Consider the following 72089-nt stretch of genomic DNA (forward strand, 5'->3'; position numbering starts at 1 on the left):
ATAGGAAATGTAGATGATATAGACTTAGTTTTTAAAAACAAAAACAAAAAACCAAATGGTTACCAAACGGGGTCTAGAAGAATTGAAGTCATGTTTATCCCAAGCAAAAACGTAATCTATTACTAGTATTTTGAAAAGTGGATTACAGTTGATTATGTTTGTTGTTGTTTACTTGTGTTCTGTAATCGTAATGAATTGGGGCTCTTTCAAATTCATAATCAAAACTTACAATTTGATTGATGAACTATGGGTGCTCAATCAGGTTGTGTTTGAAAAATATGTAGAACTAACTTACCACTACTGTTTCCATTACATTTACCATTACTGTTACTATAATATAATATCAGAAGTATGAATCTATCACATTTAATGTTACCATTACTATTATCCTTACTATTGGGGTCAAATAGTACTAGTAACAATAAATGTGATAAATTTATAATTTTAGATGAACGTAATAAAAAACAATCTATTCACGTTTGCGATTCAAGTCAATTACGATTGATCTATAGATGGAATCACATCCCGATTACACCGATTTTCACATAAAATGTGGCCTAAAACTTGCTGAATAACAATAAAAAATTGCACACCTCTAATTGGATGATGAAACATGAAAAATACAAAAATCCCAGCTAGAAACGATTCCCAAAAAAAGATTGTAAGAATGAATAAAATAGTAAGATTCTGGGAAAGGAAGGAAGGAAGGAAGGAAGGGCATAGGGTTATTGGGAGAAGACACAAACAAAGCAAAGCAAAGCAAAGCTAGGTACAACCAGACAAGGCAGTTGTTTTTTGGTACTGTCAACTACTTGGACTTTTAGACCACAAAATTTCAAACACACACACAAATTTTCATTAAACAAATGCAAAAATCTTATCCTGCCTTCCTTTTTTTTTTTTTTTTTTGCACTTTAAAGCTGTCTTCTTTGTTATTTTACCCATATTGTGTGCAGAATACATACATATCCACACAAGGAAATTAATTAAATAAAAATATTATTTCTTGAATGTTGTTTTTGGATTTGATAGGCCAAGAACTAGCCAGAGAAAGAAGAAATTTTATTTTCCAAAAATAAAAAGAGTAAGAAAAAAAACTAGAGAGAGAAGAGATCACAAGAAGGATCAGATTCAGAATCAGAAGAATCAGACACTTTAGAACATTTGTTTTTGGTAATAAGTAAAATTTCAAAGCATCACTGTAAGGTAACACACCATTTGTACGGTCTATGTTGTACTAATGCCTTTGTCTTTATCTTTCTGTTTTTACTACAAGTTTGTTATCATATGATGCATATTTAATTCATATATATTTGTTTAAACATATGTTTGAACTTTTATGGTACATTGCTTTAAAAAAAAAAAAAACTTTTATGGTACTTAGATACATACATAATACTTTCAATAGTTTACTATAAATTGGTAAGTTAATAAATACTTTTAATCTCTTAACTTCTATGAAAGTAATAACGTAGTTTTGGAAGCTTAGTTGTTTATGATTTAATCTACGCTTTCATATTTATTATAATTTAGTAGTCTATATTAATATGTTATTTACAATGTGTAACGATTTAGTTTTTATTCTAAATAATATTAGTGTGGTTTAATGGAAACTTTCACATAGATAGATAGGTAATAGGTTGATTATAGAGAAAAAAAATATTTATGAACTACACAAACTAAATCATCGTATAGTAAAAATTTGATATATAATTTTGACTAGACTTATCAATACAGTAAGAATTAAATTGAAAAAATATTAGTCATTGAACTTTGATATTTTTTCAAAAAAATTGGTTACATACCAAAGTTCAATAACTAACTTTTTACAAATTTGTTAGTACATGAACTAAATTGTTACTAATGAAAATTAAATAATCAAAGTTTTTTTTTTTTTAACATTGTATTAACTCGTTCAATACCTTCTAATTTTTTTTTAGTTCAATCAAGGAGATAATATTTGAATGTCCTGATATCCAAGGAGGTAAGTAAGTATCTTGATAAGTTGAACTATGTTTATATGAACAAAATTTTATTTCTCAAGGAAAATTCAAAATTCGGATCTCAAAAAAGAGAAAAATGCGGCTTACCCGTTGAACTATTGTGCTCATATTGGCATATTGACGCATTGTTTAAAACTCATGTGTTCTAATACTACATATGTATATAGACATAAAAACAACCTTAAAGTTGTAAGGACTTATGAGGGATTAAATAAAGAGTAAGTTTAGAAACAAAACTTTAGTTTATTTTATTTTTTGGTCTGATGTTGGCTGTCCTGTCTCTCAGTCTCACCTCAGCTGAGCTCCACCAGCTGTTGCAATGGCTTTACTCTTCCTTTCTTTTTTTTGCTTGTATCTATTTTCATGCATTCTCTTGAATCATAAAAAAGTAAACATTTAAAAAAAAAAATCTCACATGACAACTTACGATGTAACATTTGCGTGGATTACATAAAAATAGGTAGAGTCCGAAATGTATCCAAATATTTTTTTTACATGCCATTTTCTTAGAAAAATATCATTTTTTTCCCTTCATGGTTCCTTGGGATATTCCTAATCTCTGTAACATGCTCTCTGCCAACTAGAATAGCTTCTGCTTCCATGAAAAAAAGTCTAAAAAATGGTAATTTTTTATTTTAATGCAAGAAAAAGAAAAAGGAAATAAAAAACATTGGTGATATCTCAAGTTCCCAAGGGAGACAATAAAGAAGAGAGAGAGAAAACTCGAAGGAAATTATTTGATTATTTTTCTACTTTTTTATTTCTATAGTTATATCTTCATTGAATTTATATATTATTTCCACTAAAATTCTACAGTATAATTCACGTCAATATCTCTCTCTCTTTATCTATGTTTTTCTTTTGTCAATTTTATTTTATTTTTCTTGAATAGTGTTTCTGACATAAAAACATGTTTGGCCAGCAAGAAAATAAAATAAGATAAAATGAGGCCAAGAACATAGAGTGGACCACCCTTTTGTTAATTTATTTTTCCGAGAAAATTATAATTTTTTTCTCTCTTTAGTTTATCGAAATAAATAGAAGTAAAAAGGAAAAAAAGAAACTTCAAAATACCCATTTGCCATTTGAAGAAGATTTCAAAGCCCATCAACTAGCTTAAAAACCTTCACTTGCACAGAGATGGAAAAAATGGATTATAGCCAGAAAACAAATTGAAGAACAGAGAAAGAAAGGGAACACAAAACCATACCCCCATTTCCTTTCATTTTCATCTCTCTCTGCTAAAACTCTGCCAGTAATCAAGAGTTTTGGGGAGAGAGAATCAGAAGAAAAAAAAAAAAGGAGTTTTAGAGAGAGAGTTTAAGGTCCATCCTCCATTTCTCAAGCTTCCATTCTACTTCATTTCTCAAGCTCTTATTGTTTGTTTGTTTGTTAAGTTTTAGGAGAAGAAGCCTTTTTTCTGTTTTCTACATTTTTTGTTCTTTTTTTGCTGTGTTTTTTTTTTTTTGAATATTATGAAGATTCTAATGAATACTGGGATCTGTACCTGTTTATTTTTTTGTTCATTTGTCTGCATTTATCTGATTCTTAGGATTCTCTAACATCTTTTATACTCGTCTGTCTACATTTGTCTAATTCCTCAGATTTTTCCTCTGTCAGAGTGTGAAGAGGTTTCTTGGGGGAGTTTCTGTTTGGCTATCCAGAAAGAAAAATCATAGGATTTTGCCTTGTTTTTTCATTTTTGGAGACTAAAGAAGCTAAATGTAAGTTTGTCATTTGGTTTTGTGTAATGTTAATGTTTGTTTTTTGTTTTTGTTTTTAAGTCTTCGAGTGTTTTAGGGCCTGTTTCCTATTTCATTAGAATGAAAATTTCAAATCTGCAATTTGCTTAGCTTTCTCACCTTTTCCCCTAAGTTTTCTTAGCAACCAAACAGATTGTTCTGGATGAGTTCATTCTATGGAAGGATAATCACATTTTGCTTGAAATTTCCAAAGCCTTGGCAATGTAGGTTTTAAGTTCATTTCATTTTTCCTTTTGTTTGATATGTTCTTTCTTTTGGTATTTTTGCAGTTAGTTTTGCAAATTCTACTGTTGACTGCTGCTTAAGATGAATGAAGATAGACAAATGGAAGTACATTATATCGACACCGGGTTTCCTTACACAGTTACGGAGAGCTTCATGGATTTCTTTGAAGGGCTTCACCAACATCAAGTACCTGCTTATGGCAATGCTGTACCATTGCTCGATCAGGTAATGAAGCGGCCGTGAAAAGCTGATATAATTTGTTTGTCAGTTGAGAAAATAGTAATATTGGAAACGTATGATAATTTGTTTCTCAGGGAAATGCTTACTGGTCAATGAATATGCAATGTTACAAATTTGGAGTATCTGATCATGGGAATACTTATTATGGCCATTCGGAGGAAAGTCACCATTTACCACCTTCAATGGATGTTGGTGAAAGGGAATGGGAGTATCCTACTTCAGTGGCGAATGTCGAAATTCCCGAACCAACATATGCTCCATCAGTGGAGGAGGATGTTGTAGATGCTCATTCTATACCAGAAGAATGTAAGTGTGACAAATCTGATTGTGACAAATCTGATTCTGAGTCTGTTTATTCCATACTTTTGAATACTATCATCGAGCTTGTTGTTATCACATTGATGAGTTGAATTGTTGAAAATGTTTGAGAAACACAAAAATAGTGGATATTATCAGCATTTTTTTACTTGTTTTCCTGTTTTGTAGGTGATTTAAGCCATCAGGAGGAGACCAGTACTTCTCAAGTATGTCTCCTTGATTCCACAATATGCGTCCTTTTCTGTTATGACCATCATCTACTTAATACCTTTTATGAACTGTGGCTTAATCGAAAAGTTATTCGGGACTGTTTTAAGTTATTCGTTAAATAATGAATTATAGTACAAATCTTATTATCGTCAAAGGTTGTAGAATGTTCAGATGTTATCATTCTGAAGTTATATGGGTGATGAATTTCTTTTCACCTCAAGTTTTAGTTTTTCATGTCAAAATGTTTCTCTTTATGATCAATTTATTGCCCGACCAAATTTCGTTGCTTTTGCTCTATGAGAATAGGTACTACTTTGGTTTAGGGCTCATTGAATCCATCTTCTTTTGTTCGTCTCTTCAGGTTACATGGCAAGATGAGATTGATCCTGACCACATGACCTATGAGGTATGCTTTCAACTCTTTCATTTAGAAGCCAGATTTGTTTAAGAAGTTGTTTTAAGAAATGTTCTGTAGATCTGCAATTGATTGCCCTATAGAAGTTGAGGTTGTTGTACACTTGAAACCGATGATTTACCAAGCACGTGATTATTTTTGCTTTAAAGAGAAGGTTTTAGCTCAATTATCAACAAGCCCCTAGTTTCTTATGGCCATATTATCTATGGTTGGTTGTCAAATAAATGGGATTCATAGAAGTTTACTGTGTCAAAAGAAGAGACAAAGGGACTGTCTTTAGCCATGACTGTGTGGATCGTCTTTGACAGGAACTGTTGGACTTAGGTGAATCAGTTGGAACTGAAAGTCGGGGTCTTTCTGAAGAACAAATAAGTTTGCTTCCGACTGCGCGATTCAAATTAACGAGCTTTTTCTCGAGAAAAAAGCCCGAGGAGAGGTACAATTTTTACTTAAGTTGCATTTGAGTTATCTTGCACTATGTTAGTGCACTTGGTGGATATATAAGGACATTCCTGTCAATTTAGACAACAGTTTCTACGAATCGAGATGTACGACATTGTCATAACACAATTGATGCTTGTTTCTGATGTGCCTACTCTAAAGTCATATGGATCCATATTTCTGTCATAGTACAGGAGTTAATACAGTCTAATGAATCCATTCACCTTGGTTTCTTCTGTTTTTAAGTGTAGCAATGTCGAACTTGAACCTCTTAACAAATCTTACAAATAAGACAGTTATATGAGATGCACTCTTTTGGGTATGATCATGCTATTGAAGTTGCATCTCAAGTTGCTGACTATAGGTCTTGGTACAAGTAGGTGTTAACATCTCGGTACCTTCCCGGTACGGTGTTTATCCTTGGAATCTTTCTTCAATATTTGATTGTACTTGCTTTCTTTGGACCGCAGATGTGTGATTTGCCAAATGAGGTACAAGAGAGGGGACAAACAAATAAAATTACCCTGCAAGCATTTTTACCACAACAAATGCATAACCAAATGGCTGACCATCAACAAAGTTAGTTGTTTTCTTGGCTTTCTCATGTCTTTATACTTCCACAATTTCTGATCTAACTTGATATTTTATCTCGCCACATCATCTTCGTGTTTATCAGATATGTCCGATCTGCAACATCGAGGTGTTCGGAGATGGAAGCATGAATGCATCAGGAAACGATAACCGACAGTAGATTTTGGAAGCTCTAACATTTTGTTCCTCATTCATCTTTTCCCATTTTTGCCTTCTCACTTTCATTTCTTTCCCCCATTTTGTACATCTCTACTTAACTAAGTGAATTAAGTTCTCTAATCCTTAATCTCTCTCTCCCCACATTTGCCCTATGCTCACAGAAAGAAAAGTGTACCCCTCTTTTAACTTGTCAACTGCGTAGCCTGAAGATTGAAGTCTAGTTATTTTCTTAGATTAAGATTAGCTTATTTTGTAGTCATTTTTCGGATTGAGGGTCGTGTCAAACTGCATTGAATGAGGATGTTCGTAGGTTGGGGTGAGTTAGATTAGGTTAATATAGACGTCTTGGATCTAATCTAATTGTTCAAGTTACATATTTGTTCAATCTAAGTGACTTTTGTTAGTAATAGACCATGAATTCATTTGGTCATTTATTTCAAGTTTTGTAAAAGAAATAGTGAGTGATAATTTTTTAATTTTAATAATTAATTTATTTTCTGTATTTTATTTCATTTTATCTGGAAATTATTAGAGAATAAAATTAAGCTAGAAGGCTGTATTTATACACATGCGCATAAGTAGTTTCATTTCATAATAAACTTGATTTGTTTATAGCTACTTGAAGAACACATCACTTTCTTCTATTCCTTATTCGGCTAAATCATATTATCAACAAATATGTAAATGGAAGATTTGAACTTCAAAATAAAGGTTAAAATACTATTTTGGTCTCCATACTTTAGAGGTTTCTTTGATTTTAGTCTCTCATGTTCAAATATCTACTTGTCTCTATACTTTCTTTCAATAAACATTAAATCTAGTCCTTTGAACTTTTTTCTTTTTAAAAATTGGCTAATTAATAGTAATAATTTTAATGCAAGTAAATATGGTATGTATTTCATTTTTCCGAAGTTGTGAAAATTCTAAAAGATCACAAATTTCTTTATTCTAATAGATCACAATTTTTTTTTATAAAAAAAACAACACTAAACTAGCAATAAAGACTAAATTTAATATTTGAAAGTACGAGAACTAAAATTGAACATTTAAAAGTATATAGACTTGAAATTAAACAAACTCCAAAGTATAATGATCAAAATGATATTTAAATTGAAAAAGTATATATCAATTATCACTTAGCTATATTCATGTAGCTTCTAACATAATACAATTAATTTAATTGAAAACTTTGAACAATAGTCCAATAATAGAAATCAAAATTTTGATTTAAGCTCCAATTATAAACTCACACCAAAAAAGAAACGGACCCTCAATTATAAATTTACTTTTGGGATTTTTACATAAAAACCTATTTTTTACTATATATTTTCATAAACATGTTTAAATTTGATTTTTTTAAAAAAAAGTCTTTTAGTATTATTTCTGGACCGTGTTACCCTTTTATATACATATATATATATATGTATATATATGTGTGTATATATATGTGTGTATGTATATATATATGTATCTATTCAAAGCTACTTTAATGAATGGAGAGAAAAAATACATATATTATAAAGAGAGAGAATGCATTTTTATTTTTGTTTTTTATTTTTCACTTTTTTTAAAAAAATGTATTTATTGAAATTTTATTTTCTATTTACGTAGGTTTTCACATATCAATTTATTTTTTTTTTGTTTTTTTTTACGAATTATTAGTTATTTTAAATATACTTTAGAACATTTTGATGAATTCATGATTATTTTAAATATACCTTAGAACATCTTTTTTAGGTATTTGAAAATATTCTAATTAATATATGAAATATACTACAGTTTATAAATTAGAGAATAACTCAATGCTTAACATAAATCACAGTATAAACCAATATATAAAATATATCACAATATATAAATTTTCATAAATTTCATTTACACCACAATATATATATATCATAAACAATAAATCTAAATAAACAAAAAATACTCGTTTATATCAAATAAACGAATACATATATCATAGTATATATCAAATTTCCTACGAAAGCTAAAAAAAAAAGTTATATATATATAAAATAGGAAACAATAAAGTCCATCTTCATCTTTTCTTCTTCTTCAACCATGGTTGCTACGGATCTCTCCCCCCGTCGTCGTCAACTGGATTTGCTCGCCCCACTGTTTTGTCGACCGATATGTTCAACCCATCACCGTCGATTCGCCCCATGCCATCTGCGTCATCTATTTGTCCCAATCATTCGTGTCATCACATGCCAAGCCATCAATTCGCCCCATGCCGTCATCTATCGCCTGCAACTCACACAGTCGGAAGGAGAAAAGAGAGGGAGAGGGAGGAGAAGAGAGAGATAAGAGGAAGAAATGGATGAAATTATGGGAGAGAGAATATATGCATGGATATAGGCCAATATGTTTTTTTTTTTTTTTTTTTTTTAAAGTGAAATGTTCAAGATATTAACTTAATATATATAGGTCTTTTACATATAAATCTCTTTATTTATTTATTTTTTTAAATTTCCCATGAAATCGGCAAAAAAACAAAGTTTATGGGCCAAGCCCAACCGGCCCAAATAGTTAAAAGCCCAATAACCTGACAATTTTATTTATAATTAAATAATAAAATAAAAAAAAAACCCCTCCAACGGTCAGAACCAGCAAGCTGCCCACAAAAACGTTCACAAAAAACGTAGAGAATTCTCCAGCACAACGGTCACTTCTTCTTCTTCTTCATCTTCTTCTTCTTCTTCAGAGCTCCTCCACTCTCCATCTTCTCAAGACCAATAATGGAACCAGCAAAAGTCGACTGGAAAAATGTTCAGTGGAGATTCGTAGAGGACGAATTGTACGAGCACATTAACGCCCCCAAATGGGTTGATTTCACCGCGATCCACGACTCTGTGGATGATGAGGCCTGGTTTTGTCGACCCGGTGAGATTCCCTTTTCGCTCGATCGATCTCTATTCTTGAATTTCAAACTCTTTTCTGTGAGTTCTTTTGGTTTTTAGTTAATGATGTTTTTGTTTTCTTTTGGTTCTGTGTAGATTGTAAGCATCCAAAGACGGCTGAAGAGTTACTTCGAGTAACTCCTTCGAAGGTATCGATTTATCTCTCTCTTTCTCTCTCTTGTTCTTTGATTTCGTACTGTTTGATTGGATCAAACGGAAAGAATGTCAAGATTTTGCAGATTTGGTTGGAATTTCTGATTTGAGCTGAGTTGAGCTAATCTGATCAAATTAGGGCACACAAGTTTCTTCTTCTTCTTTTTCTTCTTCTTCTTTGCCTTGAATGTTCTTTTCTCCTAAATTTACTGCTTGTTCTTTTCTGGAAGCTTACAAGCCCGGGTTATAGCACTGATACTCTTCAATCCAGTGATCGGGTAGGAAGGTACTGTAATTTATCATAACAGTTTCAGTTTTAGCAACTTTCATAGTTGGATTTTCTTCATTCCAAATAGATCTGGGGGTTTTTCTTATTTCTTTTTTTGGGGTTAATTCAGAGATGGAAGGTTGAAGAGAAGAGGGCCTCCACAATCCTCAAACAAAGAGAATCAGAATCCCAATTCTTCAACGCCTCAAAGCCACACAGTCAAAGCCACTAAGGCAGAGATCAAATCAAGCGCTGAGAAGAAGCCATTGATGGATGATGGGCAACGGAAGAACAATAATGGGGCACCATCCCTGAAAAGCACACTTTCAGCAAGGAACTTATTTGCAGGGCGAGATATTCTGAACCAAATTACAGAGTTTTGTAATGAGATAAAGAGAATGGCGATTAGGGTAAGGGAGAGAGAGAATGTTAAGCAATCAGCTGTGGAGAATGGTGTTGAGGGTGAGAAGAAATGTGTAGAGAAGGAGGTTTCGTCGAAGGATTTGAATAACCTTGAAAAGAAGGAGAAAGAGAGGAAGCCATTTGGTGAACTCAGTATAAAGAAATCTGATGGATCAATCAGTAATAGTGTAAAGCAAAAGGAAAGGATCAATATGTGAGTAATTTGTTTTCAATCTTCTTGTTTTTAGACTTTTGGTTCAGTTTATGCAGTGTGCCTGACTTGCTATGTTATTGTATATGTGTGTCTGTGAATCATGTGCCTAATAAGAAAGTACCATTTTGGTTTTAAACCTATGTCAGACTATGTTTTGTTGTGTTAGCCAATGATGGAGTTTATACAAAATTTAATGCAGCAAAACTGTGGCAAACAGCGAAAATGTCCTGATTCCTCTGGACTTGGAGAAAGTATGGCACAAAAGAGAGGACAATGCGCTGCAAATCCGAACCAATCCACCTTCTCCTCAATGCTTTTCCAATGTACGTGCACCGAACAAAATCCCTGCTTCAAAATCGTCAAGATCTAGAATAAAGGTATGCAATGCAACCATGAGTTATTATTATGGCTCCTCAAACTTCTCTGTCTGATTGATCATGTGTGTTTTCTATTAGGAGAAGGAAACCATTGTAGAAATGGAGGAGGTAAAGGAGGTGACAAAAGGGGTTTTTTCTGAGAGAGTTAAAGCCATTACTTCTGCTGTTGGTGAAAAAGAAGCAAGAGCATTGGATGTTCTTTGGTTTCTCAAGCCTTGCACTCTTTCCAACTAAGAAGTCTATGAAGACTTGAGCTAAAGGCATTCGTTCAGATTATTCTTTCATTCTTTTTGTGTTGTTCTCTGTGTCTTTATAACCACCGTGTCTTATAAGCTACAGACTAATGGGGGGAGTTCCTTGTTGATAAGATAGCATTTTTAGCAACGAAACAAATTTTCTTGAATTGAGTTTCAATGAACAGCAAAATTATTCTTTTTACAATATAATAACATTGTTTAGAGGAAGCTGTGTATGGACTTTTCCCTTGATTTGCTGCTGGAAATGTTGCGTCTCTATTTGTATATGATTTTGGTGTTGGATTTCATATGATTTTGATCTTGGTTTGCCTCTCAATTATGAATATTAGAGGCCACCTGTGGTTTAAGAGCATACCTTTGAAATTCTTGATCAAGAAGTTGGAGGTAAGTCTTTTCAACTTTACATGTTGAATTAAAAAAAAGTGAGAATATTGAATAAGACATTTTTGGTAATAAAGTGTTTATGTGTAGAAGATAAATCCAATGACTACTTTTTACATTTTAGTTTTCTGTTTTAAATCATTTATGTAATTGATCTCTACAACTATTAAAAGAGAAGAATCAGAAGATATTTAAATAGACATAAACTAAAATTTCTGTTGATCTGAAAAATTTCTTCAAGCTTTTTATCTTCTTGTAGATTTAGACTTTTTATTGGTCGAACCACGTAAACTCTTGTGTTCTTCTTCCTTTCCTTCTTCTTTTCCATTTCATGCAAGTTAAAAAAACAAACCTCTCAATTAAAGAAGTGAGAAAGAGAGAATTAGTTTGAAGCTTAGAGAGTAGAGAGAGAAAGGGAGAACTCACAAAGTGATTCTTTTGCTTCTGTTTCCACGTGTCTAGCTGAAGTCTCTGCATCGTGGTCTCTTTTCCTCCTTTTCATTCTACCAACCCATTTCAATTTTGGGTTATTTGCTTCTTGCGCTTCTTTGTTTTAGAATACACTCATTGTTTTAGGCCTCATATAAGAAAATCTGCAATCACAACCCAACAAAAGCGGTATAAGAGACATCTTTGACATCAAGAAAGTAAATCTTAGAGGATCAAGATTCAGAACCTTACCTGATATGGCAGTGGCAAGAATGGAGATTGAAAAATTCGATGGAAAGGGTGATTTTGCCTTTTGGAAGGCCAGAATCAGAGTCTTACTCAGTTAGCAAAAGGCTCACAAGGTCCTCATTGATCCATCAGAGCTCCCAGAATCTATGACTGCACAAGAAAAAAAGAAGACATGGAATTGACAGCATATGTGTTGGGGTTGATGCCCTAAATCTCATGGGTTTCATAGTTTGTAAATTATTTGTACACGAATTATTTATTTAATAAAATAAAAATTATTTTATTTAACATTTAGTTTGCATTAACTCAAATCCAATAAATTAAGATCCAAGGTTATTTAATGTAACTTAAATATGTAAGTGGTTGACATACAAGTGGATTGTGTTTGAGTAATAACCTGAATGGTCAGTCATATATGGATAAGGCTGAATCCTTATCCTAGTGACACTATGGATACGACTCACTTTGTAATTGTTACAACTCTTGTAAAGTATTACAAATGATATGATCCTGATCATTCATGTAGAGACATGTGAGTGGGGTATCTTGTACAAAAAGTTTGTATAAGACCGAACCACGAAATGATTAGACTCTCTTTATAACACTGTTACTTGAAGAGACTTACATTTCACGAGGATGACTATAGGTTACTTAACCTTAATCCTGAGTGAGTTGTGAGCTCTTGCCAGTCCTTTGAACTGTATGGGTGAGAGTAGCCAGATTCGCCGACTTAATATGCCTACCATGTTAGGGATTTGTCCTAATTAAATATTTATATTAAGAAGTTCAAGAATTAATTTTTAGAAAAGAAGTCCTAATTAAATCAAGAAAACTTATTTTTTGCAACCTATCTTATTATTATGCAATAATGCCAACTAACAAGATTCTAATAGAATCAAGGCATCAACTCTTTTTCCGTTAATTTCTATTCAAACTCATCACAAGAATATTCAAGAATGCAGAAAATTCAAGAAAATTACACAAAAGATCTCAAGAATTTGAACCTAGACTAAAGATTTCCCAAGAAAGTTACTTACCTAGCCATAAATTGAGATGTCTTGAAGGAATCCATTAAAAAATTGATGCAATATATGAAGCAATTCACAAAAAGACTTGTGAATTTTATAAGAAATCTCTCAAAACAAACAAATTTCGAGGGTTTTTCTCTCAGAATTTTGATCCAAAATTCTCTCTATCAAAAAATAATATCTTCTCTCCTTTTGAAAACTGGAAAAATCGAAGCATATATCTGATGAGGGTTACAACGTTGCGACCCTACGATGACGCTCACTACGACGCTGGCTTGCGCGAGGCGCGTGCCCATTTTATTTTTTTTATTTTTATCAATTTCTGGAGCATTGCAATGTTGGGTATAGCGTTGCGACACTGCCCTGTTTTGTAGTATTTTGGTGCATTCTATCTTTTAGCGTTGAGCTAGCATTGGACCTAGTTATGGAGAGAGAGCGTTGCGACGCTCTGCGTGGTGTTGAAGTGTGTAAATTTGTTTCTTTTGAGTGGTAGAATGGTAGTTTGCGTTTTTTCTTCTTCTAAGTTGATTCTTTTGACTTCATTAAGCTTGAAACTTCTCGTAACGACTCCAAAAGTGTCGGAATTAGATTTTACCTACAAAATAGACATTTTAAGCAAATAATTAAGATAAAATTGAGGGAATTAACATAGAAATCATAACTCTTTTCAAGACCTATCAAAATACCACCAACTTAGCTCTTGGTCTTCTCGAGCAAGTTAAAAACTAGAAATATGCATTCATTCAAGCAAAAGATGAATTTGTTTATTGTTTATTGAGACTATTCAAAACTTTCATTCAATTTTTCGAATTGTTTATATGCTCAATTGTCTTACACAAAAATATGATTCTCATCTCTTTTCTCAACAATTAAGAAAGTAATGATATAAACACCCATTTAGAAATTTAAATTTTGTTAACAAAACGTTGAAAGGGAAATTATTTCAAATGGTAAAACTATTGAAAATATTTACAAGATATAGCAAAATGTTATAAATATCAATTATAGACGTTGATAGACACTGATAGAAGATAGACACTGATAGACTTCTATCAGTGTCTATCAATGTTACTAATAGACACTGATAGAAATCCATTAGTATCTATCATTGATAGTCCTAAATTTTTGTTATATTTTGTAAATATTTTGGTTCATTTTTCTATATTTAAAAACATCCCAAGTTGAAACTTCTTTTTGAAGAGAAAATGTCTTTTTCTTGCAAAGTCATAAAAGAAAAGACTACAAAGTTTTAATTTATTTAAAGGCTAAAACTAGTGGAAAGGTAACAGTCTAACTCTCAATTCCTCTTTGCCCTACACTGGCTCGGTTATCGATCTAAGATATACCTAAATTGCATGGGAGAAGGGCAATTCTAAGGCAAGGGTGCTTTTCTCAGTTAAAACTTCGTAAAGTCACAACACCAAGGGGCAGCATTGCGATGCTACGACTCCTTCGCGTTGCGCCTTGCCTCGCAACGTTGTAACACTACAATTGCAGCATTGCGGCATTGAAAGGCAAAATGCCCCTCTTTTATGTGTTTTTTACTCCGAACTTACCCCAGACTCCTCCATTTTTCCCAATCTCTTAAACAACATTTTCCCTTTTGATTGACATGGACTTATAAACTCAAAGCAAGAATTAAAATGCCTAAAAAATACAATGGACCCTTATATTTTAATCACATTAAAAGTAATCTAAGTGCCAAAATTGAAGATGTCCAGTCTTGCAAATCTTCATTCAAAATGCAGATTTAAAACTCCACCTTTAATATAATTTTTACTTAAAAAATATGAAGAACGAAGATGCAAGAAATTGACTCTAATACCAATTGAAGGAATTGAATCCTGAGCGGAAGTGTGTGAATGTCTCTTATTTCAATTTTTTGATTTAAATGAAACAAAATCAGCATAGAAAATGGAACCAAACAGGGGATAAATATGTAATAAACCAACATGCTAATTGAAGAGTAAGAAAGGGGAAGAAGAATATCACATACCTTCTTGATTCCCTAACTCTTCGTGATTTCCTCGTCGTCTTCTTCGGAACGATTCTCTAAAGAACAATGGACACAATCGTAAGTGAGACCTCATTATTCTCTTAGGAATCCAAGGGTAGAAGAGTGGTCTCTACACCTACGATGAGGAAGAAGAATAGAGAATATGGAGAAGGGAAATTTTGAGAGGAGATTAATTTGGAGGCTAGAGTTTCACTTCACCAAATGAATCCCTTACCCTAATTTGGGAAAAATAACAAATTTATACGGAGACCTCCTCTATAACTTTCCAAGATTACCCTTAGGACTAATTTAATTAAATAACAATTATTTAATTAATTAGCCCATTAAGTAAATAATCATATTAAATCTAATTTAATATATACATTTTATTAATTAATAAACATCATATGTTTATTTGCCTCCACTTCTCAAAATTAATTAATTAATTCTTTATGAATCAAATTCATAAGAATTTAATACCTGAATTCTATTCAAATATTTCTCTCTTAATTATAGATCAGGTCTATAACTAACCATATCATATTAATCTCATTAATATGTTATTCCATCAATTGATTTGAACAATTCAAATTATTCATCTTTTTCTTTAGTGAGCTAACAATAGGACCTTATGGACATACAAATTAGAAGTTCTAATGATATGAGATTAGTTAATTAAACTCTTTAATTAAATTAATCAGTATTCATTAACTGTCGGGCACTCCACTAAAGACTGATAGCTATACTTTTCGCACTATAGATATATTTATGTATCCACAGATATAACCAATAACATCAATTGGGTCAAATTACCATTTTACCCTTGGGTTACCTCTATATTCTTAAGTACCAGTGCTCATCTAATAAACAACCTATTTATGGTCAAATCAATAAACAAAAACTCCACTTAGGCTAAGGAGAGGGTAAGACCCTTTGTTCAAGTCCCGAAGACACCACTTAAGGGAACACTCATCTACTTATCCTGAAGTTGAGAAGAAGTATTCCATTTTATATTGTTATGTTCCCAGTTCCTCACTCGGTCTTGTCCCCAACATGGTAGCCTTATTGAGTCGGCAAACTTGCCACTCTCACCCATATAAATCAAAGGACAATTCCTTGTAAACAGAAGTTCATAATACACTCAGGATTAAGACCAAGTTGCCTAGGTCATCCAATTGAAATATAAACCAAACTAGTTAGCGGCGTTACATCTAGTGGTTACTATTTCACGGTCCGATCTTATGCAAACTCATTGCATAGGTTACCCCAACTCGCGTGTCACCTACACGAATGTGTTGGATCATTGCGTTTGTATCAAATACAAAGTGAGTCGTATCCATAGTGTCACCAAGATAAGGTACCCAACCTTATTCCTATACCATAGACCCTTTAGGTTGTTTCTTAAACATTGATCCCTATATGTCTCCACATACAGTTCAAGACTCATAAGACATCCTTGAATGTCAGTTTATTGACTTTAGGGTTATTAAGACAAAATAGAATACAACACAATCAATAACATTTATTCAATTAACATTGATACCTCTTTATTGATGACGATCAATTGATAACATTTACTAACTACGAGTTTTAGGGCATAAAATCGAACATATGACCGTTGGACAAAGGCCAATGACAAGGCCCGTGTCTATATCTTGGCAAGTTTTCTTGACGTTCTTACCAAAAAATACCAAGGCCATGATCACTGCATGTCAGATCATAAACTCCCTCTAGGAGATGTTTGGACAACCGTCCTCTCAAATCCGGCACGAGGCCCTCAAATACGTTTATGATGCACACATGAAGGAAGGCCAGTTAGTGAGAGAACATGTTCTTGATCTCGATCTGATGGTATAATTCAATGTTGTCGAGATGAACGACACGGACATCGACGAGCAAACTCAGGTGTCCTTTATTTTGGATCTCTTCTGAAGAGTTTCCTCCAATTTAATAGTAATGCGGTTATGAATAAAATAGAGTACACTATGACTACCCTCCTGAATGAGTTACAGACTTATCAGACTCTTATGAAATGTAAAGGATCGATAGAATGAGAAATAAATGTTGCTCATTCCAAGAAGTTCCACAAGGGTTCATCCTCTGGAAATAAGTTTGTTTCTTCATCTTTTGGTTATAAAAAGATCTAGAAAAATAAAGGAGGAAGGGGAAGACTCTCGTTGCTGGAAAAGGCAAGAGTAGGGTCAAGGTGCCCGACAAGAGCAAGTCCTTCCAATGCAATGTGGATAGTCACTGGAAACACAATTGCCCCAAGTACCTTGCCGAGAAGAAGAAAGATAAAGAAGGTAAATATGATTTACTGGTTCTAGAAACTTGTTTAGTGGAAAATAACCATAATGCTTGGACACTTGATTCGGGAGTCACTAATCATGTCTGTGAAGGGAAAACTATCGAAGGTTTTACATAGTGAAAAGCGGGGATTGATCCCAATTTTGTATTTTACAGAATTTACAAAGTTATAGAATTAAGAAGAAGAGATTATGTATTAAAATTAAATTTACAACATGCTTTTCAAAAGGGAAAGGAGAAGAAAGACTTACCTTTGAAGAACAAATTCTTCACAAACTCCCTCGAACAGATCACGATCTCTTCTTCCAATTGGGACACCACCACAAATTGAACCTTCTGTATTCTTTAGGGTTAAGAATTGGCAGGAGTTGTGGGCTTTGCTTTTGATTTGGAAGAGGGAATGAGAGGATTTTTCAGAGAACCTTTCTCTGAGATTTTTCTGTAAAGAACAGCTCTTCCAAGAATCCAAGGAGAAAAATGAAGAATGACCACTCATTCCACAACTCCCACACACTACACGTATGGACTAAGAGAATTAGGGAGAGGAGTTGTAACTCGCTCCCTTTAATTAAAATAATATTAATTTAATTTAAAATAAATTAATAATAATTATAATTATACATATAATAACAACCTTATTATATGTATATTAACTATATGTTATATCCCATATAACACATAATCTATAGTTACATATTATATCAAATACAATATAACCTATAGATTTATTTTCTCTCAACCATACATGACATTTAATAAATCACATTTATACTAAATTCACTTATACGAATCTCATCCATATAATTTGAATCATATTCAAATTTCTCTTATATTACCTTATATCATAATGTATCAAATATATTATATTAATTATATCACATATATAATTAATTTAATTAATTATATCACATGTAATTAATTTTCTCAATTAATTTGAGCACTTCAAATTAATCTAAAATTAATTTTCAATTAAATTCTTGTTGAGTTACAAAGGGGACCTTATGGACCTAGATTGAAGCTCTAATGATACTTGGATAATGAATTAAACTTTTTAATTAAATTACCCAACTTCCATTAACTGTCGATCATTCCACTAAAGACCGAGAGCTGCACTTTTTGCACTACAAATATATTTCTTTGTCCATTGGATATAACCAATCAACAGTACGATGATCCTTCACAAATTCCTCGTAAGTACAACTAGGTCAAAATTTTCGTTTTGCTAATATAGTTACATCTAACTCTTTAAGTATCACTAATTTCTTTAATTAACAATAAGTCATAGTCCAATTATGATCAAGTTCTTCTGGGGCCAGGAGAGGGTGTGGCCACTATGTTCAAGCCCCGAAATCAGCTCTTAACAGAGAAATTTATCTAGTTACCCCAACATTAGGGAATGAATGAATTTTTTATTATGTAGTTGTGCTCCCAACTCTCCAGTCAGACGAATCCCCAAAATGGTAGACTTATTGAGTTGGCAATCTGGCCACTCACACCCATACAAATCAAAGAACCGCCTTCATGAGCAGGAGTTCATAACTCACTCAGAATTCAGGTTATGTCACCTATGGTCATCCTAGTAAAATGTAAGTCTTTATTATTAATGATGTTATATAACGAGACTAATCATTTCGTGGTCTAATCTTATATAAACTCTTTGTATAGGATACCTACGCTCACATGTCTCCATATGAATGATCAGAATCAGATCATTTATAGCATTTTAAAACACTTGTAGCACCTACAAAGTGGGTCATGTCCGTAGTGTCCCCAGGATCTAGGATAAGGTACCCAATCTTATCCATCTACTACAGACTGTTTAGGTTATTATTTAAACAAGATCCACTTGTATGTCTCTACATACTTGTTTAAATTACATAAAATAATCTAGGATCTTTAGTTTATTGGATTGAGTGTATACTTATAAAATAACAATTATTTATTGATAACAAACTTTTTATACAATGTTTACAAACTATAAGAATACAAGAGATTTAGGACACCAATCCCAACGGTATGTTCTTCTTTACAGGGAATTAGTTCCTTTCAGCAACTCGATGAGGGTAAAATGATGCTCAAGGTTGGAATGAGAGACGCCATTTCAACTCGTGCAGTGGGAGCTACTAAGTTGTTTTTTAAGAAATAAATACTTAATTTTGGAATATTTGTATATAGTTCACAAAATTAAGAGGAACCTTGTATCTATTTCTTGTTTAATTGAACAATCTTATTTAGTTTATTTTCCATCTAATGAAGCATTCATTATGAAAAATGGTGTGATGATTTATTCAGAAAAATTAGAAAATGACTTATATATGTTAAGACCAACTGAAGCAAAAGCAATTTTAAATCATGAGATGTTTAAAATTTAAAATACTCAAACAAAAAGGTAAAGAACTTCTCCAAGTAACAATAACACATATCTTTAGCATTTGAGATTAGGTAACATAAATCTCGATAGAATCGTGAGATTGGTAAAGAATGGATATTTAAGTAGGTTAGAAGATGATTCATTACCTCCATGTGAATCCCGTCTTGAAGGAAAAATGACTAAAAGACCTTTTAGCAAAAAAGGTTATAGAGCCAAAGAGTCCTTAGAGCTCATACATTCAGAGATCTTTGTGGTCCAATGAATGTAAAAACTCGAGGAGGGTACAAATACTTCATCTTTTTCATAGATTATTACTCGAGGTATGGTTACTTATACCTAATGGAACATAGTTTGAAGGCCTTGAAAAATTCAAGGAGTATAAGGTTGAAGTTGAAAACTTGTTAGGTAAAACGATTAAAATATTTCAATTAGATCAGGGTGGAGAGTACATGGATTTAGAATTCCAAGACTATATGATAGAACATGGAGTCCAATCCCAACTTTTAGCACTTGGTATACCTCAGTAGAACGGTGTATCAGAAATGTAAAATAAAACCTTGTTAGGCATGGCTCATTCTATGATAAACTATGCCCAATTGCTTAGCTCGTTTTGAGGATATGTAATGGAGATACAACTCATATCTTGAATAATGTCCTCTCGAAGAGTGTTTCTGAAACAACTTTCGAGTTATGGAGGGGATGTAAACCTAGTTTACGTTACTTTCGAATCTGGGGTTGTCCTGCACATGTGCTAGTGACAAATCCCAAGAATTGGAACCTCGTTCAAGGTTATGCCAATTTTTTGGTTACCCTAAAGAACGAGAGGTGGTCTGTTCTATAATCCTCAAGAATACAAGGTGTTTGTATCGACAAACGCTACATTCTTGGAGGAAGATAATATGAGAGATTATAAACCACGAAGAAAATTAGTATTAAATGAAGCTACTGAAGAATCAACAAGGGTTGTTGATACAGTTGGTCCTTCATTAAAAGTTAATGAAGAAGTCAACACTTCAAGTCAGTCTCATCCTTCTCAATATTTGAGAGTGCCTTGGCGCAGTGGGAGGGTTATGTCACAACCTGACCATTACTTGGGTTTAACTGAAACTCAAGTTATCATACCAGATGATGGTATTGAGGATCCATTGTCCTGTAAGCAACGAATGTCGTAGATAAGGACCAATGGGTCAAAGCTATGGACTTATGAGATATGGAAAATGGATGTCAAGATTGCCTTTCTGAATGATAATCTTGAAGAGAGCATTTTTATGTCTCAGCCCGAGGGGTTCGTAACCTAAGGTCAGGAGCAAAAAGTTTACAAACTGAAATGATTCATTTACATGTTGAAACAGGTGTCCAGATATTGAAACATTAGATTTGATACTTTCATCAAAATTTTGATTAAAACCATAAGATTTGATACTGCAATCAAATCTTATGGTTTTGATCAAAATATTGATGAACCTTCTGACTACAAGAAAAATCATCAATGCTAAAGTATCTTTCTTAGTACTTTATGTGGACGATATCCTACTAATTGGAAATGATGTAGAGTACCTTACTGATATTAAAAAATGGCTAGCAGCCCAATTCCAAATGAAAGATTTAGGAGAGACACAATATGTCATTAGGATCCAAATTATTAGGGATTGCAAGAATAGAATGTTGACTCTGTCTCAAGCAACTTATAGCGACAACATGTTGACTCAACATTCGATGCAGAACTCTAAGATGAGTTTATTACCTTTCAGGCATGGAGTTCACTTGTCTAAGGAACAGTGTCCTAAGACACCTCAAGAAGTTGAGGATATGAGACGTATTCCCTATGCCTCAACTGTGGGCAACTTAGTGTATGCTATGCTTTGCACTAGGCTAGACATTTGTTATGCAATGGGAATAGTCAATAGCTATCAGTCCAATCCAGGGTTCAACCACTGGATGCGGTTAAGAACATTCTCAAGTATCTTAGGTATTGGGTTTTGTGCCCTAAAATTCGTAGATAGTAAATATAACATTTGACCGATCATTAATAAAATGTTATCGATATTTATTACAATAAATAGTTATTGCTTATCTTGTATTTATCTTGCCTAAATAACCTAATCCAATAAACTAACATCCTAGATTGTTGTATGAGTTTTAAACTGTATGTGGAGACGTACGGGGATCAGTGTTCAAGATACAACCTAAAGGGTTTATAATATATGGATAAGACTGGGTACCTTATCCTGGTGACACTATGGATACCACCCACTTTATATTTGATACAAATGCAATGATCTAATGCATTCTGTAGGGGACATGCGAGTGGGGTATCCTATGCAATGAGTTTACATAAGATCAGATCACGAAAAAGTAACCACTAAATGTAACTCTGTTAGCTAGTCAGGTTTCTATTTCACTAAGATGACCTGGGCAACTTAATCTTAATCCCGAGTGAGTTATGGACTCCTATTCATAAAGGATTGTCCTTTGATTTGTATGGATGAGAGTGGCCAGTTCATCTACTCAATAAGCCTACCATTTTGAGGACAAGATCGAGTGGGGAGTTGAAAACATATTTTCACGAGATGGAATTCACTCATTCCCAACTTTAGGTAAAGTAGATGAGTGTTCTCTTAAGTGGTGTCTCTGAAACTTGAACAAAGGGCCCTACTATCTCACTGGTTCAAGAGGGGTTTCTATTTGATGGTTGGACCATAAACAGGATGTAGAGGTAACCTAGGGGTAAAACAGTAATTTGACCCAACTAGTGTTACGAACACTCGTGAAGGACGAACTTGCTGTTATTGGTCAATATCCATGGACACAGAAATATATCCGCAATTAGAAGAGTGTAACTGTAGGTCTATAGTGGAGTGTACCCACAGTTAACGGACATTGATTAACTTGGTTAATGAGTTTAGCCAATTAATCCCATATTATTGGAGCTTCTGATCTGTATGTTCATTAGGTCCTACTGGTAGCTCATAATAAAGGGTATTGAGGTAGTTAAAGTAATTTGAAATGTTCACATTTACTAAGGGAAAGAATATAATATATGGTGATACATTATAATACAAAGTTTATATTTTAATTAAACTTTATAATATAAATTTATTTTGAATTTGATTCAAAAATCAATTTAATAGGAGAATTAAATATTTGAAGAAGTTCAAATATTAAATTTAATATGAATAGAATTCATATTAAAACTATAAGTTAAAATTAATGCGCATTAGATGCACATTAAAATTATAGGTAATATGAGAGAAAAATAATTGAATGTGATTCAATTATAAGGTTAAATTAAATATGTGATATTTAATTTAATGATCAATTAATTATTTAATTTCATTAATTGAATTTAAACTACAGGTTATGAGAGGGGGATGCATTGGAATATGATTCTAATGCACATTTAATTAAATATGAGATATTTAATTATTATTAATTAATCTGATTTAATTTATTTTTTAAATTAATTAAATTTATTATTATTTAATAAAACTTGATTTAATTTATTAATTATATAAATAATGAATTTAAATAAATTAGTTATAGCAAACTCCCCAATGTGGGGAGTTATATGGGAGTGGGTTAGAGATTTTCTCCCTAACTCCCTCCTTTAATTCCCTCAATAGATCCCACCTCATTCTACCTCACTAGCTCAAGGAGAATACTGGTGAAACCATTTTAGTGGTGTTCATTTTTTTGCAGTAGAGGAACCAAGATCGTAGATCCAAAAAGTTGGTGAAGCCTTTCAAAGTCATCAACAAGAGTAAGGGTTTCTAGATTTTATTTCCTTTGTTAATTTTTTATTAAAATTTGAAAATGGTCTAAAATTTTTCTGCTACACTTGGGATTTTAACCCAGCATTAGAAGCATGAGAGACTATAATATGGTGTATAGAGCTAAGGAATTGATCCTTACGAGATACACCGACCCCGATTTTCAAATTGACAAGGATTCTAGGAAATCCATGTCATGATCAATGTTTACCCTGAATGGGGGAGTCGTAGTATGACATAGCATCAAACAAGGATACATTGCAGACTCCACTATGGAGGTTGAATATGTAGCTGTTTGTGAAACAACAAAGGAAGCAATTTGACTCAAAAAGTTCCTAAGTGATTTGGAAGTGGTTCCAAACATCGACTTGCCTATCACCTTATACTGTGACAACAGTGGGGCAATAGCCAACCTTAAAGAGTCTCGTAGCCACAAACGAGGAAAACACATTGAGAGGAAGTATCACCTGATATGGGAGATTGTGCAACAAGGAGATGTGATGTCACAAAGTTCGCTTCAGAGCACACCATTGCCAATCTATTTACGAAGTCTCTCTTGGTTAAAGTGTTCGAGAGTCATCTAAAGAGTCTAGATCTACGAGACATGTACATTGTATGATATAGGAAAATTGAGAGATGTCTAATAGTATATGGATGTTCTAGTTTATTGTATTTATTTATCATTCCCGCTGTTTGGGTTATTGATATTATGTACATCCCACTAACTAGATTTTTAGTTCAAGTAAGAGCTTGTTGGGTTTTATGTCCTGAAACTCGTAGATAGTAAATTTAAATAATTGACCGTTATCAATAAAGAGTTATCAATATTATTTCAATAAGTGTTATTGATTATGTTATATTCTTTTTGTCTTAATAACCCTAAATCCAATAAACTAACATCATATGCAGTCTTGTAAGTCTTGAACTATATGTGGAGACATACATGGATCAATGTTCATGTAACAACCCCACTTTCTAAGACTACTAAAAAGAGAATCGCTACTGCATGCATGCATAAATATTTTCATTGAAGAAAATAAAGTAAATTAAAGAAAATAATCATAATCTTAAACTGCATTAAGTATATATAAAAAAATATGTTCTAACATATCTCAAAATCTTAAATTGTTCAACCCGGGCATCCTTTTTAACAAGAAACAATTATAAAAAAAAATGAATAAATAAATAGATAAATTAATTAATTAATTTATGATAAATCCATGAATGGATAAAAACAAAGCATGCGAAAATATAAACAGTCAAATGCGGAAGCGAATTCTAGTTCCTTTGGCATTGTCACAGATTCCTCTTGTTAGTCGCCCGAGTGTCCTTGCCTTTACCTGAAAAATTAAGGATAAAAGTTGAGTATAAAATACTCAGTAAGTGATCCCATTACCGGGATCATACTATGCATTCGTGAGCAAAGAAAAAAAATTAGCCCGTGGCTTATACAATTACATCGGTTTTTGATGATGAAAGGAAAATCAAAAGACGTACTATCTTACCTTGAAATGCATGTCTAGTGGCCCGTAGGCACACCGTCAAACATGATAATAACATGAATGTGAAACCCCGACGACCCACACATGTCTAGCGGCCCGTAGGCACACCGTCAAACATAATAATAACATGAACGTTAACCTGTTGGTTCACGCATGTCTAGCGGCCCGTAGGCAAACTGTCAAAACATGAAACATGAAAATAAAAGTAACATGAACGTAAACCTATCAGCTCACGTATGTCTAGCGACCCGTAGGCACACCGTCAAACATGATAATAACATGAACGTTAACCTGTCGGTTCACGCATGTCTAGCGGCCCATAGGCACACCGTCAAACATAGTAATAACACGCGTCAAGGCAAGACAATAAATCGCTCACTGGTCTATTCATGCATCACATACATAATATCAGTACTGATCATAATTTTAACATACTCATAATACTTGCAACTACCATGCAACTAGCAAAACATAATATAAAACAAAATCATACTCTAGAGTCAACCAAGTAATTTGATAGGTCTAATCTAGATTTCTTGGTACGAAGGCACCAGTAATAGTATCACTTACCTCAACTTGGTCACAAAAGTCCATGCAAATAATTCTTTAAAACCTTTGGAAAACTTGAATCAACCCAAAGTTGTGGCTTGATTTAAGACAAATTCCAAAACTTGATTCAAGTAACCAATCTGATCAAGAATTAATTCTAAAATCAATAACTTTTTTTTTTCCACTATTACTCTCAATCCAAAAGAATAACCAACCAGTTTACACAAAACTTACCAAAACTGAAACTCTTCGATGAAGAGAATGGTCATTTCTTTGTTAGCAACGCCTCGAAATCCAAATCCTGAAAGTCGACACAATGGGTAACACTAAAATCGTTTTCAACACTAAGAGGCACTTTAAAAAGACTCAACACCAAACCTTGCCCAAAACAATCCAAACTTACCCAATCTAAAAAAAAGGCAGTGGCGGGCGAACGGTAGCAGAAGCAAAACTGGACGGCGGGGCTGACATCGGCGAGGAGAGTGGCAGTCGACTGGCGCAGCGGCGAGACAGTGGTGCTTACGGCAACGATGGAATGGCGAGGCTGGCAGCGCTGCTCACGACGTTGACGGAATGGCAAGGTGAGGCTGGCGGCGTCGACGGAACGACAAAGTGAGGCTGGCGGTGCTGCTCGCGACGTTGACGGAACGACAAGGCGAGGCTGGCGGTGCTGCTCGTAGCATCGATGGAACGACAAGGTGAGGCTGGCGGCGTTGCTCACGGCGTCGACAGAACAACAAGGTGACGGTTAGAAGGCGGATGGCGGACGGCGGACGGTTGGAAGGTGTTGGTGGCTAGGGCAGGAAGGAAAAGAAGAAGAAAAAGGGGAGGAAAAAAAACGTGCGTGCGGGTTGAGGAGAGAGAGAGAAATGTAAATTTAATTTACTTTTTTTTTTTTTTTTTTTTTTCATTCCTTTAACCCTTTCCACACATATATATATATATATATATATATAACCAAATTAAACTCTTCCTTTTCCCTTAAAAAAACAAATTCCTTAATTATCTCCCAAAATATATATACACTTATATATAAATATTTTCCTTTTCCTAAAAAAAAAAAAATATAATATACACATTTAATTATCTCCATAGATAACAAAATCTCCCAAAATACAAGCCAAAATAAAACTCAATTAATTCCAAACAATTAAATCATATTTTAGCTTGGCCAAAAAAATATAAATCTCATATATCCAAGTAGCCAACAATAACAAAAAAACTTAATTACAAAATAAAAATCAGGATGTTACAGTTCAAGATACAACCTAAAGAGTTTATAGTATAGGGATAAGATTGAGTATCTTATCCTGGTGACACTATGGATACGTCCCACTTTGTATTTGATACAAATGCAATGATCCAACGCATTCTGTAAGGGACATGGGAGTGAGGTATCTTATGCAATAAGTTTGCATAAGACCGGACCCCGAAAAGTAACCACTAAATTAATTCCACTGACTAGTCAGGTTTCTATTTCACTAGGATGATCTAGGCAACTTAGTCTTAATCCTGAGTGAGTTATGGACTCCTGTCCAAGAAGGATTTTCCTTTGATTTGTATGGGTGAGAGTGGCCAATTCCCCGACTTAATAAGCTTACCATTTTGGGGATAAGACTGAGTGGAGAGTTGGGAACATAATAATACAAGATGGATTTAACTCCTCCCCAACTTTAAGGTAAGTATGATGCTAAGGATCTGATCCTTACTGGATACACTGATTCTGACTTTCAGACTGATATTGATTCAAGGAAATCGACTTCGGGGTCAGTATTCACTCTAAATGAAGGAGCAGTTGCGTGGAGAAGCATCAAGCAGAGTTGTATTGCGGACTCCACAATGGAAACTGAGTATGTAGCTGTAAGTGAAGCAGCAAAAGAAGCAGTATGGCTCAGAAAATTCCTGACAGATCTAGAAGTAGTTCCTAATATGCTCCTGCCTGTCACTCTCTATTATGACAACAGTGGAGCAGTTGAAAATTCAAAGGAACCACGAAGGCATAAAAGGGGAAAGCATATCAAATGGAAGTACCATCTCATTAGGGAGATTGTACACCAAGGAGATGTCAACGTTACCCAGATTTCTTCCCAAGACAACTTAGCTGATCCATTTACGAAGGCCTTCTCGACTAAAGTGTTCGAGGGTCACCTAGTAGGACTAGGTCTACGAGTTTTGTATCACTAGGGCAAGTGGGAGAATTTGTGGGTATTTTAATGCCCTAGTTTATTATATTTTTACATTTTATTCTCTCCATATAAACTCAACATTGTATATATTTGTATATATTGATCCACTGGAGTTTTAGTCCAAGTGGGAGTATTGTTGGGTTTTATGTCCTAAAAAACTCACAGTTTGTAAAATGATAAAAAATTTCTATAATCAATATACTTGTTATTGATCTCATAAATTGTATGAAAGTCTAAATCCAATAAACTAAGACCCATATGATGGAACATGAGACATACGCAGTGGAAAAAGGACCTAATCGCACTCTAATTGCTTTTAATTTAAAGGAAATTAGCATGAAATTTGAAGGAAAAAAACAGTAAATTAACTTACCTTTGAAGCTCCCGAAAACTGCTTTTCCTCACTAAATCTCAACCTGAACTCTTTCGGACCATCACTAGAGTTGACCTACTATCCTTTGGACTCAGAACCGGATTGTGGGACCCGATGGATCAAGAAACCTAAGAGAGAGAAAAGAGATGAAAAATAAGATGGATCTTTGGGTTGGGTTTTGGGTTATGAATTTTCCTCAAAGAAAATATTTTTTTTTCAGCCTAAATTTGAAAAACAATTTTGGCAAAAATGGGCAAAAGTTTTTCAACCAAATTGAAAAGCCCAATTTATAGAAAAAAAACCATGCAATAATTGCATGAACTAAATCCATAAAAACCCAACACCTAGCCTACATTTTGTTAGTGGAATTATCCAACAAAAGTTTGGATTTTCCCACTAACTTTAGTCAAAGGGCAAAATAGTCATTTGGTCAAAGTCAAACTTTGACCAAAAAGTTAACATTTTGACTTTTTATGATTTTTTCCGTGTTGACTAATTTTGACCTCCTGAGCATGAATCCGCATTCATTTTCTCAAAATTCAGATCACATTTGAATATAAGTTCGGTCAAAGTTTGACTTTTCAAAGTCAAAAAGTCAACTCTTTGACTTTTTACATCTTTGACCATTTCCATTATTTTCGAGCTTTCGAATATGAACTTATTCATATTCTTGATATTTAAATCACATTTAAATATTAAAGCTGTATCTCTAAACTGAAAACCCAACCACCATATCACATATACTTGTCAGTTTCTCCCTCTTCACCTAATTCGAACAATTCGAATTATTCTATCATACTGTTATAAGTTTATTCCATATGAGCTAGTAGGGGAACCTAATGGACCTGCAGATTATGGGCTCCAACAATTTGAGATTAATCGGTAAAACTCTTTAACCTAATTAATCAACATTTGTTAACTAACGGGTCATTCCACTAAAGTCTCGTAGTTACACTCCCCCCACTGTAGATATATTTCTGTCTATCTGATATAACCATAATCAGTAAGCTAATCCTTCACAAGTTGTTCGTAATCTCGGCTGGGTCATAAAAACTGTTTTACCCCCAAGACTACATCTTGTTCCTTAAGTTCCACTGATCCTCTAATGAACAATTGGTTTAAGGTCCAACCTATAAATCGAACCCCTTTCGAGCCAAGGAGAGGGTGGGGCCCCTTGTTCAAGACCTGGATTCAGTACTAAAGGGAACAACCTATCTACTATCCCTATAACAGATAGGAGTGAATTCCATCTTGCACCCTATGTTCCCAGCTATCCACCTGATCTTACCCTTAAAATAGGAGGTTTATTGGGTCAGCGATGATGAGCTGCCCTCACCTATGCAGATCAAAGGATAATTCCGAGTGAACATGAGTTCATAGTTAGCTCAGGATTAAGATTAAGTTACCTAGGTCATCAATTAACGAAATAATCAGTTTTATACATAAAACGACATTTAAAACGTAAAAAGTGACTATTTCATGGTTCGGTCTTATGCAAACTCATTTCATAGGATGCCTCCACTCACATATCTCTATATGAACAGTTCAGAATCACATCGTTTGTACTAACTACAAAGTGGGCCGCATCCATAGTGTCCTCAAAATAAGGCGCCCAACCTTATTCATATACTATAGACCATTTTGGCTATATATTTGAACTTGATCCACATTTATGTCACTACATAAAGTTCAAACTACATTAAATAGCCTCAGGACCTTAGGTTATTGGATTCAAGATTACAATTTCAATAACAACTTTATCGAAAAACAAAACAGAATATGTTTATTAATTTACAAACTACGAGTTTTAGGACATAAAATCCAACAAACTCCCATTTGGACAAAAACTCCTAGTGGAGTATCACCAATGTTGAATTTAAGTGATAAACATATGAGTACAATAAACAATTTGATCTAGCTATGAAGGACTAAAACTCCCACTTGGACTAAAACTCCTAGGGAATTGAGGAATAAGACGTAATCTTGGGGGTAAAATAGATATTTGACCCAGCTGTTATTACGAATAACCTGTGAAGAGTCGACTTGCTGATTATGGTTAAATCATGTGGACATAATATATCTATAGTGAGGGGAATGCAACTATGGGCTTTAGTGGAGTGACCCATTAGTTAACGAATGGAGACTAATCTGGTCTAATGAGTTTAGCCAATTAATCTCGGATCGTTGGAGCCCATGATCTGTAGGTCTGCAAGGTCCCCCTACTAGCTCGTAACGAACTAGCTCTAGAGTAGCGTGATAAGTTATTTAAAACGTTCAAATTAGAATTAAGGGAATTAGTAATTATATGAGATATAATTACATGTTTAAAATTAAACGGAATAGGAGAATTTATATATTTAAATATGATTTAAATATATAAAGATGGATATGTGTTAAAATTAATTTAATATTTGATATTAAATTAATTAAGTTTTATTTAATAATTAATTTATGAAATTAATTACAATTTTCATTTTTAAAATCAAAATAGATTTTATAAAATCAAAATTTGATTTTTGAGATAAAATTGAAAAGGAAAAAACAAAACACACAAATGGAAAAATTGGTTTTTCCATTATCTATCTTTGAAGTAGCTCACACATAATGCATCTTCTTGGCCTTGTCTTCTCCAAGCATGAGCTGCAACTCATGCAAGTCTCTCCTTTATTCGGGTTGAAGAAAGAATTCTTCAACAAGATTACTGCAGTGAGCATTTCTCCTTCATCCCTTGATTCAAGCTTGTTTAGAGTCCCACAACTCAATCTAGAGTACCAAGAGAATAGTGGGAAGATCTTGAGGAGGTCTGCAATAAGATTTAGAAAAGATAGCAACTGGAGAAGGAGCTTTGAAGAAGTTCTACAAAAGGTATGTCTTGAAACTCACTTGCTGATACAATCGTACAATATTAACTCAGACTTTGTAGGGGATATTGACAAGAGAATGTTCTTATAAAACGATACACCTACACATGAATGGTCACTACCATTTATTCCAATAGTGAGCACTCGCACCAGTGTGGTGTCAAGTCGAAAGCACTCCGATTTCTAAGTACACAAAGTGTTTAGTTCGTCTAAGCACAGAGAGAATTGTTTACTTCTTGAGTTTGGTCGTATGGGGCTATTTATAAGGCCCGTTTTCTTACGTTCATTTGAGATATATACAATATTGATAGTTTCAAGATTGGTGTGATCCTTGAGATTGCAAGGTGCGAAAAGGCAAGTTCTGTTTGACTATTTCTCTTTTGGTGAAATTGGTCGAGCCAAGACCCAAAAATTTGACGTTTCCTTTGTTTTTGAGCACCTTTGGGCTTGGGCTTTGGACAACTCTCAATAAATCTCAAACAAATATAGACACCAAAAAGGCTGGTCTTCCTTACATGCCATGGCAAACAAATGGTTGCTGAATTTTCGATTCCAGGAAAAAAAAAATCGAAGTCATCCCTACAATTAGAGTAATGGTAACTTTCTAGTAAATAAATACTGTGCCTTTGCCACGTGGTAATTATTATATTGGCTATAGCGTCCTACGTGGCTTTCCAGGACCAGGACCCACCACACAACATGTGCAATGCACGTGCCCGTCCTCCTACCAGCTCCATCATCCTCGAGTATTCAATTTGCAAAAAATCTCCGCTTTGTAGTATTGTCCCCTTTCGCTTCAGTCCTCCGTCAATTGGAAAATTAGGGTTTATTTTTCCTTTTCGTGAAATGGCTATGGCTGGGCGTATGAGATCGATCATTCCTCAATTCAATCATCTTCTGAAATCGGAATCACAGACTCAGAGTCCTGCTCTTCTAAGAGCCCTACTTTGCCCCACGACTGCCAACTCCGAGGTTAGAATCAATGATTTCTGAATCTATTTTTATTGTTCTGTTCTGAGTATCTATCTCCCCCCGTCTTCCTAGTGTGCTTTCCTGGATATGGGCTTTGATTTTCCTAATATCCGTTTGATTTGCGGGAAAATGCCGAGATGAGAGGTGGTGATGGGCTGTAGTGGCGTCAAATCGTTAGTGATGTTGAATGAGGAATGATTAGCGGGTCTAAATGATGCGGATGGTTTTTATTTTTTTTCTCTCGATCGATTATGATTTTGCGAATCCATCATTGCCGTTGAAGATATGATTTGACATTTGAATACAAGCTTGAAAAACAAAGACGATCGGATTGGACTTGCATTAAAAGGGAAGGCATCGTATATTGGAAATACCATGGAGATGAGGCTTTCCCCCTGCTAGAAAAGGGTTTTAAACAAATGGCTTCAATCTTGGTTAATTAAGTCGGGACTTGGGGTGCATGATCATCTTTTTGTAAAGCACTCCAATTTAAGGTTCTGTACTAAACTAGTTCCAAAATCACAGGAGTCCTTATATATATTATGGAGAATGATTCCTTTGGAGGTCGGATTTAAGTCGCTCAGAAGAATAACCTTGCAACCTTTCTCCTAAATCCTTTGCGACCAAAAAGAATCTTTGGAAGCAAAACACTGGTATCTTTCGGCGTGTACCATGTTGAACCTAACTTTTGAAAGAGGAAAACCCAACTTATGGAATTCAGTCGCATGATGACAAAACAAGTGGTCAATTGTTTCGTCGTCGTTTTTTTTCCTTTGCAGTTCACACGAATTTTTGGGCAAAATAATCAGAGGAGGTCTTTTCCTTTACAATTTTCCTTAAATACTTCAGCTTCTATAAATCAGTGTCCAAAGTGAAAATTGCTGCTTTTTTGAACGTTTTCTCTCCAAATTAAACCTATAAGAAAGTTACGCCTTAGAATTTGAAGCATTGAGGGAAAGCACTACTGATAGGTATGAACATAATTTGATTTCGTTCATTTGTTTCTCTGATCTATGCCTTGGAGTTTCCATTACAGGGGAGGCTATAATATTTTCATTCCAACCATCTCTCCTTCACCTTCTTTTGGCATTAGGAAAAGACTCACCCAAATGGTTGTTGCTGGGTCATGTGACTTGCCAAAATTGTGGCCTTGGGAAAATAGTAGTTTTAATGGAATAATTTTTAGTAGACAATAAAGTGCTGGTTGTCATTTGTCAATTCCCTTTTTGCTTCTAACAATTCTTCTCCATAGTATCTCTCACCATGTATTCTTTCATTTTTCCTCAATGAAAGGTTGTTTATTCATCAAAAAACAATTCTCCTCCATAATGTGTCTTCTCATGAACATTCTAATCTCTTTGATTTCGATATTTACACTTTCAGTTTAAAGAACAAGATCGGCCAAACCTGATGAGACCGACACCATTTTCAGCTGAGCTAGCGTCTTGCTCATTCAAGTTAAACAGTAGAAGCTCTTAATATTTTGTTCAACCTTTTACGGTACTTTGCTGGAATTTCGAATAGGGGAAAAGAATAAGGTGAGAGGTTTGATTGATCTAGGAGAGCTAGTCAATCTTCCATTTCCGTGTAAATGGAAGTTTCTCCTCTTAGTTTAGCACAAACTAGTTCTGAACTAAGAAGCATGGACACTCCTAAAATGGCCAAGTTGAGTTGGTTTTTGGATTCCTCTGGGAGCCAATCCCAAATAAGAGTGGCAAAAACTCCTCTTAGCTTCTGAAAGAAACTACCAATTTCTATGTTTCCTCGCCTCCTATTTTATCCCAGCGATCAAATAGTTTTGGAAGTTGATTGTCAAACTTCTGCTTGCAACTGAAAGAAATTCCAAGTTCTCCGTATTCATTTCCATCATAAATCATCATAATTTGTTGTTTGGTCTCCAGAGTCTATCTTGAATGTTTCACTTTGGTAGGCACAAATTATAGCCTGCTTCAATCTTTATGGATGTGAAGTTTCTGTTAGTTCATGTGTTCAGAGTTCGTAGTTGTTTATAATCGATTGTTGTATTGTGACCATTCGTCTCTCAGATCTAGATTATCAAATCAACTTTAACCTTTCATTGAATTAAAGTGAATGCTTGTTTTCCTTCAAATGCAGGTCTCGAGGAACTATGCAACTGCTTCCAAGAAAAGCGAGGAAAAAGTTAAAGTAATAGAACTGGCTTGCCTTTACCAGGACTTGAAAGTTTCACTAGTTTTATGTATCAGTCAATCAGTCATCTTCAGTTTTGGTTTACTGAAATTCAGATATACATGTGACTATTATATTTTTTCTGATATATTGACACGTAATTTGGTTAATTTCATTTCGCTTTCTTCAATTTACGGCATTGTAGGTTCCTCTGGTTTTGTTTGGGGGGACTGGAAACTATGCCTCTGCTTTGTACCTTGCAGCAGTAAAAGCTAATTCCTTGGATAAGGTTGAGACAGAGCTTCTCGACCTTGTCGAGGCTTCAAAAAGAAGTGCCACCTTCTCTCAGTTCACAAGAGATCTCTCAGTGCCTAAAGATACTAGGATCAAGGCTATTAACGATGTTTGTGCTGCAGCTAAATTTTCAGATGTTGTAAAGAATTTTTTGGGTATTACTACTACTCCTTGCCTTTGAATCTTGATGTTTTCTTTCTTTAATTGAAAAAAATGCTATGGTTAAGCAAGCAATTTGATACACCATTTTGTAATCACGCTCCTATCCAGTTGTATTGGCTGAGAATGGAAGGCTGAAATACATAGACAGCATTGCAAAGAGGTTTCTAGAGTTGACAATGGCTCATAGAGGAGAGGTGAAAGCCATTGTGACTACAGTTATTGTAAGTTCCCGAACTCCTATAATGAAATTCATAATCTACCATGGTTATAAGTTATAATATGGCATATGCTGTCTTTGCTTTTTCTCCTCTTGCCGCTCCCCACTGCATAGGGATGCCATTCACTACCCATAATATATCATTTTTCAGCTTGCAATTAATTCAGTTATTTTTTGCTTCTTTACTGGGAACATATACCTTAAGCTTTTAATTCTTTTGCTATACATCCAGCTCTATTCTGCTATTGCATGGTTTCATATTAACCCGATTCGACATTTAAGAATAAGTTAATATGCAATGCATAGATGTGGGACTTGGCGGGTATTTACTTGGGAGATGAATATATTGCCTTACACCTTTTTATATCTCGTAATTAGAGTGTTGAAAAAGCTATTTAATGTTAAAAGTTGCATAATGTGCTTTAGTTTGTCCAAGTGTAGAGATATTCAGCTTAAAAAACCCAGGATGATGATACATAATACCCCATTATAACTACACATTTGGATTTTTTCCCCTATCAACCACCGGAAGTCTAGAATTACCACTTGAAACCCTCCTGATTTTTCTAATTAAAAAAAAAAATCCTTCTGTTTTGTATTATATGATTATAGTCTGGTTTGACTTTTTCATTCTTGCCACAGCCCCTCCCTCCTGAAGAAGAGAAAGAACTGAAGGAGACTCTACAGGATATTATTGGACAAGGGAAAAAGGTCAAGCTTGAACAAAAGGTAGTTGAACACAGGGTCTGTTTCCTTCGACTGTTTTAACCCTTTTATCAGGCACATCTAATCCTTTGTATATTCCAGATCGATCCAAGTATTCTCGGTGGACTGGTTGTAGAATTTAGTGAGAAAGTATTTGACATGTCGATTAAGACCAGAGCACGACAGATGGAGCGGTTCTTGCGAGAACCTGCGAACCTTGACAAGTTCTGAAAAGAGTGATTTTTATCTTCTGGGGACACCATCTTCCTGGTTTCAGCTACCATTTTTCCTCCATGAAAGAGAACTTTGGTATTTTCCTTCCTTTTTGGCCTGATTCTCATCTTACATTACGGGCGGCAATGCCCTTATATATGCAAATAAGAAGTTGATTTTTCTTCATAACTATATCCATGTGAGACAATTTTAAATTTGATGTAACATGTGCAGTCATATTGGAGGATTTGACTATGGATAAACGTCTCTCTTTTTATTTTTTTTGGGATTGTTACATAGCTTGCAATTAAATCATTGATTATATATTTTGTTATTACATTAATCTTGTTTCTCATCCTCAAATTTTAATTGATGAGTTCGAAAATTAAAAAAAAAAATAATAATAAAGATCTATTTTGAATCACAAAGGACAATTTTTAGACGTCAGACAAATTAAATGACATAATCAATCATATTTGCTAGAAAAATAGATTAGTTTCAAGGATTTAATGGTGCCACAATTTGAGGTTAAAAGGTCAAGTTTATGCACATCACAACTTAATTTATTTCAAACATTGGGGTTAATTTCAATCCATGTAAAATTAGAGGCACAAATATAGGCCGGTAAAACTTGTATTTGAATCATCATGAGGTTAGTCTAGTGGTAAAAAAGAAATATAGATTTAATAAATGATTTAGAGAGAATGAGTTTAATCCATGTTGACTACATACTTAAGATCAAATGTCTTACAAGTTTTCTTAGTACTTACATGTTTTAGCCAAACAAATTGTCTCATGAGATTAATTGAGTTAAATTAATTGTAAAATAATATATATATATATATATATATATATATATAGTCATTTTTCATAGTAATGATAAAAGTTGAGATTTACCAAAGTGGTCGTAACTTAATTGACATATAAACGTGTTAGTGATCAAGAGGTCTGGAGTTTTTCCACCGTTTAGAAACTATCTTTCTAATTTTTAAATTTATCTTTGATGTATTTGAAAAAAAATACAAATAAAAACAAATAAATGATTAAATAAATATTTTTAACTTGAAGAAAAAGAACATGAACATCTTCTTGGTGAAATCCACAGATGAAAATACTTTTAGCCAAATTGAGGCAAGTTGCTTTCCATCACTTAAATTCTTTCACTTTTTTTTTTTTTTTTTCCCGATAATGCATCCACTTTTTATTTGAGCCATTTGTTGATTTGTTTAATTTTATTTCCATCGTACGATTTATTTTTGGGTACTTTGAACTTTTTTCACCTTATGATTGGTCTGTCATTGCTTTTAAAGCCTCTGGAAATTTCGAGAAAAAAGAATTCCAGAAATTATTTCATCAGTTATTGGAAAGTTTCTGCATACAAATTCTTTTGAATATCTCACGAGAATATTTATATGGTATCTCTCTAGTTCCTAAAAAAAAAACGAGGAAAACCTAGTTTATAGATTTAAGTTAAATGTGCCAACCATCAACTAATATTCATATAAAGTGATCCTCATATATATATATTTTTAAAATGATTTTGAATTATTATGTTTGGTTTAAAAAATGAATTTAGTTTTTTAATAAATAAATGAAATGTGGGTAAAATTTTAGAGGGATTCTAGGTCAATTACCCCACCAAGAATCACCTATCTCAAAAATTGATTTTAAATTATTTTAATTTTTTAAAAAAAATCAATTTTAACATTTGTCAAACATCAAAAAAGTTATTTTAACAACGATAAAAGTAAACATACTCTAAAACTAGTTTGAAGTTAAAAGCACTTAATAAATTTAAGTACCTATGAAATTACTTCTCCAAGAAACACATCCAAATACTCAGATCTACAATAGTACGAAAATTATTTCATATTACCTTCATTTATTATTTGTTTCATCAGTCTCCTTTTAAAAATAGAATGAAATCTACTAATATTAATGTGAGATTCACTAATATTTATAGACATAAATAGAATATACACTCTCGTAGTACTAGAAATTTTCCTTATCCAATATCAAGTAATTTGAGATTCTTCACCTAGTAATCATTAAAGGTAGAAATTTTGTAACAAAATTTTTTCTTCAATTATTATATTGATGGAAAAACAATATGTTTATTAATTAATTATAAAAATAAAGGGAAAATAATATAAAAACTATATATTTTTGAGTGAATAATGATAGAGGGGGTCTGATTTGCTTTAGAAGTTGGGCATATAATTTGGTTGAAGAGTATGTTAAAATAGGGTGGTTGGTTTAAATAATTAAAGTTATGTCTAATGAAACATATTTTCAAAACCAAACAATATTGAATATAGAAAATTAAATATATGGAAATAAAAAGCTATAGTTCTCTCTCTATACTATTTCCCACCGTCATACCAAACTCAAAACTCTTTTTTTTTTTTCTTTTTAATTTTGTTCTCTTTTTCTCTCTCTAGGTTTAATACTTAAAATTCACGTGTAACTTTAGAGAGAGATGATTGATTATGTGAATTGGAAGCAAAAATGTTTTGCAAATAAAAGAATGATGATTACCTTGTGAGTGAAGAAAAATATTGCATTCAAAAAGACAACAAATTGAGTCAAAGACAAGAAGACAACACTATCTCTCTCCCTCTTTCTCTCTCTTCTTTTTTTAAAAATTATTTGAGGAGGTTGCCCCAATATAACTAACAGTTAATTAACATATATAGTAATTATTAGGAAACATATAAAGATTTTAGAATTATTTGAGAGGTTGCCATATTGTAGAAAGAAAAATTATTCGAGAGAGAGTTGGAATAATGTGACTTAGGATTTTACATTGTTATATATATTATTGAGTTCAAAAAAACTATATTTTGAACTTGTTTTTGAATAAATTAGATATCTTGTTGTGTGTAGGAAAGATAAATATTGCATTAGATAACATAAACTTTATATGCAATATCTACTGTATTATATATAAAATATGCATAAGGTATAGAGAAAATCATAATGAATGGTCTTTTAATAATAGATATTCATTCAAATTTTAATATGAATTCAATAATAATTCAAAGGTAGCCTCATTGTTGTGATATATGTTAAGATCGTATAAATATAGTTTACGTTATATATATATATATATATATATATAATTATTGATTTACTTAGATCCGTTTAATAACCATTTTGTTTTTTGTTTTTGTTTTTGAATATTAAGCCTGTTAATATTATATTATTTATGTAAATTTATATTCGTTTTTTTATGTATTTGGTTAGGATTTAATGCCTATTTTTAGGTACTCACACATGTATATTTACCCTCTACTTTTCCATTATGTGGAGAGAAATATAAAAATATAGTAAAAGTTTACATGGTATCAGAGCCTAGAATTAGGGTTTTACATCGTGATTCATGCGCCGTCAGTAAACTTTGAGAATCGTGTCGTGCTTCTCATCAGTGGCCGCAAGTCTGTTCACCAAGGTCGGACATCAACAACTTCCCATCAGAAGCTTTCCGTCAGTTCGTTCCGTTCTGTTAGCAAGGTTGGTCCCGTCTCGGACATCAACAACTTCCCATTAGAAGCTTTCTGTCAGTTCGTTCCGTTCTGTTAGCAAGGTTGGTCCCGTCCCATTCCGTCTCGTTCTTCTCATCAGGTCTATTTTGTCAATCAGCAAGGTCACACGTTCTTTTCGTTAGTTAGCAACTCCGTTTGTGCGTATCTCCGTTTTGTCAGTCAGCAACTTTGCACGCTCGTTCCGTTAGTCCACAGCTCCATCCGTGCATCTTCAGATCTGATCATCCATGCGCATCTCCTTGTGCCGCACATCTGTTCCATCAATGGCCATCTTCAGATTTAGATTCTTTAGATATGGTCATCCGATCCTCTATCAGTGGCCCCCATCTTCAAATCCAATCGCTCCATTCGCGTTCGTGCATCTTCAAATCCAATCGCCCATTCGTATACGTCTCTTCAAGTCTCAGTTCTTTGATTTTCACTCCGTGTTCGTCTTCTCATAGATCACCGTTTTGTCTTCAGGTCTCAAGCTTTGGTTTGCTCCGTTAATGGTGTCCACTCCACAGTCCACTCATTCGCTCGATGCAGTGTTGTTGGTCCTAACCATCTCTCCAGTATGCTTCCGTCTGGTCAAATCAGGATCCAACCTGTGGTAATCATCTGTTCGCCATCATCTACTAGTCAGTCGATGATCGCACCGCCTTCTGTTCCGAGTATCCATCAATGGAAAAAAATTGATGTATTTCTCCTATTAGCACTATGCTCGATGGCTCCAATTACATCACTTGGACATATTAAATGAAAAGTTTTTTGATTGATCGCAAATATGGAGCATTGTTACAGGAGATATTGCCCAACCTGTCAAAAGGAGCTGCTGAAGAAGATAGTAAATTTGTTGAGAGACCAGAGGATTGGGATAGAAAAAATCATCAGATAGTCACTTGTTTGGATAACACTTCCATTCGTGTTATACATTCCCAGTTTGATGCATTCAATACTGCTAAAAAAATTTGGGACTTTCTATATACACGATTCCTAACTATTGGGCTCGCACACTACTATCTGGTTAGCACCAATCAAGAAGCCGGACAATCTGTGAACGAGTATCTTGCTATTCTCCAGCCCATTTTGACTCAGTTAGGATCAATCTAGATCATTTGCATTTCATCAAGGTTCTTATGGGTTTCCATCCAGAATATGAATATGTTCGTGCTACTTTATTACATCGCAATCATTTGCCATTTCTCGATGCTATAATCCAGAAAATTCTCTTTAAAGAGAAAATCTTAGACTGGTCTTCTCTCTGTCGCCTGATGTTGCTTTCGCTACTCCTCATTCACGCTCTCCAACTGAGTCCTTTTCCTAAAAAAATTGTAAACTGCATGGTTATAAGTTTGCTAATTGCCCTACCATTGAGTGCAAGTATTGCCACAAACATGATCATATTTTGGACAATTGTCCTACTCGACCATCTTATCCCCCAGGATAGACTACTAAATCCAAGAGTTCTTTTAAAATTGGTATTTCATCTATTGTTGCTGCTACCACCTCATCTGATACAATGTCCTTTATTCCTCTGAGTCTCTATATGAGTGACCTTTAGGATTTACTCAAACAGGCGCTCTCTTCCAATTCTCCTGCTTTGGCTATCACATCAGGTACTTTTTGGCTCTTTGATTCAGCATGTTGCAAGCATATGACCTTGAGTATATCATTGTTGTCTTTTTCCACCCCTGTCAAATCTCTTCCCCCAGTTGATGGTAGCCCCTTGACTATTTCTCATATTGACATTGTTAATATGTCGACCATAAATCTTTCTGATACTTATCATGTCCCTAAATTGACCTTTAACCTTGCCTCTGTTGGTCATTTGTGACCTCGGATTTCTGTTTCGTTTTCTCCTCAGGGTTTCTAGGTTTAGGATCCATGGACGAGTCAGATGGTTGGTACGGGTTACAAGGTGGGAAGATTATTTGAGCTCATGTTCTTTCAGCCATCCGTTCTTCCATCTATCTTTACTGCCATTATTAATACCACTAATATATATTAATGGCAGCTTCGTCTTGGTCATTTATTTTCCGACAAACTTCTTAATTTAATTTTTGTTGGTACTTTGAATAATGTTTCTCAATTTAGTTCTTTTGACTGTTTACATTGCAAACTTGCAAAGCAGCCTACTTCATCTTTTTCTACTTCAGAGTCATTATGTGATATACCATTTATTTTGATCCATTCTGATATTTGGGGTCCTGCTCCTACTTCTACAGTAAATGGTTATCGATATTTTGTGTTATTTGCTGATGATTACTCTTATTTCACATGGATATATTTTCTTCGAAGTCGTTCTTCCTTACCTCATATCTACATTTAGTTTCCTAAAATGGTGCATACTCAATTTTCTCGAACTATCAATTGTCTTTCTTCTGCTGTTGTCCACAACTTGTCTCCTTTTGAATGGTTGTATGATACTTTGCCCTCTTATTCTCATCTTAAAATCTTTGGGTGTGCATGTTTTGTTCTGTTGCATCCTCATGAACATACCAAACTTGAATCCCGGGCTCGTTTATGTTGTTTTCTTAGTTATGGAACTGAACAAAAGGATTTTGATGTTGGGATCCCATTTCTAACCAGTTACGTATCTCTCATCATGTCACTTTTTGGGAACATTGTCTATTTTCTAGTCTTTCTTTGTTTCATGCTCCCCTAACTAGTCCCCACCCATTTTTCACTGATCCCTCTGCTGATCTATTTCCTGCCTGTCCTCTGTCTGACTCTAAATCTTCCACGCTACCTATCTCAGAGCTTGTTCAGTCTTCGCTTACCATTGCACTCTCGGATCTACCGTCTGCTCTCGATGCAGAACTTGACCCTACACCCGTTCGCCGATCCTCTTGGGTAAGAGAAACTCCTCACCATCTCCGAGACTATCACTATATTCCACTGTCACGTCTTTGGTTGAATCTTCATCTTATCATGAGGCCTATACTAACCCTCTCTAGTAGCAAGTAATGAATATGAAACTTTAGGCCTTTGAAAAGATTCATACCTGGGATTATGTTGAGTTACTTCATGGCAAGAAATTTATCGGGTGCAAGTGGATCTATAAAATCAAGACCCGCTCTTATGGATCAGTTGAGCGCTATAAAGTTAGTTTGATGGCCAAAGGGTATTCTTGGGAGTATGGTATTGATCATGAGGAAACTTTTGCTCCAGTTGCCCAAATGATATCTATTCGGATTCTTTTGGTGGTAGCAGCTGCCATTGGCCTCTTCTTCAGATGAAGTATATAAAGCAACGACCTTGTATCTTTCCTCCACCTCAGGCAGTCTTCCTTCTTCATCATGCACTATATGGGTTAAAACAAGCTCCCCATGCTTGGTTTGCAACTTTCAGTTCTACTATCACTCAACTTGGGTCTACCTCTAGCTCTCATGACTCAACTCTCTTTACTCATAAGACTTCTCATGGCATTGTTCTCTTTCTTTTGTATGTGGATGACATGATTACTACTGGTGATGATTCTCAGGCCATATCATATCTATAACGCTGCCTAGGTGAACATTTTGAGACGAAAGACCTAGAACCACTCAATTATTTTCTTGGTCTTCAGGTCTCATCTTGTCCTGATGATTACTACCTATCCCAAGCTAAATATGTGTCTAATCTTTTGGCTCGCTCGGGTATCACTGATTTTGTCACTTCGCGGATACCATTAGATTCAAATGTCGCCTTGACATCTTTTGATAGTGTTCTCCTCGAGGATCCAACCCTGTATAGGAAATTGGTTAGCAGCCTTATCTACTTAATAGTGATACGTCCATACATTGCCTATGCGATCCATGTTGTCAGTCAATTTATGTCAGCTCCTCGTACTATTCATTTCATTGTCGTGATTTGTATTCTGCGCTATGTAAAAGTCACACTAGGGCAGGGTCTTCAGTTCTCCTCTAAGTCTTCCCCGATTCTCTCAGGATATTCTAATGCTGATTGGGCTGACGATCCTAATGATAGACAATCCACCACGGGTTACTATTTTTATTTGGGTGATTCCCTCATTTCCTGGTATATTAAGAAACAAACAGTTGTTTCTCGTTACAGCACAAAATCTAAATATGGTGCGCTTGTCGATGCTACTTCAAAGGAGTCATGACTTCATTGGCTCCTCGCAAACATGGGGGCACCCTAAGACTTTGCCACTATTCTCCATTATGACAACCGTAGTGCTATTCAGATTACGCATAATGATGTTTTCCATGAATGGACAAAGCACATTGAGAATGATTGTTATTTTATCCGCCACATCTTCAAAGTTCCACCCTGCACCTTCAAGCCATCTCTACAGTCGAGCAACCAACCGATATTTTTACCAAGGCACTCTCTTCTACACGCTTTAGCCAGTTACATGGCAAACTTAAGTTGGTTTCTACTCTACCACCACCTTGAGTTTGAAGAGGGATGTTAACGTTATATTATTTGTGTAAATTTATATTTGTTTTTTTATGTATTTGGTTAGGAATTAGTGCCTATTTTTAGGTACTCACACATGTATATTTACCCCTATACTTTCCCATTATGTGAAGAGAAATATAAAAATATAGTAAAAGTTTACAAAGCCTATGGACACTACTTCCACCACCAAATTTCTTCCTTTCTTCTCTACTTTTCACTAATGGTTTAAAAAACTAAGCCAAATTTTGAGAACTAAAAAAGTTGCTTTCAAAAAGTAGTTTTTTTTTTTTTTTTTTTTTTTTTTTTTTTTTTGTGAGTTTAGCTAAAAATTTAACCATTGTGCATAAGAAAGATGCAATCATTGTAAAAAATGTGGATAATATAGACTTAATTTTTAAAAAACAAAAACCAAATGGTTACCAAACAGAACTTTAGATTTACAAACAAGTTTTAGCCACAAAAAAATAACACTATGCACGATTAAGAAGTTTGTGAGAGTCCTAATATGAGTAGTGTGTAAACAAATTAAACATTCATTTCGTGGACCCAAAAATATGTTAAGCCATTAAGAATATCTTTTTTAACCTGCTGATGCTAAAAAATGGATCGACCGTGATTTTTTTTTTTTTTTTTTTTTGGAGAGATTCATTCGAGTGCCTGCAAGACAGAAGTAAATGAATATTGATGTGGTGTCTAGCTACACACACTTCGACGCTCAAGATAGTCTAGTGTTTCTGAGTAACAAGACAATAGAAAAATGTAGGTAGGATATTTTGACATACTTTCAACCAATGGTCTTGATCGATTTTATAAGGTAGTAAAATGTAACCATGTTAAGGGTCATAATGCTTCTCTTTAATCCTTGAAACCGTCAAGTTAACTATTTGATCGGTTACACCATTATTACTGCAACTAATGTACCAGTCAAATTCTCAACGCCTTATTAAATGCTTGTTCGTTATGAATATGGATGACTTCGACTTCAATCGCTCAACTGAGCTCTTCTAGGCTGCTCTAGGCTTCGGTTTCTCATGCTTGAGCTTCCTTAAACTTTCTTAGACTCCTCTAAGCTCACCTCATGGGTCCTACTGAGCTCTCTAAAAGCTCTCTTAGGCTCTCCCATGAGTTCATTTGAGCTCCACTAAGCTTACCTCATGGATCCCTTGAGCTCTCTCCAAGCTCTCTTAGGCTCTTCCATGGATCCTCTTGAACACAGAACCTCCTTTGACCATCTGCACTAATATAATCTTAAATTACCGATTGATCCAAAAGCTTAAGCTGATGGTTGAAGATGAATTTAATTATATATCATCTAACAATTAAACAATGCATAAAAAGAGTTACTTAATTAGAGCCCTCTCGAAATTGTTTATTGTTGGGTAAAATAATGTGACTGGCGGTTTTATATTATTAGATATAGATAGATTTAAATTACAATTTTGGTTTCTATAGTAATTTGGAAAATATTAAAATTTAGTTTCTATGATCTAATTAAAAGTCAAGATTTAGTTCTTATAATTCAATAAAACCTCATAAATAGTCCTTATCGTAGTAATTTTTATGAGAAATTTATCAAACTATAGAGACTACATTTTTAATTATAAATCATAGGGACTAAATTCAAACTTTCTTATTTGTAATTTAACCAACTAATCACGATTCACCAAAGTGAGCATAGCTCAATTGGATCTCGGCTCAATATCAAACTTAGATTATTATTATTATTATTATTATTATTATTATTATTATTATTATTATTATGGCTCCTCCATACATTTTCAGGAGGGTTTTGAATGTTGATTGTAATGAGCTCTCCTCTCAATGATTAAAAATATCAACATTCAATGAATATTTGGATAAATATAGAAATTTATAAAAGTTATTTAAATTGATAATCAAATTTTTTTTACTTCTAAACTTATACAATCTTATTATTAGTATTCATATTCAGATTGATATAATAAATCAATGATATATAATTTGTTATTTCTATGTGTATTTATAGAGATAACAATCAATCCTTAATATCAATGCAAATCTTCTGATTTATAGATATATCAACGTATAAACAAATATTTCAACTCTCTCTCGATGTTGAATCTTCTGATCTACAGATATATATCAATATATCAACAAATATTATAACTCTCTCTTGATGTCGAATCTTCTAATCTACGATATACCGACGTATCAATGGTATTTCAAAACTCTCTCTTGATATCAAATCTTTTTGATTCATAATATATATATCAATAGATCAACAGATATTTCAAGTCTCTCCCAGTGTTGAATCTTCTGATTTATAGATATATCGACATATCAACCGATATTTTTACTCTCTCGATGTCACATATATAGGATATTTTCTCTTTCTCTCTCTAGGTCCCCCTCCAATCCGTTTTGTCCACTCCACCCTAGCCTATATCAAAAACCAACCAACAAAATATTCTCTCTCTCTCTCCCCCATAGACATTTAGTCATAGATTGACATTCTAAGCAACCCCACAACCACATCGCCATCATCATCACCGTTACCACAACATCAAGCCTTCCCCCTTCCCTTCCCTTCCCTTCCTCTCTCTCTCTCTCTCTCTCTATATATATATATATATATATATATTATTTATAAACAATATTATTTCACTTCAACTACAAAATCAAACACACCATATAACATATATATAGTCTAAGAGAGATCATACACATTATTATTATCACACACACCCACCTGAATATCAAACATTACTGTTATTTCTCTTCCAACAACATATATATAGAAACAGAATATATATATATATATATATATATATATATCATGAGGAAGCCAGGTGATTCCACCGCCGCCAACATCCGGCTGAGGAAAGGCCTTTGGTCGCCGGAGGAGGACGAGAAGTTGATGAGATATATGATCTCCAACGGCCAAGGCTGCTGGACCGACATTGCCCGAAACGCCGGCCTCCTCCGCTGCGGCAAGAGCTGCCGCCTCCGCTGGATTAACTATCTCCGCCCTGACCTTAAACGTGGAGCTTTCTCTCCTCAAGAGGAGCAACTCATTCTACATTTGCATTCTCTTCTTGGCAATAGGTAACAGATTAATTCTAACCCTCATTCACACCATCTATTACTCTTAAATCTTAAACTAAAATATACCATTTTCACCTCTACTACAATATGTGTTATTTCTTAAATTTTTCTCATATGTAATTAATCTATTGTTGGTTGTTTTTTTAAGGAAAAAAAAGCTTTCATTATATATTTCAGAAATATGTTTACCTATGGTATTTTTTTACATGAAAATTATAACTATTATTTAACCAATTTTCATTTAAAGAAAATTTAAATTTAAAATTTATTGAATGAGAAAATTTTAAGTCTTGTCTGAACCACACCTATCTTTATACAATTTTGACAATTATCTAATAAAAAATTGTCACGTGACAAATATTTTTTTGAATTTTCTTTTTTGTGTGTAAAATTAAAGGAAACATAAATTAGACTATGATTAATCGTTGCTCTTATTCAAAGTAAGAGACACCAAAATAGTTTTTTAATCTAATTCTTATATATACTTCTATTTTTGGTTCCTATATTTTTTTTTTTATCTATGACATATTAATTTACTTCATTAGAGTCCTTGAATTTTGGTTAAGTTATCATGAGTTTGGTTGTTGGTGTGGTCTTCAATTTCTTTTTATCTAAAGAAAATTGTAGGTATTTTTCTACAACCTCACAAAATATATACAAATAGAGCTATTCTCTCTACCATTTTCTATTTTCTCATAATATAAATAAAATTATCTTCCTCTACTTTGTTTCATTCTGTTTAATATATCTTCTTCCACTATATATAATGAATATCATACAACATTTTTGCATGTTATTTCATATGCATCTTATGAATCAAGGTAACAATAAGGAGAAATTGCATATAGTGTTATGCTTCTATTTCAGCTTTAATATAAAACGGGCCAAATATTACAAAAGCTTGTGTAGGTCTATAGAGAAGATATTGATTATGATCAAAGTCAAAATGTAGGCCATATTTGTGGTTAATAGGTTTTAGTATATCATTGAGTGCAAAATAATTAATACAATGAATCCACATCACTCCATCATTAGATGGAAAAAAAAAAAGAAAAAAGAAAAAAGAAAAATTCATTTCATTGAAGTCAATTAATCATTTAGTTGTTGGATACATTATTTTCTATTGATTAGAATTTACGAATTGAGGTAGTAAATGGTTTTCTTTACTTGAATTTTTAGTTTTTAAAAGGGTAAACTTATAAATACTACTATTTTTTTTTTACCTATTAATGTTTTTGTTTTGTTACCTATTTTCGAGGAGTGTTTTAAAAAATGAAGTTAAGTTTTGAAAATTGGTATTTATTTTGAAATTTGGTTAAAGAATTCATGTCTTTAGTTAGAAAAAATGAAAATTGTGATAAAGAGAAGTAGAAAGAAAACAAACATAATGTTCAAAAATTGAAAATAAATAACAAAGTTCTTGTTTGGTGTAACTCATTTGGTTTTTAATTAATTAATTAATTAATTTTTTTAAAAATTGAATCTATCAACAACACTTTCATCTATTTGTTGTTATGTTTTGTAGTCTGCATTTTAAGAGTGCATTTAAAATCCAAGCTAAATTGTGAAAACTAAGGTCTTATTGAAGGGCCCATTTAGTAACTATTTGGTTTTTTATTTTTCTTTTTAGAAATTAAACCTATAGACACTATCTCCATTTACAAATTTCTTCCTTTGTTATCTACTTTTTTCCAATAGTTTAAAAAACCAAGCCGAAATTTGAAAAAAAAAGAAGTAGATTTTAAGAACTTACTTTTGTTTTTGGAATGTGACTAAGAATTCAACCATTATATTTAAGAAAGATGCAAATCCTTGTAAGAAATGAGAAGGAAACATGCTTAATTTTCAAAAACCAAAAATCAAACAAAATTGTTATCAAACACGATTCAATTATTTGATTTTTGGTTTTTAAAAATTAAACTTATAAATATTACTTCTATCTTTTGATTTGTTTGTTTTAATATTTACTTTTTGCCTTTGATAGTGTTTAAAATAATCAATCCAAAATTTAAAAAACTAAAAAATGTAGTTTTCAAAAGCTTGCTTTTGAATTTTGAAATTTGGTTTAGAATTGAAATATTTAATTAGGAAAGATGAGAAACATGATAAAGTAATGGTAAGAAAACAAACATAATTTTCAAAAATAAAAAATCGAATATAGTACGTTATCAAAAAAACCTAAAAAGTAGATTTTAAGAACTTATTTTTGTTTTAAAATTTGGCTAAGAATTCGAATATTTAAATAGAAAATAAGAAATCTTGATTAAAAAACGGTTAAAAATATAAACACAATTTTCAAAAATCAAATCCCCAAACCTAAATATTTAAAAGTATTATTGGAAGTTTAAAAACTGGAGTATTCTTGGACAAAATTTAATGGTATTTTAAAATTTAATTTAATCAATATTTTAATGAAATTAAAATTTGATATTTTATCAGGTGGTCTCAAATAGCAGCTCGTCTTCCGGGACGTACGGATAATGAAATAAAGAATTTCTGGAACTCCACGTTGAAAAAGAGAATGAAGAATCGTAATTACAATATTAACCCTTCTCCAAACCTAAGCCAATCATCCGAACCTAGAACTAGTAGCAGCTTCGGAGAGCAGCTAAGTTCATCCGAACCATCATTATTTCCAACATTATTGGACAACAACCAATCACTATACAACACGTTTGGTGGTGGTGGTGCAATGGAAGAGGGTTATTCTGGGGATTTCACCACAACAATATTAGAGCCTGCGGAATTTGTGAGGGACTTTTATGACTTTTCACACCTTCCTCCACTTGGAAATGCAGACATTATTATTGAAGAGATTAAGGTATCATCCATAAACATACAAGAAAACAACCATCAATTTAATAATGAAATGAGTTTTAAGGTTGAGGATATGTTTGGAAATAATTGTCAAAACCAACTTCAAGATAATTTTAAAATTGGAGCTTGGGATTTTGACCCTTTCATCCTTGATTTCCAAATTGATTAATTAACTTTTTTTTTTAAAAAATAAAGTTTTTGTACTGAATTTTAATACTATTGTTTATTTTTAGAGATGCATAAATTCTTTCTATCTATATAAAGAGAAAGAATGTATATGTCCTAATACTTAAGAAAAATTATGTTTTGATCTTGTTTGATAAATGTTTTGTTTATAGTTTATTTTTAAAAAAAAATTCAAAAAATTGTCACCAATAATTTTTTTTTTCTATCCTTGTAAGAATACTTTAGAAATCTAAATAAAAAGTTTCAAAAATTAAGAAAAAAAGATTTAAATTAGTTTTAATAATCAAACTTACTTTTGTCCAAAAAGAAAAAAGAAAAAGAATAATTTGATCATTTTTGCCCGTTTCCTCCTCTAAAACGGCACCGTCTTGATGATCGTCAAGGAATTGATAATTTTCCTCAAAAGAGATATGTGAGAATAATGACGGTTTACTTTGTACTATAAATTCATGTTAAAATTAGTTACAGATCTTGTGAAAAATTTCAAAAGAAATGGATTATTGTTAGAGTTGTATTTTTTTTTAAGGAAATGAGAAGCAAAATTTTATAATTGTTATTTGCTTGAAATTAAATGTGAATAGTTGATGTATTTTCCTCATTTTATTTCCAATATTAGGTCCCAAAGGTATAATAAACAAAATAGTTCCACATTATTCAAAAAAGTTGTAACATTTAATTTAGTCTCTCATCATTGATAAATATTGAAATTGGTTTACGATAAATTTATATGACGTAAATAAATTAACACAAATTTGAAGGAGAAAAATAGTTCATCTAAAAGAGAATTAATAACAAATTGATAGAAGTTCTGAGTTTTCTTATTTTAGAAGACTATTTTTTACCTTCTCAAATTTACGTAAATTCACCTCATGCATGTAAGTTTATCGCAACTACCAATCTCGATGAACATTTACTAACAATAAAAAGCTAAATTAAAAAAATGTCAATACCCAAAAAATTAAATTGGAAATTTTAAACCACAGTATTTAAAAAAAAAAAAAAAAAATCCACAACCTTAAGGAGTGAGACAGACAGATTTTTTTTTAGCATATGTGTCTTCTATAGAAAACAAATAAAGTTTTTCATTATCTAAAACTTTTGTATCATTTATGAATTATTATTTCAATATGTATAGTAATTCAACCTCAATAAGTCGTCCAATCACAGTTATTTTTAAGAGTCAACAAGATAAATGACTAAAGTAGTTTAACTCGAAAAGTAGCTAAACGTATATTAGATTTCGAAAGTATGACTAGATGTGCTTTTTCAAGGGAATAAAGTTTTTTTTCTTTTTCATTTAAATAATGTCTTTAGTTAACCTGCCATGCATAAATCAACTATCTCACAACATTGTTAGACAACTTGATTTTACTTGATTACTATGATTTCTTGTTTAATTTTCAACTTTAATGCTAATTTTGTGGTATTCTTTTTATATTGTCCCTTCTCAATTTAGTCTATATTTTAACGTAATTAAAAGTAGATAAATGCTATGAAAATAGAAAAAAAATGTAGGGTTTCTTATTTTACCAAAAGTTAACAAAGACATACACACTAATGAGGTTTATATAGGTAGGGAAAATAAAAAAAAATAAAAAGTAAAAGACTAATCTACCATAATAAGTAAATAAATAATAATATACGTTAACATCCCCGCAAACTCACGATGCTACAATGATAAGCATTGAGATTTTGTCAGTAAAAAAACAGAAGTGCGAAGTGGAGTGTGCTTTAGTAAACATATCAGCAATCTGCAAAGAGAAGGGAACAAACGACAATGAAATGACACCAACTTGAAGACGATGACGAGTGACATGACAATCAATCTCTATGTTTCGTTCTCTCATGAAAAATCGAATTACATGCTTATCTACATGGCACTCTGGCTATCACAATATAATGGAGTAGGACGACAAAGATAAACATCCATATCTGCTAGCAACCAACGTAATCAAACAATCTCACATGTAGTCAAGGCCATAGCACGATACTTGACTTCTGTAAAAGATCGAGAAATAACACTTTATTTCTTACTCTTCCACGAAATAAAAGAATCACTAAGAAAAATGTAGAATCCAGTGTTGACTTGCGATCGATAGGATCACTAGCCCAATCAGCATCAAAGTAAGAACGCAATTCTAAAGATGATGTGGAAGGAAACAAAAGACTCTAAAACTGAGTGCCTCGAAGATACCTGAGAATATAAAGAACAACAACCCAATGAACTAAGGTAGATGCAGTGACAAACTGAACTAACAACATGAACAACATGCACAGTATCTGAACAAGTCATTGTGAGATAAACCAAGCTTCCAACAATAGTACAATATAAACTAGGATCAGGTAAAGGAAGCTCATCTGATGGAGAATATCGAGCATTGGTCTCAAGAAGAGTATCCACAATCTTTTTGTCAGTGAGACATGCACAGTCAAATAGATCAACTATATACTTTGACTGAGATAAGAGATAACCTTTTGAAAAACATGTGACCTCAATGCCCAGAAAGTAACATAGTGCCCCTAGTCTTTCATTGCAAAACAACGAGAAAACTCTGATTTCAAATATTATATTCCAACACAATCATCACCAATAATAAACATGTCATCAACATATAACTATAGTAAAATATGGCCTGCACTTGTATGTTTCACAAATAGTACAGTGATTACTAGGAAGAAAACCAAGCAAAGTGTTTCAAACCAAGCATGAGGTGCCTGTTTAATACCATAAAGTGCTTTGCGAAACCTACAAACTTCACCAGGTTGGTCAACAATACCAGTAGGAGGAATCATATAAACTTGTTCATGTAGATCACCATTCAAGAAGGCGTTCTTGACATCCATTTGAGATATTTTCCATCAACAAACTGAAGCCACTGTAATAATAGTGTGGACAGTTGTCATTTTTGCAACAAGGGCAAAGGTTTCTTCGTAACCCATACCATACTTTTGGGAGTAACCTTTAGCAACATTCGAGTCGAGTATCGTTCAACGGATCCATCTAATTTAGTTTTAATCTTGTAAACCAAACGAGAGCCAATGGGGCGTTTCCCAGATGGTAATGATACTAAATCCCATGTATGAGTCTAATGTAGAGCAGCAAGTTCCTCAGCCGTAGCATCCTGGCACAAAGGATCACATACAACTTCTCTAAAGGATAAAGGTTCATAGAGATGATGAATAGAAAAAAAATGAGGTAAAGGAACCAGAATAAGAAGAATAAACAAAGTCTGTAGTTTAGTAGACTTACAAACACGAGTGGACTGACAAAGTGGAGGGTCATCCTGTTGGGTTGTATGTCCTAAAACTCGTAGTTTGTAATGTTAAATATATTCTATTATCAATAAAGATGTTATTGACATTTATTCAATAAAATTGTTGTTGAATATGTGAATTGCACTTGTAAAGACTAAATCCAATGAACTAAAGATCCATGGCTATTATATGAATACATGAACTTTATGTGGAGACATAAGAGTGGATCAAGTTCAGTAAATAGCCAAAATGGTCTATAGTATACGAATAAGGCTGAGTACCTTATTCTGGTAACACTATTAGATGCGACCCACTCTGTAGTTATTACAATTTGTTGTAAAATACTACAAACGAAGTGATCTTGATTCGTTTATGTATTGATATGAGGAGTGAGGGCATCCTATGCATTGAGTTTACATAAGATCAGACCAACAAATAAGTCACTTTTACTTTATAACGTTGTTTATTGTTTAAGACTGACTATTTCAAAGCGATGACCTAAGTAACTTGACATTAATCCTGAGCTAACGATGAACTCTTATTTATTCGACATTATCCTTAGATTTGCATGGGTGAGGGTTGACTCAACAGTGCTAGCTCAATAAACCTCCAATTTCAAGACCAGTAGATAGTTGGAGACATAGGGTGCAAGATGGAATTCGCTCCTACCTATTTTTAGGGATAGTAGAGAGGTTGTTCCCTTAAATACTGACTTCGGGACTTGAACAAGGGCCCCCACCCTCTCATGGGCACATACATGGGTGCATGCCATGAAGGAAAGTAGGGAAAGGAGAGCTTATGGCTAAGTCCATGAGTGTAGAAGATAGACTATGCATGGAAAGAGGAAACAAAGACCAAGGGAGAAACAAGGGATTGGCGCATAGAAGCATGATTGGCACATAGGAAGCTATGGTTGGCGCATGGAGGATCCAAGATTTCTATCAGGACTCGTGGAGGAGCAAGATGGAAGCATAAAATGAACCTTGAGAAGGAAGTCACACCAAGGAGAGCCTAAAACCCAAGATGGGCGCATAGGGGACAAGATTAGTGCATGAAATGAAGCATGGCGCATGCTAGGTCCTTGATGGCCGCAAGTTTGAAGGTTGAACTCAAAGGGAAGATTTGAGGAGAGCTTAGGTCAAGTTGAAGAGCCAAATCACCAAACTAAGAGGGCATGTGTTGAAGAACTCCATCATGGGTGCATTGAAGGCAAGAATAGACGCATGAGGTTGGTTGTTTGAGCAACCATGTGCCCAACCTAAGTTAAATGTGCCAATAGAAGTTATCTTGGAGGACAAGGATGAGTTGACAGAAAAATAGAGTATGTGGGTCAACCAAATGAAGCATGGGATGACCCTAGGAGAAGGTGGACACATATTAGGGCATGCAAGAGAGGTCCATGCATTGGACAATGTATGAAGAAGACACCTCAAGTTCATGCAAGTAGGAGGTGTCATGGACCCTTGTGTTGGACATTGCATGGTGCTATTGAAGGAACTCTAACAGGGAGAGAACCTTGAGCAGAAGCGAATTGACCAAATTCCATTTTCATTGAATACAAAGTTTATAGTAAACAATTAAACAAGATATGCATTTGTTTCTAAATTACAATATGCTTTAGAAATAATTAAGGGTTTCAAGAAACCTCACCTTTGAAGAACTTTTCTTCACATTTCTCTCGAACAAATCATGAACTCCTTGAAGACCTTTTTCAAGATTAGCCTCGAACAAAACCGGATACTACCACAAAAATTACCTTGGTATTCTCAGGGTGAGAACCCATGAGTGGTGGGCTCTGACTATTTTGGTTAAGAGGGAAAACTTAATGTGTAAGAGGAAAGATTGAGAACTCTCAAAACTCAAGACAAAACACAACACTCTTTTGTATTTTTTTTCCACTATCTCAATCGTCAAACACTCTTAGAAGAAGAAGAAGAAAATATTTTCTTTTATTCTCCTTGCCAAAATTAACCATCACCCACTTACATGGGTGGAGAGAAAAGAATGGGAAGAGAGTTGTAACTCCCTTCCTTATTATTAAAATAATAATAGTAATATAAATATGAATATGATAACTAACTTATCATATTATATATATATATATATATATATATATATTAAATTATATGTTATATCAAATATAACATATAACCTGTAGTCTTAATATTGTATCACATACAATATAAATTATAGTTTCTTCTCTTTTTTATATGGCATTTAATATAAATCATATTTATATTAAATTTAACAACTATGAATCCCATTCATAGAAAATGTATTTAAATCTCATTCAAATATTTATTTCCTCCCATTAAGCTATAATGTATCAAAAACATTGTGACAATTATATCACATATAATTGAAACAACTTAATTATATCATATATAATTAAATTCCTCTATTAATTTGAAAAATTCAGATTAATCCAAAAACTGATTCTTAACTAAATCCTAGTGAGCTACCAAGGGGACCTCATGGACCTGTAGCTCGAAGCTCCAACGGTATATGAATAATTAATTAAACTCTTTAATTACATTATTCACCATCCGTTAACTGTCCGATATTCTACTAAAGACCAACAACTATACTCTTTGCACTGTAGATATATTTATGTATCCATTTGATATAACCAATCAACAGTACGATGACCCTTCATAAATTGCTCGTAAGTACAGCTAGGCTAAAATATCGTTTTCCCCCTATAGTTACATCTAACTCCTTAAGTACCACTGATCCCCTAATGAACAATAGATCATAGTCTAACTATGACTAAAATTCTCTCAGGCCAAGAAAGGATCTGGTGCCACATTGTTCAAGACTCGAAATCAACCATTAAGGGAGCAATTTATCTACTTACTCCTGCCTTGGGGAAGGAGTGAAATTCATTTTGTGTAGTTGTGTTCCCAGCTCCCCAATCAGAAAAATCCTCAAAATGGTAGGCTTGTTGAGTCGGTGACCTGGCAACTCTCACCCATACAAATCAAATGACCACCCTTATAGACAGGAGTTCACAACTCACTCAGGATTCAAGTCATATTACCTATGGTCATCCTAGTGAAATGTAAGTCTCTATTATGAACGACGTTATATAATGAGACTAAACATTTTGTGGTCTGGTCTTATACAAACTCCTTTGTATAGAATATCCCTGCTCATATGTCCATACATGAATGATCAGGATCAGTTCATTTGTACCACTTTACAAAAATTGTAACATCTACAAAGCGGGCCATACTCGTAATATCACAAGGATAATGTACCTAGCCTTATCCATCTACTACAGACCATTTAAGTTATCACTTAAACATGATCCACCCGTATGTCTCTACATACATGTTTAAGTTATAAAGATAACCTCGAATGTTAGTTTATTGGTTTGTTATTAATGCAACTAATATATCAAATATTTTATAGACAATGAATAAAATATCATATATTTTATTAAATACATAATAAATTTTTTCAACAATATTTACAAACTATAGGACCCTACGAGATCTAGGGTATCAACCCCAACAATATCCCACTTGACCTAAAGATAGTGGGGTGTACAATATAATCAAAATACAAAGTACACATATAATCAACTAGGGCATAACACGCGCCCAGTACAATAACTGACACTTAGGATTTCCATGCGCTCTATGTGGCATGCGTTGAAGGCTTGTGGTCAATGACTAAGCTCCCTCCTAAGGCTTATAAATACCCCCAACGAGGCTCATTTGAGCTCACAACACGATCTTCCTTCAAAGAAGACTTAAAAGGAGTGATTGAAGGCAAGATTTAGGGTTTTGGGGGAAGGCCTTACGTTAACCATAAGGGGGTTACATTGATTAAGGAGAGCATGCATTAATCCGCATAATGATGCATTAATTAGGTGTTCCAGGGGTCTAGAAGGTGCAACCTTGTGTCGAGGAAGCTGTCTGGGCATTGAGATCATCCAGTACGGTTGCACCAATTTCAAACGAGGAGTTCTCTCAAACTACTCATGCAAATAAGGTGATCATTAAGCCAAACTCTCATAAATTCAGTTTAGTTTATGTATGACGGTTGCTGTGATAAAATTCTAAGACAAGAGTTGGCAAAATTGAAGGAAACTAAGAAGTGTTCATAGAATCTATGACAGTCGAGCAAGATGGAGTAATCTTGAGATTCTGAGCTCTTAAATTGAAATTTGAAGCTCAAATTTTAGGGTAAGAAAGTTAAGGAATTTCTAAATAAGTTCGTAAGAGAAAATTTCCCAAAATAATGACTGGAAAAATAAGTAACCTAAGCTTAAATTTGAATTTGGAAATTAGAGTTCGAAGAGGGAGCCAGGAGGAACCAGGGAACTCGTGAGGAAATGAGGATTCCTACAAACAAACTATGAGTGGTATTTTTTTAAGGTCTTAAGTATATATTTTATATTATATGCTAATATTGTGAATGAGTACTCATAATGAGAATGAGAATATGTGATCAGGATGGTCAGGGGGTCAACGGACCTAGTTCCTGAGCTACAGCAGAAACTCACAAGATGGTCAGGGGACCATGAAGCCTAGTTCCTGAGCCTGTGAGAGAAACCTCGTATGAGATGGTCAGAGGGCTGACGAGCCTAGCTTCTGAGCCCATAAGAGGAGAATCTATGTGCACATAGGAGATAGAGTGAATATGATAAGTGCTAGCTTTAACTATCTACCGTGTGTGTAGGTAGGGCAAAGAAAGGACTTATTCGAGGGTTGAGGTTTGAGTATTAACCTTGTAATATGTGATACATGTTGTTAACGTGATGAAATACTACTGTAGAATACGATGGTAGAATATGCATTGTGCATGCAAGTTTTCTCAGCAAGATCCAAGTATAAATCCTACTGAGTTGCCTGGTAAGCCCAGGGTTGAACACAGGGACTAAGGAAATAGTATGCGATGGTAATTTTTTATTACTTTGCGGTAACAAATAAAATAATGCGTTGGTTGGTATGTTGTTTGAAGTATAAAGTTTATGCGGCAGAGTTGAGGAAAGAGTTAATAATACGAAAGATGCGATGAGTATGCAATCATGCTACATACATACAACAGCAAGTCATCTCTCAATGCAAATCCTACGGCTTCTAGTTTTAGAATGCATGCGATGTATGTGATGATGTCTATAAGACTTACATCTAAGCCTCTATTCTTGTCTATGCGATGACGAATGGCACACACATACACAAGGCGACCGCATACTACCATAACCTATCTCTAGGGTGCATGCAATGCATGTTTGCAAACAGAGATTATCTTTAAGTCTCTATCTCTTGCTTATGCAGATCTAATCTTGCTTTCTCAAGTCTAGATTCTAACCTAGCTCTCTCAAGTCTTAGGTTCTTTCTTTAGACTCTTTCTCGAGTAGCTCTAAAGGGGTGATGGATGCAACATAAGACAAGATGATCGCATGCAATAAAGATCCTAGGTCATGCTTGCTAAGTACTTCTCAACCCATTCGAAAGTTTATTACTCATGCGTATTGTAAAGAGAGTGAACAGATGTAGAAATGCAAGTTTCATTCTATATATGAAATCGAAATGTGGATGACAATGTGAAATAAAGATAAAGAGTCTGGTAGCAATTTCTTACTTCTCAAGACTTTTACACTCTTCTTCTCTACTCTACTCAAAAGATATTCTTACTCTCGCAAGAGTCAGCCCTCTCTTTGTTTTCCACGCTCCCTGGCACTCTCTCGAGTTGACCAGGACAATCTTTCAGCGTCTTTTCCCTTCTCTCACTTCCGCCTTCTAAGTATGAGAAAACTATGAACAAGGCTAACTATCTTCTATACGGTGAACTCTCCGAACTGAGCGAACTCCTTCAACGAAGGTGACCTTCAGTATTTATAGAGCTTCAGGGTGAAGAGCTTTTTCTCTCGAATGATTGCACTGATGGGATGTCATTAATTCTCTGTCTGATGCGCCGAATATTTCTCACTGAAAAGTTGAGTGTACTTGCTATAGTATGTCATTAACGGCTTGTCAACTTAATTCAGAATCGTCTGTCATCAACTTTATGTCCCATCGTGATTTATTAAGGTTTCACCTTTATGCGCCAGCTCTATGCGGCCACTTTCTTGAGCAAATTTTTGCGAATGCAAACCATCGCATAGCCTTGTAGCCGCAATCTCTTAATGCGCTCGGATGCTAATTTCTTTGGATCACATTTCCACCTTGCGCCAACGCATTTTCTGCACAAAATATATAAGTTAGCTATTTTTAATGCAATGGACGCATGCAATCACAATGTTATAAACTTAATGCTTTTGGACGCAATTTTATATATTTTTACCATCGCAATCCTTCATTGTTTTATAACTTTGGCATATAATAACGTGCATTTCTACCCGTTATCAATATGATATGGTTTTATTTGTTTGAGTTAAAAGAGACTCTTTAAGTTGTTGCCACTCACTAAGCTTTAAGCTCATGCTTTTCTTTTATGTTTTCCTTGCAGGTAGCAGAAGAGTCCAGGTTGCTATGAGAAATCGAGGTCTACCACAAGCTAGAATGTCATTAGTATATTTATAGCAGGACGGAGCTAATGTTGTAAAAACTTGTCAAACTTGTATAAACTGATTTTCAAATGAGTTATGCTTTCAGTTGTTTTCTTAAATACCACTGTGAGTTTATTGTTTTAAGAAAACCTAGAGAGTTGGGCAGTAGATATCACACAAGGGTGGTATCTATTGTCCTCATTAGGGGTGTGAACGGTTCGGTTCGATCCGTTATGGGCCAAACCAAGGTCCACGATTCTCAAGTAAACAGAACCGTGGAAACCGATTTTCATCGGTTTCGGTTCCTAAACCAAACCAACCTGAATTGGTTTTTTTTTAATTAGACAAAAAAATTGGGCTTGTGGGCTTATGGGCTTATGTTATGGGCTGGGCTTATGAACTGATCAGTATTAGTTAATATTTAATAATACTTTTACTTAATATAGTATTTAATAAATATTATTTATATTAATAAATATTAATATATAGGGTCGGTTCGACTCGATCCAGTTCTTCGATATTTCAGGATAGAGAATCGTTTACCGAACCGAACCAGTCAGTTCAGCTACTAAGTGAACCAATAGTTATTTAAAAAAAAAAAAATCAGACCAAACAAGTCAATTCGGTCCAGTTCCTCAGTTTTGGTTGGTTTCTGCACACCCTTAATCCTCATGCCTCCTTTTGGGTTCAAGAGGTGAACTCGAGAGGGAGTGTAACAGTATAGTTTGAATACTTGAACTTTATGTAAAGACATAAAAAATTATCAGATTTGAATATATAGCATAAATGGTCTATAAGTATAAGGATAAGATTGGGTACCTTATCCTAGGGTCACTATAGATGCTACTTTCTATATTGATATAAACGAAGTGATCCCAAAATCGTTCATGTGGAGACATGCGAGTGGGGGCATCCCATGGAAAAGATGTTTACATAAGACCGAACCACGTAATAGTCACTTTTCTTTATAACGCCGTTCATTGTTAAAACTAATTGTTTCAACTCGATAACCTAAGGTAACTCGATCTTGATGGAGCGAACACATGCACAACGGAAGAAAAACGGATTTAAAGTACTCTAATTAGATTAATTACAGAGATAAACATGCATGCAATAAAACAAGAAAAAAGGGGAAAATAATACGACCTTTGTAGTCTTTGAATCTTCTCCAAATCAGCTCCAATCTCCTCACGAATGGTTCGTAGTCCACCATGAGAGTCTTTCCGACTATTATCTGACCTAAGAATAGGATGATGGAATCCGGTGAGTGACTAATTTTGAGAGAAAAAAAACTAAAGCTTTGAGAGAAAAAATGGATGAGATTATCACCTAATCTCATCAAAACCCACTATGGCCAAGAGTCAAAAGCATTAAACACTTCCTTTTAAAGACCATTACATGCAAACATGCAACTTTGAATTAGATGAAAATTTGACACTAAAAGATCCACTAAAAAGTGGGATTTAGTGGGACAAGTGTCTTCAAATGAAGACAACACTTAGCCATACAAAAGTTTGCATTTCTCACTCACAAATGTTGGATCTTTCCACTAACTTGGTCAACGTTTGACTCCCAAAGTCCAAAGTCAACAAATTTGACTTTTTGACTTTCAAAAATCAAAAGTCAACAATTTGATTTCCATTGCATTTTTTTACCTAGTCAGCAAATTAAAGTAATATTAAATAATTAATTAAACAATTTAATTAATTTAATTTAATATTAAATCCAACACTAATCCCAATTTTTATGAATCTCTATTCATAATCTTGATATTTAAAGAATATCTCTTATTTTCTCTCTCTCTATGTTTAATTCACAGTTAAACAATAGATTAAATATATCGTATATATTTAACGCTTTGCTCAAAAAGCTAAATTTGAACATTTCAAATTCATTCGTCATACTATTCTAAGGTTTAGTCTGATATGAGCTAGTAGGAAGACCTCATGGGCCTATAGATCATGGGCTCCAACGATCTGCGATTAACCGACTAAACTCTTTAACCTAATTAGCCACTATTCGTTAATTACCGAGTCACTCCACTAAAGCCCAATAGTTACACTCCCCTCACTGTAGATATGTTATGTCCACTCGATATAACCATAATTAGTAAGTTAACCCTTCGCAAGTTGTTTGTAATAACGGCTGGGTCAAAAGTTGTTTTACCCCCAAGATTACATCTAGCTCCTTAAGTCCCACTGATCCTCTAATAAACAATTGGTTTGCAATCCAATCACTAAACCGAGTCCCTCTCGAGCCAATGAGAGGGTGGGGCTCCTTGTTCAAGACTTGAAGTCAGCACTTAAGGAAACAACCTTTCTACATGTTACCTAGGTCATTGAGTCAGCTTATTGAGTTAGCTCAGGATTAAGGTAAAGTTACGTAGGTCATCGCTTTGAAATAGTCAGTCTTAAACAGTAAATAATGTTATAAAGTAAAAGTGACTTAATTCTTGGTTTGATCTTATACAAACTAATTACATAGGACGCTCTCACTCCTCATACTAATGACTGAACGAATCAGAATCACTTCGTTTGTAGCACTTTACAATAAATTGTAACAACTACAGAGTGGGCCGCATCTGATAGTGTTACCAGAATAAAGCACCCAATCTTATTTGTATACTATAGACCATTTTGGCTATTTACTAAACTTGATCTACTCTTATGTCTCCACATAAAGTTCATGTATTGATATAATAGCGATGGATCTTTTAGTTTATTGGATTTAGATTTACAAGTGCAATTCACATATTCAATAATAGTTTTATTGAATAAACATCAATAACATCTTTATTGATAATAGAATACGTTTATCATTGCAAACTGCTAGTTTTAGGACATTCAACCCAACAAATCTCAAACCTGAGCTAACTATGAACTCCTGTTTATTCGGAATTGTCCTTTAATCTGAATAGGTGGGAGGTGCTTAACATCGCTGCTCGAAACCTACTATTTAGGGGTAAGATCGAGTAGATAACTTGGGACATAGTCTAGCAATATGGAATTCACCCCTATCTGATCTCAAGGTTAGTAGATAGGTTGTTCCCTTAAGTACTAACTCCAAGTCTTGAACAAGGGGGCTCCGCCTTTTCTATGATTGAGAGGGACTTGGTTTATTGGTAGGACCATAAACCAATTGTTCATTAGTATATCAGTCAAGACTTAAGGAGGAAGATGTATTATAGGGGTAAAACGGTAATTTTGACCCGATTGTAAATACGAACAATTGATGAAGGATTGACTTATTAATCATGGTTAAATCAAGTGGACAAAAATATATCTAAAGTGAGAAGAGTGCAGCTACTGGGCTTTAGTGCAGTGTCCCCGTAGTTAACGAATATTGGTTAATTTGGTTTAAAGAATTTAATCGATTAATCTCGAATTGTTGGAGCTCATGATGTGTAGGTCGATTAGGTCCCCTGCTAGCTCATATCAGACTAAATCTTGGAATAGTATGTTGAGAAAATTTGAAACGTTCAAATTCGAATTAAAGATTAAAAATATTATATATGATATAATAAATGTTTAATTAATCGAATTAAACTAGCTAGAGAGGAGAATGATGACATGTTGATTGAGATAGGCTTCTATCCTGCACCGACACCACTACCTGGCCTCATCACGAGTGTAATTATGGAACATGGGTGGGACACATTCTGCTAGTGCCCATTCATCATTGTGCCTCAGGTGGTGTGGGATTTCTATCCCAGGCGTCTACATGGAAATAGGGATGCGATGACCTTTAAAAGAGAAACAGTATCCTTCAGCGCAAGGGACATCAACGAAATATATCAGATGAAGGACAACCCTGATGCACTAGGGAACAAGATTATTGATGATCCCACGGAGCAACAGATGGAAGATGTGCAGCGGGTATTAACATTATCGGGCACGAAGTGGTCGGTTTCGCTCAAAAGCATCCGCACCCTGGAGTCCAAGTCCTTGCTTCTAGAGGGAAGGCTCTAGGTTTACCTGGTCAAAAATCGGCTGATCCCAACAACGCATGACAGAACTATATCAAGGGATCGGATCATGGTCACATACTGCATTGCACGCAGTATTCCTATCGACGTAGGGCAGTTGATCGCAAGGCAGATTAGATCATTGGTGAGGCATATCCTAGGGCCGTACTTCTTCTCGTGGATCGTTTCAAGTCTGTGTCTATCTATGGGCATAGGCATTGATGAGGAGCCCATGCCAGAAGTCCACGGCCTCATCAACATCAAAATCTTGAGTCTGCTCCTCAAAGACTCCCTACACTGCCTCGAGATGCCAGTAAAGAGGCCCGTGATCGATTTGAATGCGCCGCAAGAACCCTGGCTAAAAAGACGACGCAGAGAAGATAAGGGAAAAGAAAGGGTTCAAGAGTCGCCAACACAAGATCCAGAACCTGCGGACCCTCTTCCCTTAGTCATTCGCCCTCCAAGTCCTCCTAGCTCACCCACATAACCTTTTTCTCCACTACACAAACATTTTACCAATCTCCTCCTTATCCTAACCTCTTCAACTGTTTACCCAACAGCCTCACCTTCACCAATAGCATCATCACTGCAACCCCCCATTCCACCGCCTCAATTTTATGACCCACACGATTTGGGTGAAGGCACCTCTGCCCAACCCCAAAATGATGCTAGCGAGACATCGAAGGTATAACCCTCCATCACCTCCATGGCTGTTGAGTTACCAAAAATGAGATCCCTTTTCTCTCAACAACAACAACTTTTCTCTCAACAACAACACTTCTTCAACCAAAGATTTGAAGTGGTAATGGAGCATATTAATGATATTCAACGCAATGCTACCACATCAAGAGAGGAGCTGATCAACATGCAGCACAACATTTATAAGGTTCATATGCACCAGAGACTGATTGCGGAGCGTAATCAAGAGTACTTCAACTTTCTCACCGTATATCTTCATGGTCCAATGGTACTTCCACATCTCCGGCAGCACTTAAATTTTGAAGAAGCTCCTCCAGCACCACCTCAAAATCCTCCTCCAGACCCGTCAGCCCCTCAGCAATAATCCTCCCATAATTTTTTCTTTCATCTATGCAACCATTATGTATTCTTTTCAATTCATTTATTCTTTTATGAGTTAATCAATTCTTTGATTCTTGTACAGGCACACAATTTTATATTGCGTTAATTTGTAATTATTTGTATACTTTGTTAATATTCAATACAATGAGTACATATTCACTCCACTTTTTGCCTGTGCCTTTCTCCTTATCATCCTTTGTCAATATTTGCAATGTTCTAAATCTTTTACTTTTGTGTTCTTCATTGCGTTGCTATGATGTAATATATATTTATACTTAGAAACATTTCCCATATTTTGTAAATTCTGACTAACACTTAGTTAATTCTTAGTTTAGCAGTACTTTACCTCTTTATCTTTCAAAGTTCTGCTCAAACCTTCTTTTTGGAATTTTTCTTCTAAGTGTTTGTCTAGTCTATCCAAACAACGCAATGAGGACCTTGTTCATCTTTAAATTTTGGGGTAGGGAAGATCTGAGCAGATAAGATCAAGAATATGTAGTATTTAAGAAAACGCGTTCATTTTCTATTTTGAAAAAAAAAAACTTTTTATGCAAAACTCCAATGTCAGCGCTAGGGAAAAAATGTTCCCAACCTGATAAGAGTCTAGTTGTGAAAGGAGCCTGCTCGTAGTTGGATGTTCGTATGACACTCGTAGGAGTAAGCCAAAACGAATGTGGGTTTCCAAGATCAACGCAGTATAAAAAAAAACATATAAATGCAAGAGACAACTTCTCTGAATATCATGAGTTAAAGTTGAGATTGGCACACATCCGCAGTTGGATGTTCGCATGACACCCGTGGGGACAGGCCAAAACAAAGAGTGTAACCATACCAACTTTCTCTAGTAAATGACGCAAAAGTTTTGACCCCTGTATGTAAATATATCAAGTGTTTTGACAAGAAGAGATAAACATTCTATTTTGAAAAAAAAAAAAAAAAACTAGAAAAGCATCTTTGAGCAGAATTTTGTTATATAGAAGAATAAAGTAGGGCTTATTAAGAATTAGCAAGGATAGGAAGAAATTGCGATGTCAAGGAATGTGCCTAAGTATAACATTCGGAGCAACCAATTGATGCAGAAATATAGGATAGGAATTGAGCTTTATTGCCTTAGTAAAAGATATGCTTAACGACAAGCATATATCTAAATTTGGGGGTGTGATAACTTGTAGAAATATAAGTTATTTATACTGCCTTATCTAGATATTATGGCCAAAAGAGAATAGATATGCGCCAATTGTATGAAAATTGGCTTAGAAATACAATAATTCTGAATTATCACAATTACACCCACTAACATCATTAAGATGGAAGAAGAGGAGATTTCTACTCTGTTTTGCAGGAAACCAAGTCACCGCTTATGATTAAAGCTCAAGACAAACTGACCAACACATCTTTGACACATTGCGCCCATCAATCAACAATGAAAAGACGATTAACGCAATGACGGCGCAATACGACAGTCGATCCAGAGCTGACTTTCAACCACATGCGATAATAAAAACAACACCGCATACGAACACTCGATCGAAGGATGCAGCTGAGCAACGCAAATGGGAGGATTGTGCAACATGTACGCCTAACGGTTGTGTAGATTTGACGGTCTGATTGCATAACAGAAGGAATAATATCCCTCCATCTTCGAAATTTCCATAACAACAAGTGGGGACCACAAGGCCAGAGTCAAAGATCTTCACCTATAAATACCCCATATAATTCACAGAAAAGGAGGTTACTCGATATGGGGCTAATTCCTACTATTATATTGAGAAAAAGGTTGAGTTGAGTGTTAAACTAAAGAAATCCGGGAAGAAGAATAAACAAGGCCAAGAGGTGAGTCTCAGTGTTAATCTACCATATCCCCGCCACGAAGCTCTATGCATAGATCCCTGCTACCAGTTGAGCAAGCCTGAGAGGGAAGCTCATCCTTCCACACGATCCATCCATTCTGGCAAGCAAATCTCCATCCAAATCGGTGCCGAGACGTTGGCAGTTGTTTGTATTTGTTTCTATCTCTTTTAACCATTGTATCTCATCTTCTTTATCTCTTCATTCACACCCCATGTATCAGACACTAAATAGATATATTGAATGTCTCGATCATTTTCATTACCACTTCTCTGTCTATTTTCGTTCCTCCGTTTATCATTTTCTTTATGAAGTGTTCTTAATCCCCGAGTAGTCAATATGAATTAAACGAGTACTTCATCTGTGTTAGAGAGATAAATGCATTTAGCTAAGGCATGCTAGACAGCATTTTCACCTGTAAGAGCAAAAGTGAGGATGTCATTCTGATCTATCGAGAAAAGGTCAGAAGAATGCGTTAATTAGAGCGATCAGTACTTTCAGGAATGGAAGCAACCTTGCGTTCATTACGTTCGTCTCTGTTTCACCACAGACATGTGGGAACGCGGTTGATCACTGAAAGGTGTATGCTAAGGGAAAAACGGAACTGTACTTATAACTTTAATGCAATTAAGGAACTTGCGATGTTTATATTAGTTATCTTCCTCTTCCTGCTTCATACATAAGACTTGACATCGCATCACATGATCTGTGTATAATCTTCACAGCCAGCCTTGCCCTAAATATTTTAGATCATGTCGCCTGTATCTTGTGCCATCTTAGCTTAGGTTACTGCATTTTATTTTATTATCGTATTTTTACTGCTTTCCTTTACTTCATCACAACTTTATATACTTGTACACAAATACTTTTATTAAATTGAAAAAACCTGGTCGCATGTATCATAAACATAACGCAATAACCTCAAATAGTCCCTGTGTTCGACCTCGGATCACACCGAGAAACTTGCGGTGGAATTATACTTGGTTCCAACGCAAGGAAACTTGTGACAACGCACAGCATACTACAACAGCATCCATTAATAACGCATATCTAGAAGTAGTATTGCGTGAATTGAGTCCATTAACGCATGCATCATTAATAAATAAGCAATTTTTACTGTTACAGTAAACACAAAATTGCGGTGAATGAATAAATTTTTTTTTAGCAAAGGCTTGTCGAATTTAACTTAGACAAGATCTTTTTGAAGAAGCGGCCAAAGTGGAGGAGAGCATTACAATGATGATCAAAGGTGCGTGTAAATTATAGTCTGAGAAGCTGGTCATCACAAAAGAAAGCATGAAGGTGAGTTAGAATTTCTTGAGTATAACGCATGCTTGAGGACAAGCATCATTTTAAGTTTGGGGGTGATGGGCGGAAATTAGAAGTCAATTTTACTCGACAACCAACTTCCCTTAGATGCATTATGTGATGCATGTTCATAAAATATGCGTTGATAGCCATGCGCCAATGGTCATTCATTGGAATGAAAATGCGCCAACAATGTATGCGATGACCATGCGTCCTACCACAATTTTTCTTGCGTTCACGCCAAGTATAACATGAACGCAAGTTTCTCGGGTAATCTGAGGTCGAACACAGGGACTTGTAATTATATGTTTGCAGGGATTTTGCATGCAGTGGTTAAATAAAAGAAGGGAGGGGTAATGCTACATTAATCCTACTTCTACTCCTATCTAACAGACGACGCAATGAGAATATGCATGAAAGGTAGAGATGCGACAAACCTTGACATGAAATAAATGAATGGGAAAATGGATAAAATGCAGAGATGTTTTCATTGCAACCCTTAAGAGTGACTGCAAGGGAACCTTAGTCACCGCAAACTAATGCGACCATGCAACACTTATACAATAGTAAACCACCTCTCGGTGCGAATGCTATGGCTTCTAATGCTAAAACGCATGCGATGTATGTGCAGAGGTGTTTACAGGGCCTACACATAAGCCTCCAATTCTTGTCTATGCGATGATACACAAACAAGGTGACCACATATCACCATTCCTATTTCTAGGGTGCATGCGATGCAGTGTTGACAAACAGAGCTTATCCCTAAGTCCCTATCTCTCATTTATGTCGATCTAATCTCACTCTCTCGAGTCTAGATTCTAACCTAGCTCTCTCGAGTCATTAGGTTCTTTCTTTAGACTCTCTCTCGAGTAGCTCTAAAGGGGTGTTGGGCACAACATAAGACAAGACAAATGCATGAGTTGGGTTGACGCAAGGTTGTTACTATCCCTAGTGAACAACACATACATTGCTTAATGCGTCCAACCACTTACCCTCTCGGGCAGTTGATTGTTGCTGACTTCACTCATAGACAAGCAATGCATTAGCCCATAGACAAGCATTGCAACAGCTTCACTTTAAGCAAATAAGATTACTCACATACTCGCACAACGCACACCTCTCGATGGGTTGCTACATGCTTCATATCCTCAATCCACATGACTAAGTATGCAATACCTAAGCGATAACACTAAGTATTGCATTGAAAGTAAAGATGCTAAGTAAAAAGATGGAGATGAAGTCGAAGGAAAAGAGAAATGCATTGAAAACACATTGTATTAATTACTTTATTCAAAATGTCATACAATACAATATAGGAAAAGAAAGGAAAAAGAAATGACCGGCTGGAAGCAAAGATTTGCTTCCAGCGAATGTGCGTCAAGGCTGTCGGTGATTCCATGGATAGGTGGAAGAGTTGACTCTCCTGAGATCTAGCTCCGGTCGTCACTCAGAATGGATGAAAGAGATGAAGAACTTTCAACGTCTTCTCACGCAATTTGTCTAGATCACAAGGATCCGTCATAGGCGAACCTCAGGTGAAAACCTTGGATAAAATGAATTTGAGCTCATTGGCTTCTATTTATAGAGTTTGGATCGCCGACAGCATTAATTGGACTGCTCTGAGTCTGGCGTTCAGCGCGTTAGTCCTTTCTAAACCTCTGCCACCAACAGCGTGGTAGGTGAAATGTCAGCATCAGCTTTGGATTTTCTCGAGGTAGATGCATTGATGCGTTCATTCCACCAACTTTGCGTTGATCCCATTAGAATGCGTTGTCACGTAGCCGCAGTCATTCAATGGCCGCATTCACTTAACACCGCAACTCTACATGATGACCGCAATCACTTGACGAGCGCAATTCCCATGTGATGGACGTATACGGCTAATTATTGCAACATCCATGCGTTGATCAATGCGTTTTCCTTGCGATGGAATGTTTCTCCACATGCGGTCATCTATGCGATGGTCCGATTTCTGCTTTTGCGTTCATTTCCTGCATTGGCTACAAAAATAGAACATTGAACGCATAATTAATGCAAAGTAATGGGTTAGCTAAGATTCGACATGCTGATCGACGCAAACTATTTTTCTCATGAATTCCTAGTAGATCAATGCAATTTCTGCCTAACAACTTTCATAATTCTAAGAAAAAGGACTAAGATGACATGTATATCTGCATGTCATCAGTGGGCTCTGGTGAATTTGGTAGAGGACGGAGTAGAAGACTTCGTGTAGATGATAAGCGCAGGCGAGAAGAACTTTGCTATCGTATAGCGGAGACGCTTATCGTATATTAGAGCTACACGATCATTAGGAAAAAATGGGCGATCGTTTAGGAAAGAGGTATACGATCATTTAGACGAATGAGATTCTATCGTATAGGCTCTCGCGATCGCTCTTTCACGGTTTCTTTTTGGGCGCAGGTGATCAAATGCACGACTGAATTATATCTACAAAATGAAAATGATTTCAAACTTTAACCCGCCGGTTACCATAACTTCGTGGCCCCTTCTTCCCACGTTCAAACGTGAATTAATTGGTTAATTATTAAATAATTAATCAATTAATTTAATTAATAAATATAATTATATTATATTTATATCCTATAGTTTGATATCATATATCTACTATAGTATTTTTCCTCTACTTGATATAAATCATATTTATATCTAATTTCCTCCAAAATAATGTATCTCATACATTTAGCCAATTATATCATATATAATTAGCAAGTCCAATTATATCATATATAATTGAACTTCCTCTTGTCAATTTGAATATTTCAAATTAACCCAAACACTGGTTCTCGACTTTATCCAAGTTACCTAGGTGACCTAATGGACCTGTGGCTCGAAGCTCCAACGATACGTGAATAGTTGACTAAACTCTTTAGCCACGAGATTCACCATCCATTAACTGTCAGTGATTCCACTAAAGACCAACAGCTGAACTCTTCTTACCACAGATATATTTCTGTGTCCATTGGATATAACGAATCATGAGTACGATGACCCTTCACAGATGCTCGTAAGTACAGCTGGGCCAATTTACCGTTTTGCCCCTGTATTTACATCTCACTCCTTAAGTACCATTGATTCCTCTAATGAACAATACAACATAGTCCAACTATGTGTGAACACCTCTCGGGCCAAAAGAAAATGTGTGGCGTCACATCGTTCAAGCCCCGGACTCAGCCCTTAAGGGAGCCATCTATCTACTTACCCTTGCCTTAGGGAAGGAGTGAATTCCATCTTGTATAGTTGAGTTCCCAGCTCTCAAATCAGATGAATCCCCAAAATAGTAGGTTTGAATCGTCGACTTGGCCACTCGCACCCATACAAATCAAAGGACCGCCCTCAATGGCAGGAGTTCTCAACTCACGCAGGATTGAGGTCATGTTACCTATGGTCATCCTAGTGAAGTGAAGTCTCTGTCATGAACAGTATTATATAACGAGACATTAACACTTTGTGGTCAGGTTTTATACATACTCTTTGTATAGAACGCCCCCGCTAGCATGTCCCCAGCACGAATGATTAGGATCAGATCATCTGTGGCAAGTCACAACACTTGTAACCATTCCACAAAGTGAGCCGCGTCCATAGAGCATTTCCAGGATAAGGTTTCCCTCCTATATCCATATACCACAGACCATTTTGGTTATCACTCAAGACATGATCCACTTATATGTCACCACATACATGTTTGAGTCACATACAGATAACCAGGGATTTTATGTTTATTGGTTTGTGGTAAAGCAAATAAAACAAGTAAATGAGCAAAACAACAAGATGTGAAGTAAATATCATATATTAACAATCGCAAGTGTTCGTATATACTGTTTACAAACTACAGGACACGAGACTTTAGGGCATTAACCCTAACATTATGGTCGTTTTAAAATGGTTAAAAATTATTAGGGCTTCAAAGTTCAAAGCTAGAACCTAACTAATCAACCAAATGCTCCAAATGAGAAAATTAAGAGAAAATCAAATAGTTTATGTGGATGATGCGTTAAAGATGTAAACGAAATAAAAGATGCTTTGAAAGGTCCTACAAAATCGTGAGTGACAATTTTTCATTAAATGAGATCGCGATTTGCTATATTTTTTAAAACTACAATCCAAATTCAGCTATATACTCTAAATTTTCTCCATTGATTTATGGTATAAGATTATAATAAGAATGCAATGAAGAGTTGTTAAATGTGATCGTGATGGGCTTATTGGCATATTGGACAAGAAGAAATGAATATACTTTTGCTAAGCAAGATTGAAAAGAATGTCAATTCAATCATGTGTGTTCTTAATATGCATAAAATGAGTCCATATGCTTCAAAGAACTTATGGAGAAATTATGGCTTGCTAATTGCTATAAGGAATTTCGGCACTCTAAGACTTGTTCTTAGGTTATGTCAATTCGTTTTTCATCCGATATTTTATAGTTTAGGTTCTGTCATCC

The 72089-nt window shown here is 34.5% G+C and overlaps 4 protein-coding genes across 7 annotated transcripts; all 4 read left to right on the forward strand.

Moving 5' to 3' along the window:
• Nucleotides 1-3064: 3064 nt before the first annotated feature.
• On the forward strand, nucleotides 3065-6867 carry BB (RING/U-box superfamily protein). Of its 4 annotated transcripts, none has more exons than XM_039043335.2 (9): nucleotides 3065-3328; nucleotides 3624-3727; nucleotides 4036-4216; nucleotides 4306-4537; nucleotides 4718-4755; nucleotides 5121-5165; nucleotides 5483-5610; nucleotides 6086-6194; nucleotides 6292-6867. In XM_039043335.2, exons 3-9 carry the CDS (start codon nucleotides 4073-4075, stop codon nucleotides 6364-6366), a joined length of 771 nt encoding a protein of 256 aa, XP_038899263.1. In that variant the 5' UTR covers nucleotides 3065-3328; nucleotides 3624-3727; nucleotides 4036-4072; the 3' UTR covers nucleotides 6367-6867. The 4 variants fall into 4 exon arrangements, with proteins under 4 accessions (XP_038899263.1, XP_038899264.1, XP_038899262.1 ...); XM_039043334.2 differs by having other exon boundaries at nucleotides 3081-3328; nucleotides 3608-3727; XM_039043336.2 differs by lacking the exon at nucleotides 3624-3727 and having other exon boundaries at nucleotides 3071-3328.
• Nucleotides 6868-8975: 2108 nt separating this feature from the next.
• LOC120085449 (interferon-activable protein) lies at nucleotides 8976-11146 on the forward strand. Its single transcript, XM_039041406.2, has 6 exons — nucleotides 8976-9251; nucleotides 9365-9417; nucleotides 9652-9707; nucleotides 9820-10305; nucleotides 10505-10682; nucleotides 10761-11146. Exons 1-6 carry the CDS (start codon nucleotides 9107-9109, stop codon nucleotides 10914-10916), a joined length of 1074 nt encoding a protein of 357 aa, XP_038897334.1. The 5' UTR covers nucleotides 8976-9106; the 3' UTR covers nucleotides 10917-11146.
• A 20293-nt stretch (nucleotides 11147-31439) lies between these two features.
• Nucleotides 31440-35915, forward strand: LOC120084579 (ATP synthase subunit O, mitochondrial-like). The gene is made up of 6 exons (XM_090317472.1): nucleotides 31440-31913; nucleotides 34029-34079; nucleotides 34267-34510; nucleotides 34626-34738; nucleotides 35377-35463; nucleotides 35542-35915. The coding sequence occupies exons 1-6, from the start codon at nucleotides 31641-31643 to the stop codon at nucleotides 35668-35670; spliced, it is 897 nt and encodes a 298-aa protein (XP_090173598.1). The 5' UTR covers nucleotides 31440-31640; the 3' UTR covers nucleotides 35671-35915.
• Nucleotides 35916-46223: 10308 nt separating this feature from the next.
• LOC120084550 (transcription factor MYB83) lies at nucleotides 46224-49726 on the forward strand. The gene is made up of 2 exons (XM_039040348.2): nucleotides 46224-46670; nucleotides 49110-49726. The coding sequence occupies exons 1-2, from the start codon at nucleotides 46402-46404 to the stop codon at nucleotides 49654-49656; spliced, it is 816 nt and encodes a 271-aa protein (XP_038896276.2). The 5' UTR covers nucleotides 46224-46401; the 3' UTR covers nucleotides 49657-49726.
• The last annotated feature ends 22363 nt before the right edge of the window (nucleotides 49727-72089 follow it).

Source organism: Benincasa hispida, chromosome 9 (assembly GCF_027475165.1).
Source record: "Benincasa hispida cultivar pf3 chromosome 9, pf3_genome.v1.1, whole genome shotgun sequence".
Lineage (NCBI taxonomy): Eukaryota > Viridiplantae > Streptophyta > Magnoliopsida > Cucurbitales > Cucurbitaceae > Benincasa > Benincasa hispida.

Bases quoted from the DNA above. Each gene is read 5' to 3' on its own strand.
- BB (XM_039043335.2), top strand. From the start codon at position 4,073: ATGAATGAAGATAGACAAATGGAAGTACATTATATCGACACCGGGTTT. The intron at 4,538-4,717 runs GTAAGTGTGACA...CCTGTTTTGTAG, and splicing joins TCATTCTATACCAGAAGAAT to GTGATTTAAGCCATCAGGAG. The intron at 4,756-5,120 runs GTATGTCTCCTT...TCGTCTCTTCAG, and splicing joins AGGAGACCAGTACTTCTCAA to GTTACATGGCAAGATGAGAT.
- LOC120085449 (XM_039041406.2), top strand. From the start codon at position 9,107: ATGGAACCAGCAAAAGTCGACTGGAAAAATGTTCAGTGGAGATTCGTA. The intron at 9,708-9,819 runs GTACTGTAATTT...GGGTTAATTCAG, and splicing joins TCCAGTGATCGGGTAGGAAG to AGATGGAAGGTTGAAGAGAA. The intron at 10,306-10,504 runs GTGAGTAATTTG...AATTTAATGCAG, and splicing joins CAAAAGGAAAGGATCAATAT to CAAAACTGTGGCAAACAGCG.
- LOC120084579 (XM_090317472.1), top strand. From the start codon at position 31,641: ATGTGCAATGCACGTGCCCGTCCTCCTACCAGCTCCATCATCCTCGAG. The intron at 34,511-34,625 runs GTATTACTACTA...GCTCCTATCCAG, and splicing joins TGTTGTAAAGAATTTTTTGG to TTGTATTGGCTGAGAATGGA. The intron at 34,739-35,376 runs GTAAGTTCCCGA...TTCTTGCCACAG, and splicing joins CCATTGTGACTACAGTTATT to CCCCTCCCTCCTGAAGAAGA.
- LOC120084550 (XM_039040348.2), top strand. From the start codon at position 46,402: ATGAGGAAGCCAGGTGATTCCACCGCCGCCAACATCCGGCTGAGGAAA. The intron at 46,671-49,109 runs GTAACAGATTAA...ATATTTTATCAG, and splicing joins CATTCTCTTCTTGGCAATAG to GTGGTCTCAAATAGCAGCTC.